The 60,948-nt window shown below is 40.8% G+C and overlaps 3 protein-coding genes across 5 annotated transcripts; 2 read left to right on the forward strand and 1 right to left on the reverse strand.

Annotated features, from left to right (window-relative positions):
* Positions 1-3,207: 3,207 nt before the first annotated feature.
* Positions 3,208-6,997, reverse strand: LOC117497473 (aldo-keto reductase family 1 member D1-like). Of its 2 annotated transcripts, none has more exons than XM_034149458.1 (10): positions 6,892-6,997; positions 6,157-6,281; positions 5,780-5,947; positions 5,573-5,689; positions 4,936-5,013; positions 4,605-4,727; positions 4,132-4,241; positions 3,690-3,855; positions 3,463-3,545; positions 3,208-3,294 (listed from the first exon to the last, which is right to left on the reverse strand). In XM_034149458.1, the coding sequence occupies exons 2-10, from the start codon at positions 6,247-6,249 to the stop codon at positions 3,252-3,254; spliced, it is 981 nt and encodes a 326-aa protein (XP_034005349.1). In that variant the 5' UTR covers positions 6,250-6,281; positions 6,892-6,997; the 3' UTR covers positions 3,208-3,251. The 2 variants fall into 2 exon arrangements, with proteins under 2 accessions (XP_034005349.1, XP_034005350.1); XM_034149459.1 differs by having other exon boundaries at positions 6,157-6,277; positions 6,892-6,992.
* Positions 6,998-15,263: 8,266 nt separating this feature from the next.
* On the forward strand, positions 15,264-27,709 carry LOC117497469 (transcription intermediary factor 1-alpha-like). The gene is made up of 18 exons (XM_034149455.1): positions 15,264-15,799; positions 16,020-16,138; positions 16,429-16,576; positions 17,666-17,798; positions 18,004-18,120; positions 18,333-18,447; positions 18,635-18,781; positions 18,961-19,075; positions 20,815-21,194; positions 23,543-23,671; positions 23,755-23,860; positions 23,955-24,012; positions 24,167-24,299; positions 24,746-25,065; positions 25,279-25,408; positions 26,274-26,348; positions 26,741-26,878; positions 26,954-27,709. The coding sequence occupies exons 1-18, from the start codon at positions 15,523-15,525 to the stop codon at positions 27,191-27,193; spliced, it is 2,880 nt and encodes a 959-aa protein (XP_034005346.1). The 5' UTR covers positions 15,264-15,522; the 3' UTR covers positions 27,194-27,709.
* A 3,071-nt stretch (positions 27,710-30,780) lies between these two features.
* Positions 30,781-58,789, forward strand: fbln1 (fibulin 1). Of its 2 annotated transcripts, XM_034149452.1 has the most exons (17): positions 30,781-31,009; positions 34,174-34,282; positions 36,451-36,580; positions 38,701-38,860; positions 39,396-39,458; positions 39,563-39,649; positions 39,759-39,896; positions 39,998-40,135; positions 40,743-40,886; positions 40,987-41,112; positions 41,245-41,370; positions 42,081-42,200; positions 42,365-42,496; positions 42,600-42,723; positions 47,767-47,912; positions 49,168-49,308; positions 58,173-58,789. In XM_034149452.1, the coding sequence occupies exons 1-17, from the start codon at positions 30,955-30,957 to the stop codon at positions 58,310-58,312; spliced, it is 2,079 nt and encodes a 692-aa protein (XP_034005343.1). In that variant the 5' UTR covers positions 30,781-30,954; the 3' UTR covers positions 58,313-58,789. The 2 variants fall into 2 exon arrangements, with proteins under 2 accessions (XP_034005343.1, XP_034005344.1); XM_034149453.1 differs by lacking the exons at positions 47,767-47,912; positions 49,168-49,308; positions 58,173-58,789 and adding an exon at positions 43,634-45,031.
* The last annotated feature ends 2,159 nt before the right edge of the window (positions 58,790-60,948 follow it).

A 60,948-nucleotide genomic window follows, 5' to 3' on the forward strand; every position in this document is an offset into this window, starting at 1 on the left:
CAAATTCAATTTATTGAAATCTGAACCAAAAGTTAATCAAACATGTTTTAAATAAAAAAGCACATATGGACAGAAGGTGTAAACCTATTAAATGTATAAGTAAACACATTTAGTCAAATAAAGTGACAGACAAGGCCTGTGCAGTTGGTATCAGCTATGCCCAGCATGGGCTCCTCCATCAGGCCTGGTCCTTCTCGCAGAGAAATGACCCTCAGTCCTCTCCAAACCAACAGACTGGACGTCCATCACACGGAGGTTTCTCCCTGAAGTCTCTGCAGCTCTCTGGACACCACGCTGTCTCAATCCGTCCACACTGAATATGAGAGGGGAAAATGAAAATAATAAATGCTTTAGACAATAAGAAATATAAAGTTGACTGTTGAGTTGCTCAGTTTTTTTAGATTGTCAATACTATTACTGTATAACTAATATCTCAGGTTAAGAGGCACCTTCAAATAAAGATTGGTCTTTAAATACATTTTGTCTTTTGAATTGTTTGTCTAAAGTCAAGGATCTAGAACTGGTAATTATAGTTTTAATGATACAGTCTGGTTATAATGCTGTTTGGAGGAGGCCTCACAGGTAAGAGCACTAACTAGCTACCATCACATGCACCTTAGCTTAACTTAAATGTATTAAACGTATAATTAAGTGATAGCAAAATATAAATAACTAATGTCATGCAAACATATTAATATTTGCTTGATTCCAGTGTTGCATTTAGCACATTGCATACAAACGTTAAGGGATTTTAAGATTCTGAAGTATTATGCTAAAAACTCAATAACTTAGATTATTATTTATAGTTTTGCTGAATAGTTTCATGTCCGCTTACCTTAGAAACGTAAAATGTGACTGCAGTGTGCAGATGGGGAAGCATGTTAGCTTAGCTTCTTAGCTTGAGCTAGCTCTGTTACTTCCCAGCTGGAGGCAGAAGGTCCCGCCTCGGCTCCGCCTCTTTGCCCTTATTTGGAGCAGGCTGGAGCAGGCGGGAGTTAGACTCAGACGTCACTGTCGAGCCGTTAGTGGCCGAGTCCGCCTACTAAGGGCTTCTCGGCAACTCTGCAGAATCCTATGGGTGACGTCACGGACCCTACGTCCATTTATATATACAGTCTATGGTTTGAACACAATGATGTCATCACTCCAACTGACAGTTGTCTCTCAGTTGTCAGTTCAGTTGTCTCTCAGTTGTCTCGTCTCTCTCTCTCTCTCTCTCTCTCCCTCTCTCTCTCTCTCTCTCTCACACACTCTCTCTCACACTCTCACACACACTCACACTCACACTCACACTCACACTCACACTCTCTCTCTCTCTCTCTCTCTCTCTCTCTCTCTCTCTCTCTCTCTCTCTCTCTCTCTCTCACAGACAGACAGACACACACTCTCTCTCTCTCACACACCCACACACACAAACACACTCTCCCTCTCTCTCACAGACACATCAAGAGAAGAGAGGGCGATCAAGAGAAGTGAGAGAGGGTGATAGAAGAGTGATAGGGTGATCAAGAGAAGAGAGAGGGCGATCAAGAGGAGAGAGAGAGGGCAATCAAGTGAAGAGAGAGAGGGCGATCAAGAGAAGAGAGAGGGCGATCAAGAGGAGAGAGAGAGAGGGCGATCAAGAGGAGAGAGAGAGGGCGATCAAGAGGAGAGAGAGTGGGCGATCAAGAGGAGAGAGAGAGGGCGATCAAGAGGAGAGAGAGAGGGCGATCAAGAGGAGAGAGAGTGGGCGATCAAGAGGAGAGAGAGAGGGCGATCAAGAGGAGAGAGAGAGGGCGATCAAGAGGAGAGAGAGAGGGCGATCAAGAGGAGAGAGAGAGGAGAGAGAGAGGGCGATCAAGAGGAGAGAGAGTGGGCGATCAAGAGGAGAGAGAGAGGGCGATCAAGAGGAGAGAGAGAGGGCGATGAAGAGGAGAGAGAGGGCGATCAAGAGAAGAGAGAGAGAGGGCGATCAAGAGGAGAGAGAGAGGGCGAGCAAGAGAAGAGAGAGAGAAGAGAGAGGGCGATCAAGAGAAGAGAGAGAGGGCGATCAAGAGAAGAGAGAGAGGGCGATCAAGAGGAGAGAGAGGGCGATCAAGAGGAGAGAGAGAGGGCGATCAAGAGAAGAGAGAGGGCGATCAAGAGAAGAGAGAGAGGGCGAGCAAGAGAAGAGAGAGAGAAGAGAGAGAGGGCGATCAAGAGAAGAGAGAGAGGGCGATAGAAGATTGAGAGGGTGATCAAGAGAAGAGAGAGTAATGTAACCTCCTAATGTAATGTATTACTCCTATGAAAATGTTCAAAAAGTGCTCAAACTTCACATGTGTGCTAACAGTCCAGCCGTGAAGACATCTACGGGACAGTTTTGAGATTTCTTCAAATGCCGTTGCCATGGCAACACAATGCTCACCGTGAAACACGGTTTTCTCATAACTTCAGTGAAAATGCTCGAAATGGCCCAAAACTTCACAGGTTTGGTAACGATGCAGCCATCAACACATCTAAGCGTATTATGGGGTGTCATCAAATGCCGTTGCCATGGCGACAGATAATTCACCATCAAGTTAGTTCAAAAGTTTGCAGTTCAAATATTCTGCTGCTTTCCCAAGCCTTTTTACTTTCTTTTCTCATCTTAATACAAATTCATTCACTACTACTTACATCTGATATTTAACTCCTTCAGCCTATTTTCAGCTGCAGAAACCATTCAACTATTACATTATTCAGCTATTTCATTACATCAAGGCTATACATGTTTTTTTAAACCTTTTCTTTTAAATATTAAGCTTTTTCTGCATTTTTGTAGCTAAAAGCAGCTACCATTCAGCTAATAACATATTCAGCTTTTTCAGCGAAATTCAGCCACAAATGTTCACAGTTTACAGCATTCGCACGCATTTTCTGCAGGAAATGCATTTTCTAGTTATTTTAGCAAACCAGTGCAGCAACATTCTTTCCACATAGTCTTATTTTTTAAACCAAACCTTATTTAAAGCAGACGCTGCGTCTATTTCAATTCAGCTGTAAGTGACAATACATGTTTTTTGGTTTTTATATTATGTAAACCCTAAGCAAATTCTGCATGAGACAACTTGACGTCATCAAACATCTGAGCTAAATGTTATCCTATGTTGTGCTTTTCATTTACTGTGAGCTAGAGCCCTCTAGTGTTCACTGTTGACATGCACCAGTGTAGACTTTAATGGTGAAATAAAGATGCTGAAAATCAAAATCAGTCAATCAATACTTTGTTTTATAAAGAGTCATTCATCATATTAATAATCATCATGAAATGGGTACTCTGGATGGTCGCTCCACCTGTGTTGAAACAATGAAAAAGTTGCTTTCCGAGCATAATGATGTGGACTTGTTTGTCTTTTTGAAAACAGTATTTAGACAAAAAACCACAATATATAATATACAGTAGTTACAGTTTTAGGTTCAACTCGCACTTAAATATATACTTCTTTTAAAGCTTATACTTACATCAGCAGCTCCACAAAGCGGATATTTTTGTTCAGCGCCTCAATGGCTTTCATTTCGTCCTCAGTGAGTGAAAAGTCAAATATCTAGAACAATAAATGATTTTTTTTACTGAAATAATAGAAATACATTTAAGATTACTATATAAAATAAATATAACAACTTGTCGTACTGACAAAAGCTTATATATATAAATATGTATATATGAAAAGGTATTTATTTAAACCCACCTGGAAGTTGTGTTTGATCCTCTTGGGGCTGAAGCTCTTGGGGATCACGACAACTCTTCTCTGGGCGTTGAAGCGCAGAGCCACCTGAGCCGTGCTCTTCTTGTATTTTTCCCCAATGGATACAAGCAGCTCGTCCTCCAGCAGGGGAGGACATTTCACATTCACCCTAAACCAGAGAAGGAGGAAAATACAAAAGCAGGAGAGAGACGTTTATCAACGTGTTTAGGTGTCGCATCGCTGTGTTAATGGTTTGGTAACAGAAATAATGTTGTTGGTTTAAAAGATGCTGACGAGTGGCAGAGATATTTTGTTGTATTACTTACATTTTAACATTTTACGATTGTGTTGTTGAACACAAATGTTATCCTTATATGAATACAGTACCAGAAGGAACAACACATGACAAAACACCAGCTTTCAGTGAACAGTGCATATCTCTTACCAGGAGGCATCTCTAGAGGAGCCAATTGGGCAGTAGCCAATTATCACTATGTCATTCTGACGACAGTACTCCAGAAGCTTGGGCTGTGTGAAATATGGATGGCATTCAACCTACAGGTAAGTGAGAAGAAAATATATAATTTAGGAAGAAAACTGTTACATTACATCAGCACCCTTTGCGCTACAAGCCAGAATAATAGTGGGCTTAGAGGGGAAATATGAACTCATTTTAACACCATAAAGCTAAAGAAATATGTATATTGATATAGTGTTTGAATATTGTGACAAGATCTAGGTTTGTTGAGTTCAAAACAAACCATACAAGTAACCCAAAGAATACACACAGCTCTACCAGCTACTTATAAATATATATATCTTCCCTCTTGTTTATGGTCTTTAATACATACTGATTTACTACTGTAATACTATGCTTTCTGTGATGTCAGTGGGGGTCTGAACACTAGTGTGGGTCACCTGGTTGGATACAGGTCTGTGTTTGAGGCCAGGTTTGTTGAGCAGCAGCTCCAGCTGTCTGCGGTTGAAGTTGGAGACTCCCAGAGATTTAACCAACCCTGCGTCTTTGCAAGCCTCTAAAGCCTGTTGAGGAGAAAAAGATTTACATCCTCTGACTGATAGTGATTATCTTTACAGACGTACTGAGAGAGTTGAGTCGCATATGAAGCACAGCCGAGCAGAAAAAACAGATCCTTGAATGAAGCTTGGCTTGTCATGAAACTACCATATCCAGACATTTCAATGCAGGATGTTAAAGCATTTTAGAAATTGGGAATTGAATGGAACTCACCTCCCATGTTGAACAGAGGTCTGTGTGGTGGTAGATGTGTTTTCCATCCTGGTCTTTTGGATAGAACTCTTTTCCAGGCTAATATTTAAGCAAAATTCATTATTTTGCATTAACACACAATGCATAAATAATAGTGCTTTGGTCTATATTTGTGCATATTCGGTACAATGTTGGAGTGTGGTGGTGCAGTTGGCTTCAGCTTTGGTTAAGTTCACATCTCAACAAATATCTGATTTATACCAACTAACTGGGCCAGATAGTTTGAGTTCATGAGCAAACATACTCGACATGGCTGTCTTATCTTTTCTGTAACCTTAAACTAATCATGAGCCACATTTGACACGTGTTATGCAGCTACAATGCATACATATAACAGTTTGATACAATTGTGTTGGTATCTTATCTAGTGCATATAACTAAAAATAAACATTAGATTGTGCATGCAGCTGTGTGTGTTGCCATACTTTCTAGATCTATTATCTTTTATTTCAAATAGTTTTAGAATATTATCTTCTTAAAACCTGACAGAGTAAATCAGAGCATTATCTAAACTAAACACTACCAGTGTGACTATCTTAGGTCAATGTTCAGACACTAAAGGGCTGGTTGTTAAAAGAACTGAGATCAAATGGTGTACCTTGAAGGCCATAGGGAGTTCAACAATGTAGAGATCCACATAGTCTAGTTGTAAGGCTTTCAGTGTCCTCTCCAAAGCTGGTCTCACCAACTCTGGTGGATGAAATGTATTCCAGAGCTGAGAAAAGTAACATGGAACTACTGTAGTTATACAAGATTGAAATATAGTTAACACCACTGAAGAATGAAGAATGACAAATCGTATTACCTTCCCACAGTAAAATATGTCCTTTCTTTGAACGGTTCCATCAGCAATCTTCTCTCTAATGGCTTGACCAACTTCATGCTCATTGAAATACACCAATGCTCCATCGAAGTGCCTGTAACCCACATCTATGGCCAGCTTGACACACTCAAGTGCTGTGCCTCTGGGTGTCTATTGTAAATCAAAATAAAATTAATACATTATTTGACCCGACTCATTATTCGATTGACTCACGCTGCACTTTGTGTTGACATTTTTCTGTTAAACATTATCTAATCATTACAAGAAAAAAACTCCTGCATTATAGAGAGTCCTTTTGGTGAAGCTGTCATTAGTAAAACAGATCTACAGTAGAAACACGCATATCATATCCTTCTTACCGTTCGAGGGTCTCCATAGGTGCCCAATCCCAGCAGTGGGATATGGTTCCCGTCACTGAGAGGGACACTGTGGCGTTCTGCTGTCAGATCCATGTGTGTGGATAAACTGCTGTTATCTAGCCTGCCTGGACCATGGATGTATAACAAGTTATTTATTTATTAAAGAGCATGAACTTTGAACCCTGACGTTTTACTTATGTTATTAACTTCATACTGAGAGGTTTTGCTGAGTCAAACCCAAACAAATCTCTGCAAATACGACTATAATGTTGGACTTAATTCAAACATTTTAACCCCTCCTATAATGTAAATGTTATCCAGCTTTTTAACACACGCTTGCTGTAATTGTTTCTATGGCTGTTTGTTGTTATTATCGTGGTTCAAAACATATGTAAAGGAGTATACAAAAAATAACATTAAAGAACAAAAGATAAATCAGTTAAATTAACACACTGATTGATGATCAGAGGGGTTACGATGCAGGTAAGTGCAGCAGTATTGCATAACACATTTAAAAAAACATACCCAATCATTCATAGTGGTGTGTGGTTGCAATTACAATGCTAATGCATAAAAACAAATGTAATTTAAGGTTTTCTTGTGTTTACTTTCCCCAAGACTGCTCATAGACTATAAGCATGGCTGTATTATTAATCAACCTTAAAGAATGGAAACGTTTAAAATTCCTTATTTTCTGAACCCATAAACATTTCAGTAGTGCAGTAAAGGTCCTACCGATATATCTACATGTTTGGTTTCAAGGTCAGATGGATGAGGTGCCAAAAGTACCACAATCCGTGTATCTACCGTCCATTTGTTTTTCTTTATTAAACAAGTAAACGGAAGAGCGTCTGAGAGGCCTTTTTGCTTTTTGCTTTTGACCTTACTAAATGGTCTAATGGTCCTTGGAGTGAGGGGCGGGGCGAAACTCACGGAAGTGATTTCAAAACAAAAGCACTCGTGTGCGGTGATACTATTATAAACAAGGTGAATTTAGCGATCACAACGAAAACAGCCAAGACACATATTGAGCCCAGAAAATTAATGTTATTACGGGCTGTACATATAATAAGCCTATGTCTGAAATGGACAACATTGTTAGGAGAATTAAACTATGCAGCGATTCTGCACTGCGGTCAACTCAGCCGTTGTTACCGTTGAACTGGTGACGCGGGGGAACTCGTGACGTTCTATAAAATACATATACACATTTCGATCGCTTCTTCTGTCGTTTACATTAATCTTTTGGTATATTTGTCTGGATAGGAACACTTTGATGCACATTCAGTACCAGTATGTGAGGTTGTGGTTGCGATGCCGATATCCGGACGTGTACAGCGAGGACTACAAAAAGACACATGAGGTGACTGGGGATGTGTGTGTTCAAAACATTGCACGCTTGAATAAATCATTTATTCAGCGTGGAGAAGTCTTCAGCTGTGGAGCTGTGATCCGCCCAATTTAACTTGTGATACGACTTCGGTTCTGTGGCTATCAACCAGCGATCATGTTTAATATTAAAGACTACACACATCCCTTATCAAAACGGTATTCTGCACTTTGCAGCACTTATCCAGATAAGATGTGACTGTTTACTTGGTTCACTTTTCGTTATGCATCGATACAGCGACACAAACCGAATGACGAGGATACTGAGATTTGTGACAAACTGTAAAGCATTAACCCATCACTGTACCCTGTATGCTGGTCTGCCTTCACTAACTGTACGGAGGCTCAGTCACTGGTACATTTTTATATATAAAGCCATGTTAGGGAAACTTCCATCCTACATCTGCTCCCTGATCTCACGGCGAATTGTAAATGGCTACTGCCTGAGATCGCATGCTGTGGTTTTATTAAATGTGCCAACTGCTAGGACTGTCTTAGGGAAAATAGCATTTAGATGCGCAGCTCCACTGTCCTGGAATAGTCTGCAATTAAAATGGAAACTGAGCAATCTGGTGCCACTAAATGTTTTTAAAGCTCGGTTGGATGCTACTGAATCGGAAGCTGTTGGTACCTGTGCATGTGGATAGTATGTAAATTGTAATCCCTGTAATGCTAATGTATGATGTCCTTTTGTTGTTCTGTTTATGTTTTTAATGTTTCATGTGGAACCTACTTGAGCAGGTCTCCCTTGAAAAAGAGATCAATGATCTCAATGGGATACAACCTGGATAAATAAAGGTTTGAAATGAAATGAAATGAATACTCACATACGTTGAGAACTACAAACACATATATTCATAATTTTTACTCTGCTGTGAACATGTTTTCGTTTCTATCTTAACGTTTATGCTTTTATCTTTGTGTTATTTTGTCTTATATGTTGTATCTATTTCTGTGTAACTTGGTAAAATTAATATGAATTCCTTGTTATTGTTGTCTTTCCACCTGTCGGTGATGATTATACTACATAACGAAACACATGGCCTGATTAGCATATTTTATATTTATATGATATAACTTAATGTGTGCACTGGAATACATTTATATGTAAAATGACCACTTATCACAACATAATGTGGGCTCGCAGGCTGATAAACTAGGATATCTGATCTCGGTGGGTCTTAATGAGACTTGATACAGACATCAGTCAGTAGGCTATACTATTTAAAAGCAAATGCCTACTATAATATGTATATTATATGGCTTAAGTGTACATAAATTCGCTCGCATTATAAATGATGGTTGGCTTGCATTTTTCTGAATCTTTTAACAATGTTAATGTGTAAAAATCTAGCTGTGATGAACGAATATGTTGTAACGATTCGTGGCTCACTCACAACGCGCAGGACTTGAGTGATTTTTGCTGTTGGGACTCGGGTTTGAGTCCAGCATGAACTTTTTAGTTATTTTCATGTCGATGGACACTGAATTATATGTTTGAATAGAGGATTCATAATATTGTTTGCGGAGACCAAAATGAATGACCAAGCAGCATTTTACAGTCTAAATATCCAACACAATATCCCTACACATGCAGCAATGACATTTCTGCTGCTGTCTTTGCAAAACGAGTAAACAGTCACATCTTATCTGGATAAGTGCTGCAAAGTGCAGAATACCGTTTTGATAAGGGATACATGTGTGTAGTCTTTAATATTAAACATGATTGCTGGTTGATAGCCACAGAACAGAAGTTGTATCACAAGTTAAACTGGGCAGATCACAGCTCCACAGCTGAAGACTTCTCCACGCTGCTTTCAAACTGTGAGTAAACAACGTGTGCTTCACTTGGAGGCTGTCTGAAGGTGTACACGGGTCTCAGATGGACTTGGTATCACATTAAGAACGATATTCAGTAATAAGTCTGGCAAAAATAACTGGTTTAAATGATTTATTCAAACGTGCAATGTTTTGAACACACACATCCCCAGTCACCTCATTGTCATTTTATAGTCCTCGCTGTACGCGTCCGGATATCGGCATCGCAAACACAACCTCACACACTGGTACTGAATGTGCATCAAAGTGTTCCTATCCAGCCAAATATACCAAAAGATTAATGTAAACGACAGAAGAAGCGATCGAAATGTGTATATGTATTTTATAGAACGTCACGAGTTCCCCCGCGTCACCAGTTTGTTATTATTTTTTCTGCCATTAGTTCTTCTTGAGATTGACACTGTTGGACTCAGTACGAGTGAAACAACTCCAACGAGTAATCCTCTGTCAATGTCCCCTCCTGAGTACAAGAATGCATGTTTCTTTGCTATTTTGAATAAGCGTTAAAACACCTTTCTTCATGAGACTTATATTGTTGGACAGAGTATTTTAAGAGGATATGGTAGACATGATATCAGCAATACTTCCAGTCAGTACTCCAGCAGCAGCATTTTTACCCCTTGGAAAGTCTTTAGAGACTGGCCTGGATAGCTGGTCACAACTATCCTTCAGCAAAGTGACAAACCCTTGTGACTCTTGTTGGCCTCTTATGACAATGCTGTCTTTTAAATAGGATTATTTCTCTGCCGCTAGTTCATTCCTCTCAGATTCTTCCATCAGTCCCAGTCATTGCATATCAGTCAATAGAGCTTTGAAAAATGTGTCCAATTCAACAAAATGTTTTTTTGTGAGTGAAGGCCAGAGCTAAATTATAGATGGTTTGAAGGTGAGAGAAAAATAAATCCACATCCTCCTACTAAACTTTTTGTATTTACTTGTCCATGTTATACTTATACTTACTTGTATTACGACATTTGCATGTTGAACTGCTGGATATCTTCCCCAGTCTCAAGGAAATACAACAAAATAAATGGATTCATAATTTTTTTTAAATGATAAAAATGTATAAATTAATAATGTTGTGTGCAAACATTTCAAATTTAAATACAAAAGGAAAAAAAGTTTACTTTTGAAATGATTTCTCACAAAAACCTTTCTAAATTATAGTAAATTATTAAAAAAGGTTTAGTCTATATATACGTTTTTCTGCCTAAAATAGTTGAAATTGAACGTAAACTATATCAAACACCACATCCATGGCAATTAACCCATTTTTGCCCACTATTTAAATTGACTTTGGTTGAAGTTAATAACAATATTGATATTATATAGAGATATATAGCATATCATTGATGCAGTCTTTCTGAACACTTTTAAAATAAAATACTGCAAGTTAAGAATATTTGTAATGTTCTGCACAGATAGTGCCTTAATTTGAATTTGAAAACACGTGGCAACTTTATTAATACAGCAGATGAAAAGATTTGTGGAAGGATAAATTCTTCATGGGCTTCAATGGCTCTCTAGATAAAGGGCGTTTTATGTGTCGTAGCAGCTTTAAAATCAGCTGTGGTCTAGAGAGAATAATCAGTTAAGTAACAAACGTACAGCAACACAATATTCGTATTAAAAGCAATAAGGATCTTTATACTTGCAAGTATGACGTCCCCTCCAACGGAGAACGTACTGTTCTGAGTAAAACAGGCTCTCTTTATAAGAGAGACATGTAAAGCAGATTTACATTACAACAACATTCTGGGAGGCCAGCTGATACCCCCTCTGGCACTGTATGCAAAACCATCACACCCTACAAGACATTTGGATATACAGATACCCCTCAGACACAGTATGCAAAACCTCACCCCCTAAACACGTCTGTTGACCACACATACATTTAAGGTTCACTCCCAGAGAGATGACCTAATCAGAGAAACTGGTTAGCAATGTTAACACATTTGTTAACACATTTGATTGCACAATTTCCTTAACATTTGGTTGCTTGTATTATCCTCAGATAGTGGTTTGTTTAAATAGTTACATTTGAATACATATTGCAAAAAAGGGCTCCAAAAAAGGCATATATATCCTGGCCGGCTCAGCCAGTGTGTATTTTTTCCAGCACCACAAGATTCATAGTTTATAAAGTACAATTCTGGGCCATTGATTGTGTCATTTCTCTAAACACATACAGTAAAAATGCCTGTTTTGAAGCCTTAAAATGGTGCAGGAAAAGGACTTTACAGTTAACCTCTTAAGCCCTGAGCCTGTTTTTCAGGTCTCAGGCTCGAAAATGACATTCCCAGAACAAATGACCATATCTTCCCTTCTAAAAGGTTAAATTAATAATCTTTATTCTCAAAGTAATGATAAACCTGTGAGTTGGATGTAGAAAAGTCAGAATCAATATAGATGTTTTTTATTTTAAAGAAAATTCAGATTTTACATAGTAAAAAACTGTAAATTATAGTGTCCGTCCAAATATTATTTTTTACTTATAGTGAAAACTACCCTTGGATGATGGGTTAGTAGACTAAAAGCTTTAGGAATCCAAAGTACAACATATAATAAGTACCCTGTATCAAGATTGATGCAAAACAAGTGAAATTTGACCTTTTTAGAGAGATTTAGCCAAAAACCCCCACTTCTGGGGTCATTTGGGTGGATTTGACCTATCTCTGGCCCCCCTTGGTCGATTTTGATGAATGAAATCTCTTTATAACCGCTAGAGCCAATGGAATCGAGGGAAAGTTATATACACACCAAAACGTTAACAAATAAGGAGTGAGAGTGACGCGTTACCAAAACCGGAAGCTGCATACACTCTGGTGGCTACCATTAGCAGCTAACTTTTCCGCTCCGATTATTACATAAAAAATGGAATTATGGATTATAAATAATTTTTTAAAAGGTACAGGTACATTATCAACCTATGGATCAACAGTTGTAGATATTTGTTTTTCGTTTTAATGCCATTGAACACGTCTTTTGACCTAATTGACAGCTACGGTGAGATGATCTGCCGTAAAAGCTCCGTAAAGGTACGTGTTGTGATGTCTGTGTTTGCTTCCCCTGTCGCAAGTTCGGATCGCTCAGTGATGATACTATACCTAAATAATCAGTGGAGTCTCAGCTTTAATAGGCTATATTGTATGTGCAGCTACGATAAGTAATAAGGGTATCTTTATCTTGAATTTTGTGCTGCAGTGCGTTAGAATTTTTTCGCTCAGGGGTCATTTAGACCCTTCTTATGAGACTTGTGTTTTGTTTTGGTAAAAATGGTTCATATCTTCAGTTAGCTGAGATTCTTCCCGTTAATCTGGTGCTACACATTAATAGTTTCATAAATGTTAAGAAGCCCTGAGACATTATCTCGAAAACAAAAAGGTGGGAGGGGTCCAATGGGGGGACCGCCGTGCTTAAGAGGTTAAGAGAAGAGAAAAAAGGAAAGAAAATTGTTATAATGGGTGATGTAACATTAATGACAGACATAATATGAGGTCCTTGGCACTCAGACTCTAGAGGGGTCATTTTGTGATCATGGGGCATCACCCTTACAGCATCAGGACAATATCATATGGAGTCAGACACTGGAAGTGTGCTGGAGGCGTTGACTGGGACTGATGGAAGGATGAGGCTGATGAGACTGAAGAATCTGCGAGGAATTAACTAGCGGCTGAGAAATAATCATATATTAAAAGACAGCAGCATCATAAGAGGCCAACAAGAGTGACAGAGTGTGTCAGTGTGCTGAAGGATAGACCAGCTATCCAGGCCAGACTCTAAAGACTTTCCAAGGTGTAAAAATGCTGCTGCTGGAGTACTGACTGGAAGTAGTGCTGATATCATGTCTACCACATCCTCTTAAAATACTCTGTCCAACAATATCAGTCTCAGGAAGAAATGTTTTTTAATGCTTATTAAAAGAAAAACATGCATTCTTAAAAAAAAATGAAGAGCAGCTGATTTGAAAAAACAAACGCGAGAGACGGCGGAGTTGACCGCAGTGCAGAAACGCTGTAGTTTAAATCTCCTTACAATGTTGTCCATTTTATACATAGGCTTATTATATTTACAGCCCTTAATAACATTAGTTTTCTGGGCTCAAAATGTGTCTTGGCTTTTTTCGTTTTGATCGCTAAATTCACCTTGTTTATAATATTGTCACCGTTCCAAGCAAACAAGTTCTTTTGTTTTGAAATCACTTCCGTGAGTTTCGCCCCGCCCCTCGCTCCAAGGACCATTAGACCATCTAGTTAAGGTAAAAAGCAAAAAGGCCTCTCAGACGCTCTTCCGCTTACTTGTGTAATAAAGAAAAACAAATGGACGGTAGATACCAGTAGCGTGGCGTGGGGAAAAATTTAGGGGAAGCCCATTTTTTTGCCAGATGAGTGATTACAGCGCCCGGTATCATTTTACACACATTTGTATCACACAGATGCAGGACTTGCACACGCCTGTTATCTAACCGCACGCACTCTCCAGCCGAAACTCTCGTTTTATTAATTTAAGCATTTTCTTATTAATTTATGCAGACACACCCCCCCCCAAATGCAATACCAGCCGCTCAATGCGCAGTGCAGATTCGGTAATGAATAAAAAAGAAGCATTCATTCACAAAGTAAATCAGGAGACCTTTAACGTTTTATGTACACATCAAAGTATCAGTAGGCGTGTAAGAAACACATGAATTCAAAAACAATTATGTACAGAAACATTTGCATGCGATAGTCCACCTTCTCTTCCCTTCCCTTTCTAACACACGGCAAGTGCAGCAACAGTCCTCGTCTCTGTAATTAGCTCAGTCCGTAGTCCAAAAGTAACTAAAAAATATAAACAATCTCATCTATTCAGGTGAAATCGCCAGCCGCCTCTGAAGGGAAGCCAGAGCCAGCTGGCTTCCCTTGGCATGCCCTGACCAATCACAGGTTGGCAGGGGCATCACGTGGGCCTCATCTGATTGGTCAATCCCTCAATTTTTTTCACCAAGGGAAGCCCGATCCGACTGGCCTCCTCTCGCAACAGTGAATGCAATCTACTGTTTCACCATAACATCTAGAGGGGCGCTGTTTGTTTCACTCTTTGTAAAATACTCAATGAGAGTGGGGGAAAGACGGGCCGGCAGCAACACACAGCAAAGGAGAATTATCGAAACAAAACAAAGTGTTTTTATTTATTTATTTAAATTATAACTACAATCCGAAAAAACAGGGGAAGCCTGGCTTCCCTTGGCCTCCGGGAGAAAACGCCACTGGTAGATACACGGATTTACCACAAGGAAAAATAACATTACCAGTGTACTACAAAGGCAATGATATTTCTTTAAAACTGGTCGCTCACGCACTTTTGCTTGCTGTCCGCTGAGGTAGAAATCTGAGTTAAGCTGGTATGAAGTAAGGGGAATAGTTATGTTTATGTGTCTGTCAAAGGGGGTTACCTTGTAGACTGGTTGGACACTTAACCAAAATGTGTATTTGACATACAGAAAACAGCTTCAACACATTTAGACAAATAGACACATTCAATACATGTTTATTAATTAGTTACAAATGTAAAAACTAAGATATGCTTGTTATTTTTGTATGAAACGTTTGAAACTGTTTGTTTTTCTGAAAACCTAGTGGTAAAAGTGTTTCAAATTTGACACATTTAAAGGGTATAATAACCTTAAGCTTTACCAGTCTACACTTTTACAGTCATTCAATTTCATGACATTGATTACGACTACTGCTGCTACAAGGATTCGTACTAACTTGAAAACATGAAACAATGAGTCTCAGTGTTTAAATATCCTCAGCTTTCCCTCTTATCAGCACGCGCGCTATTTGACCCCACCCTCTCATGCAGCAACGAGCGCGTGCGGTGGATTGAAAGAGCTCGTCTATCAACATCTGCAGCACGAGACCCCACGGAGGCTTTCCATTTTTATTCCACAGGTCTGTGCTCCAGTCGATACATTGTCGCTTTTACGTGAAGATAACATGTTAGCATCCTACAAAAACATGAGCTGGCTGAGAGTAGGGGGGGAATGAAGGTGTGCTTTTTCGCGAACTATATGAGGAAATTGACTGGTCTGCTCACCTGTGTGGGATAATATTTTACACACGGAGAGATCTACCCTTGAAAGCTGAAAGTACTGAAATGGATGTACGCACAGGAAAACAGGAGGCGATGGATGCTGCTGCCTTCACCGCTGAGAATGAAGCTGAGAGCAAGCAGGTGCAGGAGGAAAAGTCCGCTGCATCCGGGCAGAATTACCTGGACTCATGCCCCGTTTGCACTTTAAACTTTCACAGCCGAGAGCCCAAACTTCTTCCGTGTCTGCACTCTTTTTGTAAGAAATGTCTCCCTTCGCCCTCGAGGAATTTGGCCATGGCAGAGACGCCAAACTCCCAGGTGGACAGCGCGACCAAACCACGTTAGTCACTGTTTACAAACAATCACCCATTGATCCATAAAATAGTCCTAATCTTTACTGCATGCAAGGAACAATAGAATCACTGTAGATATATAAAGACTAGTGTGTTTAAGTGCGTACATTTAACACACATGGTATGCCTTCGACTTCATATCAGGTGGCATCTCTCATGTTTTCATTAAAGCACATTTCCAATTTGAGTGATTCTGTTTGCTTCCAGTGAATGTGATCCGCTGTCCGGTGTGCAGACAGGAGTGTATGGAGGTAGATGTGATGGACAACGTGTTTGTGAGGGACTCAGTTGAGACTCCCAGCAGCACAGTGGAGAGGACAGTCCAGGTTAGTGATAACATGCATTACCATATGGGGGCAGCCTTGTCACTAGTTTGTAGGGTCATGGATATATTATTATTTAATTATAAGCAAGGTTGTATGCCCTGGGCGTTTGAACAGATTACATTGGGTTACTTAACAGGAGTAATAAGGTACTTTGATTTGTCTTTTGTCCACTTTGACATGGATTTTAATGATAATATTATAATTGAACTTGCTTGACGAAACAAGACCCAGTATGATACCTGACCACCTGTAATCTATCAGCCTCTGATGTTTACCTCCTCTTCCTGTAGCTCTGTATGACATGTGATGACAACACTGAAGCGGCTGGGTTTTGTGCGGACTGCGTTGAATACCTCTGTGCCACCTGTGTGGAGGCCCACCAAAGGGTCAAATTCACCAAAGACCACACCATCAGACAGAAGGCAGAAGTATCGCCAGGTACTTTTTCCAGGCTCCTCCCCTCGATGTTATCTTCTACACTTGCAGTGTTTACTGTATATAAAATAAGATAAGATGGACCTTTATTAATCCCTGTGGGGAAATTCACTAGTTCAAAAAGCAACAGGGTAAGAATGAAAAACAGGACAGCACAGATTCACACAGATTCGAGATTAATACAATTAAAGATTAAATAAAAGATACAAATACAATTATATACAGTTAAAGGTGGGGTAGGTAATTTTGGAGAAACCATGCAGCTCGAGTGCGCTAGAATTTGAAAATACACAACCGGAAAAAATCTGCCACTTCCTTACAGAGCCCCTCCTCCAACACACACGAACGCGCACATGACCAATGAGGGCACGAGATAAGTTTGTGCACAGATGGAAGGCTGACAGGCAGGTAGGCCATCCAGTTATTTTAGCCGGGCCGGCTAAAATGATTGGTCGTGCTTTTTACAGTATTACAGCTTCCACAGATGACATTTTTTTATGGATTTTTTGTCAAAGCACTTAAGATATTCATTGCTATCGGGATGTTAAGAGCATTCCATGGAATATAACAACAAGTGTATCTCGAGCCGGTTTCTCAAACTTACCTACCCCACCTTTAAGTAACTTTAAAATAAGAAATGAAAAAGTAAATAATCTTGTGCTTTAATATTGTAACATATTTTTGGGGTAAAATGCTTCTAAATTGAACCTAATGTCTTCCTGGACAGTCCATTTACATGACGCATATAGTATGTCATAACGTTAAATACCCTCTGGAGTTTGGCACGCAGTTTAAAAACAATACTTTACATTCTTACACCGACCATTACTTATCTTTAAATACACTTTAAGCCTATTAGGCAATGATGGTAAAACTCAAACATTGCTCGTTTTTTTAATGGCCTGAAAGATAGATGACATTTTCTTTTACCCAGTTAAGAAAGTAATTAGAGCTAATTAAACACATTCCCACTCAATGAAATAATGGAACACATTGCTCAATAACCCCAAATCTTATTATTAAGGGCCAGAAATGACTTGTATAGTTCCCAGAATGAAATGAAATGATCTCTGCCCTCCTATTGTTTCCCAGAAGTCCATGGGGTGTCGACTCAGAGGCCGGTGTTCTGTGAGATCCACAAGCAGGAGCCGCTGAAGCTCTTCTGTGAGACCTGCGACCTGCTGACCTGTCGTGACTGCCAGCTGGTCAAGCACAAGGACCACAAGTATAGTCACTATTTACAATATAACACAATATATATTATATTTGGTTCTTACATTTCAGTTTTTTACATTACAACCATATTTAATAAACCACTATCACTTATCCACTCTAAAAGACTGTCAGTGTGTTAGTTACTATCACTCATTAAGAACGATTACTATTTATATTATTGAATCCACTGACTTAATGTTTGTTTTTTGGAGTAGTTACCAGTTCCTTGAAGATGCTTATAAAAACCATAAACAGCACATGGAGAGCATGACCCATCGGCTGCAGGAGAAACAGAAAATGATTGAAGAGGTATCCAACTCCATAAACAATGGGTATGTATTTCCCCACACCACAAGATATGTCAAGTGTGCAAAATCTATACAAAGAGGAACGCACTTATAGTTTATAGAACTGCTGTTGCAACTTCCACATGATCTCATTACCACAAATAACTGTAATCATGCATACCTCCAGTAATAATGAGATTTCACCAAATACGTGCCGTTTCATTTATCAAATTGTAATACTTTTGTATGCTTTTCAGACTCCGACAGGTTCATCAGAACCGTACGACTGTTCATAATGAAATAGAGAAATCTATCTGCAGTTTGATTCTTGAGATAAACAAGAAGGGCAAGATGCTAGTTAATCAACTTGAGGTGAGACAGAAGCTTTTGAATAAAAAAACATTGTTATTTCTATGTTGCATGCTGAAGATTGCTGTGTTTTTTCTAAAGGAACATTAATTGCTTGCAAACTCAGTTACCTGTCTCCCCCCCAAGGCCATGAGCTCATACCCTCAAGCTGTTTAAACACTGCAGAGGTTAACTTATTCATGTTTTCCAGGCTGTAACAAAGGATCATGAGAGTGTCCTAGGAAAACAACAGGAGGACATCGGCTATCTTTCCAGACACCTGGATCATGTCATCAACTTCACCAAATGGGCCACAGCCAGGAATGGGGGCACAGCCCTGTTGTACTGTAAACGTTTGGTAAGGTTTATCTGATCATTTATATCTCACCGCAGTTTCCCAGCATGAAATTCAGCTCAGCTCTGAAAGCCGGTTAGGAGAGTGGTCTCTCTGTGAGGTGATGAAGTGGGAACATATGCCTGTTGTAACGCACAAGAGCCTTCCTCTGAAAATTATTAATAACTTCCCTTCTGTTGCAGATTCTGTTTCAGATTGGAAACCTCCTGCGGGCAAAATGTAGTACCTCGTTTATACCACAGAGCACTGTGCGCTTCCAGAGCCGATCCTCTTATTGGGCCTTGAATGTAGATCTGGGTAAGACGTACACAAACATCTGTCTAAATTAAGATAATCTAGAGCCCTGAAAAAGGGTTTTGTTTAGTCTGGACTCTGTTTTTATTTGGCCTTTTTATGAATGAGTATTTTTTTCTAAACCCTACTTAATATGACTGACAAGTACTAGTGGCTCATTTTAAGACTGGTCAACTGCCACAAAATCTAGTTTTACAAGATAAAGGCCATGCTGATCAGTTCCACAAAATGAGTTATTAAACAGGCATGACCATGCTTATATGGCAAACATAGCAGAAACAGCATGATGCTCGTGCTAGTTCAATCAGGTCTATGCCCTTTGCTATGATAATCTGATACTTAAAGGTGGGGTAGGTCATTCACTTCAGAAACACTTTTCCATGGAATGCTCTTAACATCCCGATAGCAATGAATCAGCGTTTCCGCCAGGGGGCGTCTTGCCGTCATTTGATGCCCTTATTCAGCTCGGGACGCCCTGAACTCGAGCCGAGGGCGTCCAAAAATATTAATAATTCGAGAGAAGATCGAGAGTTTTTATCGCTCGAAATAACGAAAAGGAAAAAGGACAAGGACATCCCGCTGTTGGAGGGGCAAAGATGACGCGATGAGCGGTGCTAGTGGAGCACGCGCGTAAGCTGCGAGCACCAGAGCCTCGCAGCGGCGAAACTGAGGCTCCGTGGTAAACTGTGGTAACATGAAGAGCCGTTTGGGAGCCGAAACAGCCGGCGCTTTAAGAGAGCCGAGCCAAATGATCCAGCCATGGCGCTGTAAAAAGCACGACCAATCATCTGAGCCGGCCCGGCTAAAATAACTGGATGGCCTACCTGCCTGTCAGCCTTCCATCTGTGCACAAACTTATCTTGTGCCCTCATTGGTCATGTGCGCGTTCGTGTGTGTTGGAGGAGGGGCTCTGTAAGGAAGTCTGAAGGAAGGGGCAGATTTCTTCCGGTTATGTACTTTCAAATTCTAGCGCAGTCAAGCTGGTTTCTCCATTCTTACCTACCCTACTTTTAAGAGTCTCTATTTTTTACTTTAAAAACTCAATGATTAAATAATTATACTCTCTGGATAGTTACACTGATTTTCAAAAGAATCCCATTGGAATCTTGTTTCAATACCATGTTTGGGGCTTTTCATATCTGCATGCAAGTGACATAACTTACCCTTGATATGTTGGTTCCCCCTTGCCTTATGGATGAAGGGTCGATGTGCCTAAAGGGCCCAAATGCTGTTCAGCTGCAGCAGTTTCAACTCTAGCCTGACAATTGTAACAAAATATTGCTATATTATAAAAGTCAGCCAAAAGAAAATCCACATGAAAAGTTTTGACTCTTTTGTTTAAGTCAAAACAGAATTTGGTTTCCATAAGTAGGAATCACAATATGCTCTTTGTCAAACATCTTCATCGTGAGGATTTTCTTTTGTTTGTTTAAATATTGTAAATTAACTATCTTTGGGATTTGGATTGTCAAAACAAGCCATTTGAAGACATTTTTCAATATGTTGTAATGACACTTTATCCAAAACATTTTCAACGGATTAAAAGTATAATCAATAACTTATGTGAGAAAAGTGTCATTACAGCATGACATGTTTTCCCTCTTATAAGCCCCCACAGTTTCACAAACCATCTACCCAAACTTTCTCTTTCCCACATTCCTCTGCAGAAGTTTTGTCTGTATTATGTAATGTGTATCCCTGCTTGTTATGCTCATCCTGTCTTGGTGTGTATGTTCCCTCAGGCTCTTTACTGGTGGAGAGTGCACCAGGCCACCAGCTGGGCGGTTTTCAGGGTATCCCTCATCAGCTCCCCCACCCTGCGCCGGGCCCCTCAGGCTCACCCCACAGCTACGCCCTGGGAGCACCCCATACTACTCTGGCTCAGCTCCAAATGCAGGTGGAGAAGCTAAACCCGCAGGCCAACTGGCAGCCCCAACCACCTCCTCCACCCTGGACGTGGTACCAGAGTGTCCGACTTCCGCGAACCATCCCTGGGCCCCTGCAAGGAGGCCCCGCCCCCTCCCACACTATGATGCCCCAACCAGGCCGCAGGTTCATGGTGCCCCCTCCCAACCACATCAGCCCAACTAGCAGCTTTGAAAGCCCTGGGTTTACCCCCCAGGTTAGTGTGTGTGTGTGTGTGTGTGTGTGTGTGTGTGTGTGTGTGTGTGTGTGTGTGTGTGTGTGTGTGTGTGTGTGTGTGTGTGTGTGTGTGTGTGTGTGTGTGTGTGTGTGTGTGTGTGTGTGTGTGTGTGTGTGTGTGTGTGTGTGTGTGTGTGTGTGTGTGTGTGTGTGTGTGTGTGTGTGTGTGTGTCTATTTGACAGACAAGTCCTCTTAACAAGCACCGACATTGGATGGTTCTGTCCTAAATAGAGCTGACAGCCTTCCCATCTATGGCAATTTATGTCTCTCCTTGTCAAGATGGATTTTAGTCTTTGATAAATGGATGGATTTGAGTGTAAAAGGAGCTTATGACTCAAAATTATAAATTCAAACCGTTAAATCTGCAGTGCAACAGCAGCCAACATGTGACAGAGAGTGGACCCAAGACAGAAACGCTTGATAGTATCTCGTCATCCAAGTTGTTTAGTCTACTCCACAGGGTGTTTTGGTTCCAGTTCTCAAGTGTAGGCTCATTCACAGGACGATACTGCTGTGTGAAGTGCACACATACGTTGTGTCACACTGATGTGAACAAGATGTTATAGCTGCATGATGAACTCTTCTACATTCTCTGTAGTAAACAAACATACCAGGGTTTTGCTAGTTTCACTTCAAATCACATATCATTAATGATACAGTACTCATGATAATTGTGTTTCTGGAAGCAGACTGTAGTTGTTTTTTAGATTGTTTTCTGGGTTTGCTAATTTGTTTCTCTTAACTATTGTGCAAACAACTTAAAGAGAGATTTAGGATACTTTAAAGTCAGTTACTTTAAAGTGGACCTATCATGCTATATTTAAATGATATATTGTAGGGCCATACCTATATAAGGTATATTTATACGTTTCTGTTTTCAAAATACCAAACAGATCATGCATTTTAGCCATGCCTCATTTCGCTCTATGTGCTGTTTGCTGTCTACGGGTCTGATTCTGCTGACCACGCCCCCCTGCAGGAGAGAGGAGCCGTGCTCTGATCAGCTGCTGGGCTGTCAGAAGAGGGGGAGAAAAAGAGATCTCCGTCCTCCGTGTTTTATTATATAGAGTCGTTATTCATTTGTTTTAAAGCTCAATAAATAACAAAGAAGACCTTTGACCAGCACTTTTCTAATTTTGTCCGGAAGATTTAAACTTTAACGGACATCTTGACCGGCGAAACAAACTGAAACTGAAACTCTGCCGCACGGTCCCCTCGTTCCTTGGAAGAGGCGGAGAGGTGGGTGTTTGTCATCTGCTGGTGGACTAACCGGAGAGAATTACAGTGCTTGCCTCGACGGGGAGGGATTGCATTGCAGCGGGAGCAAACGCTTGCCTCGGGGAGGGAGAAAAAAAGCCACAGCGGAGAATAAACAGAAGGGTAACCATGGTAACTATGGGCGGGAAGTCTTCGCTGCTTTTGCGGCAGACTACAGCGCCACTTACAGGCCTGGCATATGTACTACAGCGTCTCCAGCGCTTTCGAACGGCAATGGCCGTGGCTGTCTCCTCCTGATTGGTTGAGTTGGCCCAATAGCCGTAGCGCCACCGTCCTGACGTCAGGACAGTGTTCAAATCTGGATCAGTTTTTATCAGATCCGTTGCAGCCCCTTTTTTTAGAGATTTGGGTATGGAGGAAAATAGAGAGGGTTGTGTTTTCTGACACTTGGTGAGTTCCCTGGAATAAAAGACGTACAAAAGTGCATTTTGCATGATAGGTCCCCTTTAAGTAAACAGGAAGTCTGCTTTTTTGTATAGTACTACATTTCACAACCAGAAGGTGAGTCATAAGATATAGATTTATCAGATTTGTATCGAAATGTTGGATAACAAAAACTGTTCTGACTTTGGCATTTTTGATTATTGTGTACCAAATAGTAAACACATAGGTTTTCCGGGCCTTTAAATTAAGTATATTTAATTTAAAGTGATGTGTTATTTGAGTGTAGTGTCATGTGTTAAAATCAGTCGGTACACCCCTTTTAGGTGTATCCCAACTAAACTGCATTAGACACAGTAAATAAAAAATATTTTATATAAATGCTAAATGTTTTTATACATTTTGAGAAAGATTAGCTGAACCGGCTATTAAATAAACTAACAAAATAAGTATAATCAGCCTCAAACTTCTTAGTGGTTGGTTTATTCTTTAATCTTCTCTGTTCTGGCGGTTGCCGGGGGCGTCAACCCACGCAGCAGCAACAGGGTATTGAAAGAGCACTGTTTCCTCTCCAGATCCATCATCACATGCTTACAGCCGCTGACAGGAATGCTGGATAAAAATGATTGCAGCAAGTCAATCCATCTTTCTGTTTCTCTGTCTCATAGCCTCTGAGGGGGATGGGAAGCAGCTACCAACCCAAACCCATGGAAGTCTTCTCCTCTCCACCTCTCTACACCCATATTACACCACTGCCCATCAATAGTGGCGTCAGCTCGCCTCAATCAGATCAGACGGCAAGTGAATTTATATATCCATTAACTATATTGATATATATTATGCTTACAGTGTAGTAAATGACATGCAATGCTGTGTTTAGATTGAGCCTACATATCTGAATAGGAGGAATGATTCAGGCGGTCCGATGTACATGCTGAAACCAAACTATCCCCAGGGCTTGCCTCCATGTTTTCAACACATAAATGGTATGTGTGTGCCATCTGTCATGTTTACATTTTCAGACTGTATGTATTGCTGTGTTCTTTATAAATCAAAACAGATTTGTATATTTCTCTCAAGTGCAAGGACAGCAGAATTCACCAGGGTACGCTGCTGTTTCCCAGGAGGAGAAACCAGGGTAAGGACACATCTGCTCACACACAGAAGCACAGATTCTAACAATCTAAAACAGTGCTGCTTTGATATGACCCCAGTCCCTTTGTGCTGTTGGTCTCTCCAGTGAGTTTTGATTTGACTTTGATTGGTTCATTATTTTCTCAATTTCTCCCAAGCATTGTTACCTGGAAACCTCCAGAAACACAGCAGGCCAGTGGAGCAGTAGGCTCAGCTGTCAAGAAGAGAAGAAGGTTATCACCAGGGCCCATCATAGTCATCAAAGATGAGCCAGATGATGACAGTGGCCACGTAAGCAGACAATAGATTATTATTACAATCTATTGATTATCAATTTGCCATAGATGAGAATTTTGGTTTAATCTTTAGCCTGTTACTGCAGCAAGAATGTATTTTGGACTTACAGTGTATGATTTAAAGGAAAACTGTTTACTATAATTTGGCCATCTCCGATAACTGCAAATGCTATTGGTTGCCATAACAATATACTTACCAGAGTTATTGATCTGAAAATGCAGAGATTATCTGTCAGACAAAGCAAGAAACACAAGTGGTTAGACAATTTGTTACCAAGCCAACAGCTTTGCAAGATTTTCTAAGCCTTTTTATCTGGAAGTAGAACCCAAAGCAATGGCAACTTCAACGTGAGTTAGAATACATTATCGGAAATATAAAACGGTCTGCGGCCTTACTATAGACCAAGGTTAAGTATCTTTTTCTCTGTTTGTGGATTTCAGCTCCAAACCCATCAAAGAGCCAGCCTTCCTGACAGCACAGGTGACCAACCCCCAATCAGTGCTCCTCTTCAAAGCACAGGTGACACACCCCATAGTCCTTCCCAGCCTCCAAGCAGCCCGCGGGACCAGAGTAAGACTAATGCTCAAAATCACAGCCGTACCCTGGGAGGAGAACAGCAGGTAGACCAAGCCCCACTGGAGGACTCTAAAGAGGTCCTGTGTGCTGCGTGTGGGACAGGCGGAGAGCTGCTGAGCTGTGATCAGTGTCCCAGGAGGTTTCACCTTTCCTGCCATGTTCCAACTCTCCTCAAATCTCCCAGGCAAGCTCTGACAGCGGATATTAATGTATTCATGGTCTCAGACGAAAACCCCTTCTTTTGATTTCGGTGGTTTATACAAATAAGAACGCTTTAGCTTTAAGAAAGAGGCTGTTTTCGGTGTGAGGTTATCATCTGAGAGCAGCATTATGCACTTGGTGTAGTATGTTCCCTTTCTGGCTTGTTGTGTTGAGTCTCTGGACTGTCTGTTTTCAGTGGGAAATGGTTTTGCTCATTCTGCCGTGATCTGTTAGTGCCAGAGATGGATTATGACTGCGAACCTGAAGCCAAAACAGTGAAGAAGGAGCCAGATTCTGAAGGAGGATTTCACCCTGTGGACAAACGAGTCAGTGCTCAATTTCTTTTTCTTTTGGAAACTTTTCACCTCACCATTCTTCTATTTATTTGGAAGTTTGTAGTTTCATCCTTAGTCATATTTTACCAAAACATTGCTAAATGTTCAAATTCTGTCTATCCCCACCTTACGATGTGCATTCAGGATAGCTGCATCGTTACAGCGCCCCCCTCCTGTTCCTTCATTGGACAGAATCACTCAGAATCCTAGCTCACTCATTTGCTAGCCTAACAAACTCACATCTTCCTTGTTTATTGGTGTACATTTGAACACCGGGCACATTATTGTACAATTATCCCAAACAGGAGTAGGTGCTTGTTACATAAAGTACTGTAAATGGACAGTAGCATACTGTATGGATGAAGAAAGTGGCTTGAGTTTCGAGCTAGCATGCTCCATTAGGTACAAAACTATAAACCAACTTTCAAGTTTTAAGGTTATGAGAGAGTGAAACTGTTACGGGTGGAGTAGCACAGTTTGCCCAGCAACCATATTAGTTTTACTGTTGACCAGCTGTTTTATGTAGTCCAAGAACATTATTAATTGATAGTAGTATTGTAACAAATCTCAATTACATTTGTGCAATTCTGTTTAAAATGGAGGGTCTTAAAATAGTTTGAGGCATATAAAAAAACAATATGTTGCCGGATGGAGTGTGTTTTAGTGGATGTGTTTTTTTTTTGTATTAGAACAGCTGTTGGTGTTAGACTTAAAGTAGATCAGCATCAGATACGTTCTGAGAAGCAATCCTGGTCACGTTAAACGTATTCAGATGCAATATACTATATAGATCGGTGAATTGTATATTCTTTATCAGTTGTACATTAAGTCAATTGTCTTTTTTCCACCACTGCAGAAGTGTGAGAGGCTGTTGCTGCACTTGTTTTGCAGCAAGCTGAGTTCAGACCTTCAAGGCCCTGTATCCCCCCCGGTGAGTCTGGAAGCTTTGCTGACTACGGGCAAAAAGTTCACAGGATTAATGTCACACAGAGTTACTGTGACTGTAATTCTAATGAGGTGTAAAATGCAGTATTTATGAGTAAATACAGAGATGTTATGCAACTTTTAATCAGTTTTATAAATATACAGGAATTTGTCCTGCTGACACAGAGTTTGTAGTAATTGTTATTCTTAAATTCAGTGCACCTTTTTGGCTTGAACTACCTCGATCTGCACGACACAATGTGTTAAAAATCCCTTACCTATTGTGCACAATCAAGGCATGTAATAGTTTATACTGTATATATGAGATATTACTCATGTTTTTACATCTTCCCATGAAGTTTTATTGTTTTATTATCTCTCCCTTTCTAAATACTGTAGGTATGTGCTAATAACAGGGAGACTATAAAGGGACCGATTAATCTTTCCGCTCTGAGAAGACGACTGGAAGCAAAGCAGAGTCTGTGCTACAAAAGCCCTGCAGAGTTTGTGTCGGACATCAAGCTTGTCCTCAATCAGGTACCGTGGAAATAGTTGTCAAAAATATATTTGTAGTTCCCCTCACCTGCTAATATACTTCTACTTGCATGGCAGGTGGACGCAGAGGGCAGGGAGCTGGGCGGAAAGCTTAAAGAGCAGTTTGAGGAATACCTGAAGAGCATCTTCCCTGACCAGACCTTTCCAGAAATCAAACAGGAGATGATGCCTTCTGCTCCTCCTGACTCTCTTTTCTCATCTTTTGACCACAAATCCCAGCATGCAAAGCGCTTGCGCACATGTCCAGACTCCCAGGATGCACCGATCTGTCCCAGTGGAGAGGGGGGAGAAGTATGAGAGAAAGACATATTTTGAAACGTTCGAAAACACTGCCAGCACCAGCTAATATTTGGTGTGTTCAACTTTATACTTGAACTTGATACACAATCATCTTCAGGCCACAACACCTTTGTCCTTCCTTTTCTTTTTCCTTACATTTTTCTGGAACAAGCTACATGGCAAATGTTGCATTCACACTGAATTCAAAGACATGGCTGCTATATATTACTACAGGCATCAATAATAAGATTTATGCAAAATGTACATACATGCAGAACATTTGGGTGTTTACAGGGTAAAGCGGAACTGGCTATTAAGGTAAGCAGTCTTGTTTTGGTTAAGTTATGCATTCATTAGCTCTGAGCTTGCACACTGTGGTCAGGTCTCGAGTGTTTTTCCTCTCCAGCTCTCCATGTGTAAATATAGCAGTGTTCAGCGGAAGGATGATAACCATGCAGCTTTGATGTTTTTTCATATGTGGAATAAAATGTGTTACGAGGCCAATCAAGAAAAAACAATGGAGTCAAAGCTGTTTGATAAAACCCAAAACGATTTACATTGTCAAATTGTTACACAATATTTCTGCTTTGTCTAAATAGATGTTATTTTCTCTTCTATTTATGTTTATTTTAAATAAGGGTTATGGCAAATCATTTTAATTCAGTAACATTTCTTTCCACACCACAGGATTAAGTAACAAACCTACTTTCATGCAACTAATCTTGCAGGTGTTTACAGGGTAAAATAAAAACATGTTAGCCTACGTCTGACTATGATTAAGGGTAACCAAAAATGTACCACATAAACCTCCTTGGCTCTATATACATGCATGTTAATGAGGTCTATTAATGTCCTACTTTAAAACCAGACATGTATCATTCCCCTTAATCCAACACACTTTAAAGTTAAGCAATGCCACTTCCTCCTTAACAAGTTCCTACAGTTGTGTTGACTAACAGCACCCGGTCCTTTGGGCCCCACAGGGCCGGCCCCTGGCTGCCTCGCTGTGTTAGTGGCCCTCGGCTGATTGACACAGACGTGGCAGGACAAGCTTTGATGAGCTTCAAAGGAACTGTACTGCACCCCCCACAACAAGATTAACACTGTTTGAATGCCATTCCAATTTCCTCCACCTATGAGCTAAGAGGTCATCTCACGCTGCTGTTTTTCGTTAAAACCCAAATGTAGATTTGACCTGGAGTGATGGTAGTTTCTGGAAGTTGCCCTCAGTTATTCACAGTGATTTACTGTATCCAGCCATGCAGGTTTCCAGCTCAACGCTGTTATGGGTCTTATTTAGGGCTTTCTGCATTCATTACATGACCTCTCACGGTCTATTATCTATCACCTGCATACACTCAGGCTAAGATAAGATTAAGGACAGCAGTAAAGGAGTGCCTTGTGATGTAGTAACTGTTACATCATAGAGAAGAGGAAGGGGGGGTGCCACATCCGTTACCGATAAATGTCCAGAGGAGTGGTATCTGTGCTGCTATAGCAAACGTCTACCTTTTAACATAGGGCACAGTTCTAGGACCATGCAAGTGTTTGTGCATGTTTTACTTACAATACTTGACATGACTTTCTCCGGTTTGATTTGTGAACAGTGTTTTCCTACACATCCAAACACTGGTTTTATATCGCCTTGCTAAGTGTTTAACATGAACATGCAACAAACTGCTACTCCAATCCATGAAACACCATGTCTGCTGTTGTTTTTCAGGAGTAAATCACTGTACTGTGGCATTATAAGTGTGGATAGATATAAAAACTATGGTATTTACTTTACAATGTAAGTGTAAAGTAAAAGACAGACATGTTGCTCAATGTGATGGATTACTCCCTCAAGTTCTGGGCAAGCTCACTTCCACCCAACAGTGGGATTTATTTCAAGTGGATTTCATTGGGAACAAATAATCCTGGATATCAATAATTACAAAGACAGCGATATCTTCCAAATAAGAAAGACAAATAACATGATATTTAAACTGAAATCATTCAGATTAGAGTTAATGTAGAATGTTTTGAGCACAGAGATTGAGACTCAGTTTACTTTGACACAGTGCAGTTACCCTTTTATAACTGCCATATACTTGTGGTCTTTCCTGTATGCCTGGTATCAAGTCTTGGGTGATGTTTCTAGACTGGCTAGACTGGTGGTGGAGACATGTGGCTCTGATTAGAAGATCATTTAACCTCTCGCTGTCACCATGCCCAGAATCAGTAGACTGATTGAATTTGCAGAGGGCTTTAGTTGGTACAAAATGTTTATAATGCAGTCTAGCAATTATTTCTCCGCTCCTTGCCAAATCCTGTAGACTTGTGTGTGTTAGTGTGCAGGCAAGTGTGGCTTCCTTTCACAGTTCATGATCACATTGGCTGACTGTTTGCCCACATTATGTGGAACTGATACAAAAGCTTTAATTCATTAACTTTAAGGAAAATGCCTCATTTTGTTTGGTATGGCTGTGAACTTCGGTGAAGAGAAAATAGGATCAGCTTGGACGAGAGACCTTTAATACCTCTGTGCAGAACGCAGATACATCATCAATAAGTATTTAAATATAATGGAGTATGAAACAGCACAAAGCCAGTTTGATTTATCATCCTCTTTAAGGTGCAGTGAACTGAAAATGTAGAAGTGAATAAATAGATATGTGCAGACAGAGGCAGTGACAATCTATTATTTCTTTATTCCCCCTATTTCCTCTTACTAAGATATCCAAAAAGGTTTCAAGGCTTGCAGTCTGGACATAGCCACAAGAGATTTTTTTAAATAACTCGAAACCGGCTCCAGATGTTGAGTAATCAGCACAATCATTAGTCACAGACAGAAAAAGTCTACTTTGCCATTGATGGGAAGACAATTTCCATGTGTGCATGCATACCTTACAGCACAGTAGCCTGAAGTCACTTGCAATTCCTCCTGAAGGCAATAAAAAATATTTCAGCCCACATCTCCCTAGGTAGTATTTCAGGTCTTCTACTTTCCAACACACATAAATGTGTCAATCATATACAACATTTTTAGAAGGATAGGCTTTTTGTGCAAACATTCCTGTCCGAATCTAGTAATAACTTACAGTATAAATGAACTTCTAAGTGTTAAAACCAATGTGTAAGTAAAATATATATTGGACAAAATATTGGTAATGTAGTTTATTGTAAATGTAAGGGAAGGAATAGGATTAGGGCCACATGAGAAGAAAAATAATTCTGGATAAAAAGAATAAGAATTCTGAGGAAGAAAAACAATCAGGTATTTTTCTGAAAATGTTCAGATTTTTTTGTTTAAAGTCAAAATTCTGATTTCTTTCTTACGGAAGAGGATTATGGCCACACAAAAAAATATTTTTTTTTCATTTACATTTTTCACATCCCCAACATATTCTTTTCACGGGGCCCTAATCCTCTTCCGTACTTTCTGACTTTAATCTCAGAAAAAAAAGCTTTGGTCAGTTCTAAAATAAATGTGTACACATGTGGCCCTAACCCTCTTCAGTAAATGAGATCACGGTTTCTCACAAGATCTCACAGAAGATTTAGAAATAGAAATAAGTCTGTCTGTGGCCCCAGCCCGCCCCTCGCGGTGTCATAATTGGACGCTCGCTCGTGCACTCACGCTGTAACTGCGACTCTCTCAGCTCCATCACATCCACTTCTGTCCTGCGGAGTCCCTCTTCCTCTTTTTGAAGGAGCGCTACTCTTTTTGCACATCCTTCACAATAACCAGCCTTTCGGACTTCTTTTTTCCCTCGAGTCAAATCTCCTTTCATTCAATGGGTCCGCGTGTCGTGCTGCTGTGCTCTCTGTTCGGAGTTCTTCTTGGCCAAGGTAAGTTATTGTATGACTCTGCTAAGACCCCTTCTAAGTGTACATAACACAAACCGTGCCAAAGAACGGTGTGAGTATCACATGCTGGTGTGGGTGGGTTTTATATTGCAAGATAAGTTTTCACATGCATTTGTGAAGGTATTTACAGTAAGATATGAAAGTGTTAATGAGGCAGTAGTGAGATCCGGGGAGGTGATGAATTTGCCACAGGACTAGTCAGGGCATGTGATGAAAGCACAGTTCACAAAGCTGGGTGCTTCAAAGTGTGGCACTTCTCCTATTGTATTAAATAGTATCCCATTATGCCATAACATAACATTTAACCACTCATACTTAGATAAGATGTTTTCTGTTTCCATTGTTTTGCATGCCAACTTAAAATCTAGGTAGTGATATTAGTAGCTATACAGTAAACCCCTTGCAGCACACTCCATTGTGTAAGGAACATTTCAGAGGCTATATTTACCTTATTACGTGAAAATATAATATAAAGTACACTGTGCCATTATCATTTGTTTTTCATTTTGTTTATAGCCTGGAATTAAAGTGATTAAAGATGACACAAGGAGTGTTAAAATGATATTTTTTAACTGAATTTATTAGTTCCCCCTGCCCTTGTTTCTGTATTTCTTCCCTGGAAGTCAAAGGCCAGGTACCTTGGTATGCTGTGATGGTGTCAGAGCGACCCAGTGCCTCTCCAGGACAGGGTGGTCTGGACACAGGAGGGTGATTTATACATATCCTAATGCTCATGGTTGCCTGGTCACACATGGGGCAACTTTCACAGTCAGCAGGGCCACTTTTCCCCAAGATGCCGTCTCAGAAGGAGGTCGTTTCACGGTCAGTTTGGAGTCAAATTCAGTCAGCTATCAGCTCGACCCAAACTCCAAAAAGTAACCGTGTGTAAGATAGACAGATACATAGATAGAGGCGAAAGTAGGTTGGAAGTTAGGTAGGTAGAAAAAATCAACTTCGTAAGTGTGTTTATATCAATAAGATTGGAAGAAAGCTCCAAAATAAAAGCCTGTAGTGCAGCCTGTAAAGGAAATGCACCCTTCTGTTTTGATGTCTGGCTAAGGCCCTCCACTCTGCCTGGGCGGAGCTCCACCAGTTGATCATTAAGCCTTGTTTACATGAGGCGTCTAGACGCAGGCAAGCCATGTGCTGCTCTGCCAAGTCAGAGTGGCCCTCACAACCAGCACTGCCATCCAAGATGGAAATCAGCCCTCTGCAGACAGACAATGCATCACAGAGACAGAGCACAGGGGCAGACTGCATCTCGGCCTCTTTTGATAAAACAGACACTTCTGGTCTTTCAATTTAGGTTTGCAAGATCAGCAGAACGTGGTTGCGTTGGAATGACTCCCTGATGCCTTGTGGTTTAGAGTTAGTTATCAGCAGAGTGCTACTGTGGCGAGGACCCTCTAGTACAGAGCAGTGTGACCAATGGAAATATATATTCTTTAACACCCTTAAACTGTATTAGGCATTAATGGCACTCAGTAAAAATCCCTATTATCTTATAACTAAATGTTTCGCTTTAGTCCTAGTGCAACATCCTGGTGTTACTCTGCAAGCAGATTGAGGTTTCTAACAGAGAGAGTGAATGTGCGATGGCCCACTTGGTAAGCTGATGTGAAAAGCTTTTAAAATGCCATCTCATTTCATCCAGCTGCTGCAAGGTTTATTGGCTACAGGATTCTGGGATATGCCAGACTTCCAGAAGTCAGTAGTGAGTCAGCTAATGTGGCAGTCTAGTAATAAATCCTCTGTCCAAATTCACTCCTTTCTGCCAGCTTAATCATCCTTTGTGTAGTGGCAGTGGTCACAATGGTTATAAAGCTGTGCTTTGTATTCCTGTAGCTTGCAATTTGGAAGTGACACCATTTCTTCAGAAAATAACCCATATGTTGATTTAAAAAAATAAACCCTAGTCATTGTTGTGTCTTGCCCCCTACTTAGTTCTGGGCTGAAGCCTGCCAGCTATTCTCAGAAAATGAGTTTGATTCCAATGCTTACATTGTGTTGTTACAAACATGATCAATGCTGTTTGTGATGATTATTCCTGTTTGTGCTTCGTCTTTGATTTACTGGTTATAATCAAATTCCTCCTGCCCCTCTGGGAGAAGGCATATCCATAAAACCGAGGACTGCTATTCCAGACACTTGTCCTCCTCCTCCTAACGTAATTTAACGTATTATCTGAAGTTGTTGACTCTTGCCAGACTGCTCACGGCAGACGCTGTGCCTCACACAGATGGATTTGTTCAGTGCATTTCACAATCACTATTTCCCATAATTCAGGGCATTGTGTCTCTAACCAGCAACACCTCATATTCTATTACAATGGGTCGATACAATTTATTTCATGGTGAGTTTGTTTTCTTTTTTCCAATCTCCTCGGACTTATTTTTAATATCAATTTGGCACACTTATCCTGGTTTGAGCCGAAGGCAAGCACAAGTAAAAGGAGCCGATCAGCCATAACTATTTCACGTTTGGCAGATCATACAAACCACAGGCGAATGAATGTGATTGGGACGGCTGATTGTTTACAGAGTCGAGGCATTCCATGCTCTTTCATCCACATGAATAAACAGCCAGATAACCACAGAATTGGTGTTGCTCCAGTAAAGAAAAAAACCTCTCTTGTGTCTGCAACAACATATCCATCATTCCTTGCCCCGGCAAAAAAAAGGCCTACGGATAATTAAAATTGCCTGACAGATTTTGAAGTTGAGTTTTTCCATCTTTATGAGGAGAAAGGGTAACTCACCGTGAAGGACAGTGGCAATATCTCTTTTTATTATGGTTACATTTCAAGTCTGACCTTGCATCAATATATATTTTTGCCAAAAACAAGAATCCATAATGTCATTAACCAATGCTTTGACTGTTTTATTTGTTATACTTTGTTTTGTCATGAACAAAACGAGTCTATAGGTGAGTGTCCAACACCATGTGAGTACTGTATGCCTCAGCTGATTTGATAATAGCAGAGGCAGCAGTGTGCCATATGGGGTCGATCTCCTGCAGTGATTATGTTGGGTCCCCTCAATGCGGTAAACGTATAAAAATGTCCCCGTCAGAGTGCATAGTGAACGGGAAGTGCACACATCTCCTACCTGTTCACACACCTTTTGTTGTTTTTTCTATGTTTGTAGGAATAGAGCAGATGTCCATAGAGGGCTGCTGTAAAGATGGCCAGAGCCGGTGCAACGATAACGAAGATTGCGCGGCCCTCCCTCTGATCTCCGAGTCCACCACATGCAGGTGAGCAGGAGCGATCCGCTACTTTGCTCTCACTGACCGCAAATCTATACACCATACGGTTTATAGAGCGCTCAGGAGACCAGTCTGGGGCTTATTTAGATTTACAAGTCATTAAATGCTGCGCCATTTGTCACAATCTTACATTTTCTATCAGCACCACAGAAGCTTATGCAGTATTGGCCCCGAGGGATCTGGCCTGTACCATAAATGGGATGTCTGAAGGCCTTTAATATGAGATTGCTTTACCTTACTCCTGTAAATCTCCAAGCACATTATTCACTTCACGTGAGAGCAGGAAACAGTAATAGTGATGGGATAATAACAGGCCTGCTGGTAACCCTAGAGGGTGTGCTGCCACAGGTTCAGGGACCATAAGCCGGGGAGATCTGCCGCTGTGAACACTGATGGCAAACACATTTACCGTAGCCACCCCAAGTGATCCCAAATTAGTCTAAATTATAGTGTGTGAGGGAATGAGAGGAAAGGGCAGAGGTTTGTGGGGGTGCGGGGTGGAAAAGGGGTGAGGGGGGGTCAGTAGAGGGGCTGTTTCAATACCCAGGAAATACCTTAGAGGTGAAACGCAGCATGGAGTGACGATGGAGCGAGGTAATAACAGGAAATCTGAACGATTACTTCAGACACCACAGGAAAAAAAAGAAAATGATGGAAGAGAAAAGAAAAACAAGAGCACCAATGTGCCCTTAAAAGGTTCGGCAGAGGGGGTGTGCGCCTTGATGTGAATTTGAGATCAGTAGTAGTTTATTTGGAAAAAATATTTCTGGTAAGAGTAGATAAAGAGGCTATTTGGAAACGTGAGTGGAGTCGTTTTTTTCTTTCTGTGTTGTAGTGTTAGTGAGACAGATTTCCAGACAGAGTATTAACTGATTGGAACGCACTTGTTGACAATACAATGAAATCTGATCAAACTGACACATAAGTTATATTTTGACAATAGTAGTCTCGTGTGAGCAGCTGTGCTTAATCCAGATATTGCTTTTGACGCAGGTATCATAGTCATACAGTGTTTTATTAAAGCCCTGCTGAGATATGAACATTTTACGATCGTCATAAGCACCGAGATCAGATTTGAGATCAGGTTGGATGTTGCAGTAACAACGTGTTTCTCTCTCATTTCTAAGATAATAATGGTTCTGCCCTGGTGATGTCATTTACCAAAAGCAAACTGTATCTACTGGCAACTGTTAGTCAACGTTTCTCACAGGACACATCATGCTTATCCAAAGGGAGTGGTTTGTTTTTATGATATTATAATAAGATCAATTCCTCTAAAAACTACAATCCGTAGGGACATGCGGAGGTGGCCACTATCTTGGGACTGAAATGTTGATTTAACTGAGAGTGCTGCTCATAACAGTTTAGAGTACAATGACGTCAGTAGTGGACTAGAAAAGTGCTCAAAGAGTAAAGATCCCTGCCAAGTGTGTCTCCTGCTCCTTTTCCAAACAAAGAAAAGTTGAATCTCATTAAATGGTCCCTTATGGCTCTCTTACAGTCAAGATGGCAACAAAGATATACAACATTTTTGATGTATAGGCTATTTATCTTGTATCGTGTCTAACTTGGAATATAAATGATCGAGTATAGAATGAATCTGCAGATAATCAGACCAAACTTTTTGATGGATTTCAGATAAACAACAAATGTGGACTGCAACACACTAGGTATAGTCTTGATATGTTAGCCTAGGAAGATGCTTTTTGCTAAAGAAGCAGTTGTTTACGTAAGTTACGATCCCTAACGGCTTGTTAAAAGAAGTGAATAGTGACGGTATAAAACACTCAAATAAATAGTGAATCCCCACAATCACGAGAGGTCAGCATGCACACAGTCCTGCATTTTCATCAAAGCAAATCAAGATGAGAGATTCAGTTTCATGCCAGATTAACTGTGGACAGATACAAGACCCACTCCAAGATCCCCTAACAGACGTATGCATTGCGGAAGACACTAAGACGTACAATGCTAATCCACAGAGTTCTTACTGAACCCATTTATCCACACATTTTCAACTCTGAAATCCCCATCAGGCTTGCCTCAGGCTGATTTTAATGGGATACACTTTAAGGCAGAGTTGTTTTGCACCAAGGACTTCCAGAGCTGGAAATAAATGCACCATCTGTGTTTTGTGTTTTTTCTCTTGCTGACAGGATAGTGCAGGAGCAGTGCTGTGTGACAGTGCTTGAAGATAACATGTGCACCACTGGTATCAACATGGCGAAAGACCAAGGAGCGTGTGACTCTTTGTTCACCAACACCTGCGAGAAAAAGACCACAAAGGTGTGTTTGTACCTGTGCACATACATACAGTATGTTTATGTTTGTTTAAATTTGCCTTACAAGCTAAACATATTTGAAATAGATCACAATCTCCCTCTACTCAATCACTGTCCTGTATATTACTCTGCCAGGCAGCCAGTTTGGACGCAAATGATTGATGAGATTGATCATTTGTGTGTGTGTTTTTGTATGGCGTGTGCACACTGTGAGCAGGATGAGGCATGTCACTCCACGAAGGAATGGAGTTCGTTGCTGTCAGATAGATTAAACATTTGACTAGAATCTTCGTCGGGCTCGCGTCCAAGCACTTTCCACATTTATATGTTATTCCCCTCATTGTGGCCCGATATTTCCACAACAGACTGCACATCATCACATCACTGAGATAAACGCTTGGCAGAATATAGCTAGGAGGGGAAGCAAGTTGGTGCACTTTCTTAATATGATGAGTTAATTGTCAGAAGCCAGCTTGTCTTTACTTGATCAACTTTGATGTGCAGGTTGGGGCTTATATACTTGACTGTAAGGAGAATTAGACAAAAGATATGTATGAGTAGAAGATGGCTTCACTGACTCTAACAGGATAAAAAGTCAAAAATAATGATGACTGAGGAAGGGTCCATGACTGTTGGCAACAGTGATAGGACAAACAAAAAATAACCTGAAGTTCCAGCATATGTAGAAACGCCTCAGTCTTTGTAAATCAATACATTCATTACATGTTCAATATCATGGGTTTCCATTACATTTTAAAACCAGTAATAAAGATCCTTAACCTCTAGTTTTATGTAACATTAGGACAAAAACGTAGGAAGAACATTATTAACCATAAGAGAAATGCTTGCTACGACTTCGATACGCAGACTGATTCTACTGTCATGTCTTCACAATGGAGCAAAAGCCACAACATGGTTAGCTTAGCTTAGCACAAAGACTGGAAGCGGAGGGAAGTGGCTAGCTTCTTTTGTGCTCCGCGTTTCAGTCTTACAACGATAACCCAGCCAGTTTTCAGTTTAAGACGGTTAATTGTAATATTTTAGTTACTTAAAAGAGTTCTGATCAGTGTTTGGTTTTACTTGGCCTTATCCTTTTATGCTGGTTAAATAAAAACAAAAATGGTGACTGCCAAAACCAAGATAGCGATGGCTATAATGCCAACTTCCATGCAATCCACAAATTAAGGAGTAACCAACCATTGTTATATCACAAATATTGTAATATTTGAGACTTGTGTTCAGCCTCGCTATCACCATCACTACTTAAATGCACCACATATGGTTACATTTACTGATATGTATTTACTATTTACCCTCATAGCCCAAAATGCAACACAAACATGCCCATCCCCCACACTGTGCACCTTTCATTCCCTCCCTGGCTGACATTACCAGGCTGCCAAAAAGATTGATTGAGCATGCTTCAGCCAGAGGGGATGATGTCATCTCATCACTGTCTGTCTTGCTGTCTGTCTGACTGACTGACTTACTGCTTATCATCTGTCTGTCTGAAGCCTGTCATTTGGGACTTCATCTCAATCATCCTTATATTTGTCTGTCTGGTTGATTGACAGCTTGGCTGTCTGGAACACATCCTCCTATTTTTGTCCGTCTAAAAGCCTGTTTCATGTAACTCCAGTGTTTTACCAACCAACATCATCCCACAATCTCCTTTTTCTTTCCCTTCAGTTTCTCTTCCCTGATGATAGTACTCTATGGCATAATGTTTTTCCTCTCCTTTCTTTGTAAAAAGTCCTATATTATGTTAACCCTAGATAGATTTGATAGTTTTGCATCGACTCAGTTGTCTTGTGTCTTATCTGTCAGAGAGAAACCATTATTTATTTTATTTTATTTTTATTATCATACATTTTACCTCCTTGTGTCTATTAACCTGATACAATGTTATATATTTTGCTGCACGTAGCCTTCCTTTTAAAGTTCTTAACAAATAATCTGAGGGGAATTTGTTGTTGTTTGTTTTTAACTTATTTGATGTGTCATTTTGTAAAGCACTTTGAGCTGCATGACTTGTATGAAAAGTGCTATATAAATAAAGCTTTATTATTATTATTATTACTATTATAAATGCTTTTTTATTGTATTCCACTCTGTGTCCTGTAGATGTGCTGCGACTGTTGTCTCCTGGGGAAGGCGACCTTGGAGAAGGGCCTACCCTGTGACCACACCCTGTCGGTGGGCTACCAGTGTGGCTTGGTGTCCCGAGCATGCTGTGTACACGGAGCCGCAGATAACCAGACCACACCTACACAAAAAACGGAATGTTAGTGAAATAAAATGAGTAGAACTACAGTAGGCAAAATGTAAAAATGTAAACCAGTTTCTTTAACCAAAGCAGGCAATTTTCATCACGGGAGAACACATAACATTTCTGGAAATATTGGAGAAGGAGCGTAAGAATGAGCTCACACTGTCCCCTGCTGGATGTATGTGGACATTGCTTTTAAGGCAGTTGAACACGGATTATGAAGTGTATTGCTCATGGGCAATCCAGCAAAAACACATTGTGCTTTTTTAGCTCCAAGATTATATTTGGAACAATTTGTGGCTTTTATTGTTGTGTGGAATTGTAATATGAATACCTTTTTGCTTTGGACTTATGGCTAGCTACACAAGACATTGAAGCTGCCACCCTTGTCCTTAAAAAAAACAACGGACATTTTTCTCTTTTTTCTAAAATGTCATAGACTTAACAATTATTCAGTTGCGGCCCTAAACAAAGCATTATTTGAGAATGTCCTAGGGCTGCTTCTTATGATAGATGGATATATAATCATGTTTTGTTCTCTCTCATGCAGTACCTAACAAGGATGAAACCCATGAAAATGGAGATAATTCAGTATTAAGTGATCAGTGCGAGGGTATGTTATATTATGGCAATAAACAAGCTTCCCTACACATTCCTTATTTTTTATCTAAAGAAATGCATCGCTCAATTATGAACGTGTTTGTTTTACATTTTTAGGGAAATGTGCTCATTCCTGTGTTGGCAACCACACTTGTACCTGCTTTAAAGGGTACAAACTCAAACCAGATGGAAAGAGCTGTGAGGGTAGGTATTGTCTTCAACTGAGAAACGTATCAATTATTTTGACAACAATAAGAGCACAAAATAGTTGGGAGGATCAACACAATAAGAGAACCTCTGCTGTCAAACACAGATATCAATGAGTGTTTGCTGGGAGCCAGCAACTGTCGGGGGGGCGAGCGCTGTATCAACACTGAGGGCTCTTTCCGTTGCCAGAGAGAGGTCAGCTGTGGGACTGGCTATGAACTCACTGACAACAACAATTGCAAAGGTCAGTCAAACTGTGCTGTTTGCCTCCGTTACTGTGTGTCTTTGTCACATTTTTCCTTTGGCATTATCAGTGTGTTCAATAGCACTTTTCCCTTTTTTCAGATATTGATGAGTGTGAGACTGGCATCCATAACTGTGGCCCAGAGTTTGAGTGCCAAAACACCCAGGGGTCATTTCGTTGTTCCCCTAAGGTCAAGTGTGGTGGCGGCTTTATCCAAGATGCCCTCGGCACCTGCATCGGTAAGCACCATGAGACATCTGTGAAAAAATCCTGCTCCTTTCCCTCGCCAAAAGTGCTTCTCATGGCATTTTCAAAGATTCCACCATGCTCAAACGAAAACAACCATAAGAATCGAGGAGTTAGTCGAGTTCAACCACAGCTAGTGAACTCCCATCAAATTGAAAAACTGTGCAACCTTTATCATTCTGTTAATGCATTGACTAAAATGTTTTAAGAAACCTATTAGTGATAGACACTGTGCTATAGACTCCTGGGTTCTGATTGGTTGTTTTTCCTTTGCCACAGGAATCTTGCATATCTGTTGCATGCATGACTGTCAGGAAATAGTGACATTTCAGCAAATATGCCAACAATTTTATGAATGAACACTAGACAATCTATGAAAGACAGAGTGCAGATGGACCAGTAAATACTGCTGGGTGACTGGAAGGGTAACTGCAGGGCAAGAGGGAGAAGCTTCATATATATTGAAATGCAGAGTTAGAAGGATAGGTAAACAGAGAAGGAAGGTGAATTAATGTTTAGGATCTGGCTGAATTTGTGTCTCCATGACTTCCTGGTCTTTGTCTAGAACCAGCACCAATGTCATCTGTTTCTGTGTTTCAGATATAAATGAATGTGTCAGTCAGACAGGCCCATGCCACCACGGGCATATCTGTATCAACACAGTTGGCTCCTACAACTGCCAGAGGAACTCCGTTAACTGCGGTCGAGGGTACCACCTCAATGAGGAGGGCAACCGCTGTGTTGGTAAGGCGGAAAAACTCACCATTCCTACATAACAAAGTATTTTCTAACTACCTGAGAAGCATTAAATGGTTTTCTTTCTTGTTTGCGTCCCTCACTGCAGATATTGATGAGTGTAAGGACCATGATAAGGTCTGTACAGGTCACGGGTGTGTCAACCTGATAGGCTCCTTCCGCTGTGAGTGTGAGGCTGGCTACATCTTCAACAGCATCAGTCGGATGTGTGAGGGTAAGCAGCGTGTCGACTGTGTTTGGTGTTCTTACACAAATCTAACTGTATCCAATGAATAAATAAACATGCATACTGTACGGTTAATGGTCAAGATGTGTAGTGAACTTCTTACTGTGGACTGTGTTTTAGATATTAATGAATGCAGACACTACCCTGGCCGCCTGTGTGCTCATAAGTGTGAGAACGCTCTGGGTTCCTACAAGTGTAGCTGCACCACCGGCTTCAAGCTTTCTGTTGATGGCAGGAATTGTGATGGTAAGAAATAAAGAATTTATAATTATAACTTGTTATGCAATACACAGTATGTTTCTTGTACTAGAACAACAGAAACCCCTAATCAGCTCCTAGTTGTAAGACCTTTTGTCTTTGATTAGAGCTGTTTTGGTTTAATTGGTTAATTGATAACGTTCCAATATTTATTTTTGAAAACAACTGATCAGAGACAGGACTGTAAAGCCATATTCACATGGGCCTAATATTCCCTGGAGACCTCTACAGTAGTCATTTGTCATAAAACAGCAACATCACTGCATAATACTCTGTGTATTTATAAATCACATGAGCCCCTCTTGTAATTGGGTTTAAGATATAATCCAGATTCACAAGAACATTTACAGAGATTGAGAAATAGAGTATATTCAGTGTATGAAATCAACAAGACACCATTGTACTTTGTCAGACTAGAAAACTGTGCAAGCAAATGTTGATGTAAATCAAATCAAATCAAATCAAATCAGGTTTTATTTATATAGCACATTTAAAAGCGATTTTTGGTCGAGCCAAAGTGCTGTACATGTAATAAAAACACATGACTACAATCACAATAAACGACAATAAATTACAACAGATATATATAAAAAACAAAATAAAAATATGTAGTACATATTGAAAGGAGGTTTACTATTTGGTAAACCAGTAAGATACAGTAGAGTTCAAAATGGTCTGTGATAATTTCTTCTCTATAGATTTGAATGAGTGCGACAGCAATCCGTGCAGTCAAGAGTGCGCCAATGTGTACGGCTCCTACCAGTGTTACTGTCGCCGTGGCTACCAGCTCAGTGACATAGACGGATTGACTTGTGAAGGTAAAGTATTTTAACAGCTACTTAGAGAAAAAAATTGGTGTTAGCATACACTATAGCAAACGGCATTATATATTAAACAGATCAATTACAAGCAGTTCAAATTTGTATTTCTTAGATTTCCATTTTGGTTTGACTTGTTTTATCTGTCTCTGTTGCATATTTAGATATAGATGAGTGTGCACTGCCTACTGGAGGTCACATTTGCTCCTATCGCTGTCACAACACCCCTGGCAGCTTCCACTGTTCCTGTCCTGTCAAAGGCTACACCTTATCACCCAATGGGCGCAGCTGCCAGGGTAAGCTATTCTTCAAATGAAGGCATATGTCAATTTTAACACAAGTTATCTTTGTGAATGTATTGAAATCACATTTTTCTACCATTGTGTCTTTCGCTCCCAGATGTTGATGAATGTGTAACAGGAACACACACATGCCTGGTGGATCAGAGCTGCTTTAATGTACAGGGAGAATTCAAATGTCTTTCCTTTGACTGTCCGGCCAACTACCGACGCGTGGGAGAAACGTGAGTTTTCTAGATTTTGTGCACATTTTTATGAACATGACACAATGGTTAATAATACTTCAAATGTTCTCATGCCAATATGATTGGACTCCTTTGTATACTAATGTAATATAGTGACATCACTATGTTACACCCGTGCTTCTATTGACTCGCGCTCCAACACACAGTACGTGATAGGCTAAGGGGCGGGACATCTCTAAGCGGTTGACCAATCACAACAGAGCCGGCCGGCTAACCAATCAGAGCAGACTGGGCTCTGGTTTCAGACAGAGGGTGAAAAGAGGTGCTGAAAAATAAAAAAATAAAGACCTTTTTGAACATTAAAGCATGGAGACATGTGACAGTAGAGACACAAAATATCATTATGAAACCTAAAATGACCATAATAATGCCCCTTTGGCACAACATCGACAGAAAAACTCACACACATCCACAGAGCAAGGTCCATGTTCCTCAAAGCCATATCAGATACGTCACCCTACTGAAAGATCAGAGTGCAACAGTAAACCATGTCAGGCCTTTTCAAACCGACCCCCATTCATGTCATTCAAGGCTGTGCATGTCCAGTATGCTCAATGCTGGAATGACTTTGGAAAAGATCCGGCTGTAGCATGTTCTGTTGTTTCAGAATGATGAAATGCATATGGATATTCTTACATTGGCTTAATTACAGTAGAGGCTGTGTATGACCTATGCAGGCACCAGTGATAGGACTTCTTGCATGATCCCACAGAGGGCACCATGACTGGCCTGTGAAATGTTTTGCTGCAGAGACTGATGTTCCTTCCACTGCATGCCATGCACGGGCAAATTAAATTTACACCTGGTCTCTCTCTCTCTCTCCTTCTCTCTGTGCCTGTTTTGTTCTGTCTTGTCCTGCCCTGCCCCCCCACCCTTTCTCTATTTGCAGTCGATGTGAACGCTTGCTTTGCAATGAGTCTGACGAGTGCCTGACCATGCCCCTGAGAATAACCCACTACTACCTCACCTTCCCCACCAATATCCCCGTCTTCACCAACATCTTCCGCATGGGCCCCTCCCAAACCGTGGCTGGCGATGACATCCAGATTGTTATCACCGCTGGCAACGAGGGCAGGTTCTTCAAGACAGAGCAAGTGCCCAGCGGCGGCGTGATGTCGGTGGCAAAGCTCATCAACAAGCAGCAGGACTTCGATCTGTCTCTGGAGCTGAGGCTGCGTCGCTACGGCACGCTCAGCACATACATGGCTAAAGTGCAGGTGTTTGTTACCCAGGAGGAGCCCAGAGTACCTTACAATCCCCTACTAGAATAAACACAACAAATACGAAAGGTTACACAAGTTACTAAACTCTTAAAAAGGATGTGTCATCTTCAATGCAACGTATTGTGGAGAAAACAGGAGAAAAATGTATCTTTAACACAGAAGGTATGTGAGATGAGCATGCAGTATTTTTATAGCAAAGCAAGGTTTTGCAATGTCGACTATCCGGGCAATTATAAATTGATAATTCCAAATTATTGATCATTATCGTTCCAGTATGCATGTTTATAACTAAAGATTATGAATGTTTCTTTCATTCATTGATTTATGCCACTAGGTTTAGGTCTGCCTAAAACTGTATTGGCCTATGGGTTCATGGCCTTGACGCCAAAATGAGCTGTGGGCACCTAATGTTTGCTGTATCCCTTGCTTAAGTTTCTATTCAATTTCCTTTTTTCCATAAAATATATGCAAATATTTCCAATGTGGACTGACACTTAAAAAAACAGGGAAACAATAAGCCTCGATCTGACACTCAGAAAGAAAGTGAGTTTGAGTTTCCTAAAATGTCAAACTATTCCTTTATACACATTAGCAACAAACTTACAGTGGGAAATTATCCAGCCTTGTCTATTTCCTTTTCTATATTGTAAAAAAAATACCCCAAATATGACTCTGTTTGTCACTAAGCTCATGTTAAAGATGACACATCATTTTTTTAAAGAGTGAATTTGACATAACAATACAACAAACTCAATCAGAAAACATAAGCACATTTTTTAGTACTGTAGCATTTCTCATAATCAACTTTTTAACACTAGAATAAGGATCTTTATTTAGCAGTATGAATAAGGTCCAGTTGAATGTATCTTCTTGGAGGTAAGGCGCTGTGCTAGCCGCTAGGTGGCGTTCTAGGTCAGGGTAAATCATAAAATGGTAACGACCCATGTCTGCCTACAACTGAGTGTAATTTGATGATGGTTGCATGATAAAGTCTGTCGTTTTGCAGCATTTTATGGTTTATGTGTTGGATGAACAGTTTTCTATTAAAATTGAAATAGAAATAACACATGTTCAAGTCAAATCCAGTTCTTGATGATGGTGCATTGTGGGGTTTAATCAAATACAGCAAATGGAGCAGCTGGAATGTGAGGCCAAATCACAGATGGAGGCATGAAGACTTCAACACAGTTTCATATTGCTATTATCCAACAGCCTCAGTGAAGAGGAAATCCATTAATACATGTACTGCACATCTCTAGAAATGCATATGAGTTAAAGTTACCCGGCTACAAACATCTATACACTATAAAGAATTCTATTACACACTAAAATTGGAAATTCATATATAAATGTATTATTAATAGTATTAAATCAAATCAAATCAAGTAATTTGAAACACACACAAGTCACATTTCCCATCTATAAGTCAAACCATTCAGTTATATATAGTTTATGGTCATTTATGTTAAATTGCACTATTTATTAAGTCTATAAAGTAATCCCCCACCTCCAAATTCCAGTTAGAAATCAGCCAGTTTTTGTATTCATTGTTACTCCTGCTCCCGAAACATCCGTTACCTTTCACCGCAAATACGTCTTTCTTTGGCAGTTATTTTCATACACTTCTCTTTAGCTCCCATTACATTTTAGGCTTAATGTGAAATGCACAGATTTCCACTCCATACTGCGGCCATAAACCCCAAAGCAGACAGATAATCCAAATGAAGGCTGAGTAAGTGACACACGATGGGATGCAGTGGCAAAGAGAAGGAAATGTGCACCAGCAGGGGAGAGTATAAATAGTTTGACATGCTGTGAGGCTGCAGCCCGAGGACTGTGGCTTATAATAACTGTAAATTCAGATGTCCTAGGTTCCTCCTGTCCTGAGCTGTCAGGCCGGTAAGGATGCACTCGGTCCCTATTGGGGATATCCTTAAAATAAGAACATAGTGGTGCACATAAGGCTTTTTCCTCCCCTTTGACATTGAGTTATGGGGCTCTGGGCTCTGGCCGGTGGTCTGAACAATTTGTGGTACAGCAACATCACCGCGCTCAGAATGAATGATGCCCTGCAGTGTTTGTGTTGGGGCGTTATCAATGTGCTGACTATAAATAATAATTACCAAAAAAATAAAAGGCCCTGTGCTTGACCAGAGGACTTTCATCCAAAAAGTCTGTTTTTCTTTCTGGTCTGCAAGTATTGGGGTTTTTCTCTTGGGCTGGGCCACGTGAGTCATTGGGGAGATGAAGAAGACGTTCATATGCGCGCAAACACACACACACACACACACACACACACACACACACACACACACACACACACACACACACACACACACACACACACACACACACACACACACATACACAACCATGTTTGCATGTGCGAAGAAACAATTGCAGAAATACACATAAAAACGCAAGGTATTTTTGCTACAAACATACTTGTATTGACCTGTATTTAGCTCAACTTGCTTCCCCTGCTTTGAGGTGTTCATCCATGTGTAAGGGGCCAGTTAAGTTTGGATCATTATTTTCTCGTAAATTTACTCTCTACCCAGACAGATCTTTCACCTTGTCCTCTAGAGCCCCGCTTGGGTCTTTCTGCAGCTCAGGCCGTGGTATTATAAACTAAGAGACCATTTTGTGGGTTTGGCATGGGCCAAAGCAAAACTTGGACCCACCCGCTAATTGCTAATTACAAGCCCCTACCCAGTGGTGGCTTGACTTTTTGTCAGGGGCTTCTCTCCTCTCTCCCCATGGAAGAAGCCCTGCAACCCAAGCCGTGCCTGGGCTTTGAGCTGCAGCCTATAGGTCCCCTGAGGAGAGCCAGTGATCCTCGGCCCATGACTCACAATGTGGCTATATGGCTGCCATGCACATTAACTGGTCTTATACATGGCAACTTGGCTGTTTTCATAACCCAATATAACCGTGTACTGACTTGTCTCCTTTGTGAAAACCAAGCTTAAATTGAACATCTTGGATGTTGAAGTCAAGGCTTTTATTTAGTTTCAATAGCTCTCTCAAACGTCTCCCATCGTTTCAAAGACAAACCCTTGATTTATGGGGTTGTTAGTGACTTAGAAACTTCTCTCAAAGTCTTATGTAGCAGACAGGTAGTGAATAGTTATACTTCAGGTGGCGTTAGCCTTAGGAGCCAGCCGAGGCCCTCCATTCCCGTCGACCTGTCACTGATTAGTCTGTGGAATAAACAAAGCTCTAAATAATAGGATGAGAGCTGCCCTGGGGATAGGCTGGGGAGTTGTCTAGTCATGTTGCTCACAATTTAGGAGTCTTTTAGAACACTCCCTTGCCCCATAAATCCTCCTCAAGAGATTATCTGATGTGAAGCAGGGGATGCTCAGCAAATCCAAATATTTTCCTGAGCAGGTTGTGGATCATTCTTTGTGAGTGTAGTAATTCATTTCCCACACAGCTTGAAAACATGCATCATAAAGGCACCAATGGCATCGCTAGTCTCCACAAACTACTAAGTTTGGCTTCAGCATGATCTATGGCAATTATTGGCACCACCCAGAATTTGATTGTTATTTATTTCTGACTGATGTAGCCAGTAACTTCTGTGTTGTCCAGATATTGTTTGTGGCCATTGCTGTTGTCCTCACTGAGTTCTTGATTACACAGAGGGCTGCTCCCAAGGATGCCCTGTTATTTTAGGCTTTAGAAATCAATGGTGGTTAACTCTGACGTCTTAATATAGACATTACCTAAAGGTCAGAGGACGTGTGTGTTTGTGTTTTCTTTTGTGGGTGTGTATGTTTGTTCTGTCCTTTAGAGTGGCGAGGCTTCAACGCTCTGACACCATTCGCTGTGTAAAGTCCTGTCAGCCCAATGATGTCGCCTGTGCCCTGGACCCCATGCACTCAGTGTCCCACACCTTCATCTCCATGCCCACTTTCAGAGAGTTCACAAAGCCAGAGGGTAGGTACAAAGCATGGTTTAAATGCATACTAATAATGGACTTTTGGGTTAACATGCAAACATGCAGCAAAAGTATAAAAAGGGACAACATATATTCAAGTTTCATTAACAAAAGGTTTGTTGCTGACAAGTTTTAAAAGAATAGTTTTGACATTTTGGGAAATAAAGTTATTCCTTTTTTATATATTTTTTAAGAGAGTTAGATGAGAAACTACTCTCATATGTTAAGGTCAATTATTAAGCTTAAGCTAGCAGCCGGTTAGCTTACTTTAGCTTACAGATAATACAAAAGTTAGCTTGACTCTGCCGTAACGTAATGAACAAAGACAAAGACCAGAAGTAGTGGAAAAGAAACCATTTCCATTTGAATTCACGAGCCATAAAGATGCTGACAAATGTTCCGCTTTGGACAGGCTAGCTCAACCTTTCCAGTCTATGCTAGGCTAACTATCTGCTTGTTGTAGTTTCATATTTGCTGTATGCCACTATGCCCTACAGATATAAAAGTGGTTGGCCCAATGGTCTTCCCAAAATGTCAAACTTTTAACACAAGGCTTACTTTATATTGCTGATCATCTAAGCTCCTTTAAAATTCCTGTTAACCCTCAATCCAATAAGGTTAATAGTTGAAGCTTTATTGGGACATAACGTCCTGTTAAAATCATGGGAAACAACAGATTTGTTGACAGCATGATAACTTGTTGGGTTTTTATTTGTGCCTCAGCCATTTTTATCTCTCCAACTTTACTTTATCTCCATTAATCTCAAATGCATTTCACTGCAGTTGTCAGAATCCACACTGACCTCCAAATAAGTTATTTCATGATGTTCTCCATGCAATCCGGGCTTGGCTGGCCTACACCAGAGAGAAAGAGCCATGTTTGTTGGATATGAGTAACGACGGTAATCACTCGCAGACAATGACAGCTGACAAGCATCTATTGGCTGGCATACAGTGCATGTTTCAGACACACTCATGCTCAACGTCACGGAGAGTTAAGCTCTTGTCGTTTCTCATAAACTCTGAGTTGGGGTGCAAGGGACTCGAGGCTCTTCAGCTGCACAACAGCATTGCAAAGCCTCAACCTTCCAGTGACCCTCTGAGTGTACAATAAACACAGACCATTTTATTGTCTTTCTCTTGGAAAGGAAAAAAGAAAAGCAAGAGTTGGCACTGGCTTGGCGATGTAATCCCAGAGTGATTATGAGCGTTTATGCTCCAAAACTTTTTGGTCTAATTGTTATCTTCCAACAGAGATTGTTTTCCTGAGAACCTCGGTGCCAGCTTACGGTGGCTATCACTTAAGCAGTTACGATGTCAAGTTTGACATCCTCGAGGGCAACGTGGAGAACGCCTTCGACATCATCAAGCGGGTGGAGAAGGGACTGTATGTGGGTGAGTACCAGGATTTTACTTTGTGTAAAAAGTCTGGATGAACCAAAGTAGGGCAATCATTTGACAATAGCAGTTTATCCATGCAGCCTTTACAGTCTCTGTGACTGGAAATTGCATTTTCTCTTTAAAGGGGACATGGGTTTTAGGTCTCATTTGAAAAATGTATGAAATATATGTGTATTTTTTTTTAATGCAAATCAAAGTCACATGTGCGCTAGAGAAGGGACAAAAAGAAACAAAAATCTCCCATAAGGAATGTCTGGACGGCCTGTCTGGGCCGCCCGACATGAGAACATCTGACACAGGCCGTTATGGTCTTTGCAGTGTTGTGGCATCATGTAGCTGTCATCATCTGCATGGGGGCTCTTGATGTCTGTGTCTTTGGAGAGCTGTCCTCTGAGTGGCTCTTTGAGACGGACCAAGGCCTGTTTCTGTCTCACCAAATATTTGGCATCGATTTCCACAGTCTTGTGGTTAAACAAAGTACCATTTAATTCACTTATCTACGCCTATGCTTATCCCTAGCAGATTGTTACTTTCCACTATAAGTTATTGCGGTCTCAACAGAGTGCATAAATGACTTGTGTTTTCAAATGCACATATGCACCAGTGATTGCAGTTGACAAGCATTTCATTACAACTACCTGTTTACTGACTGCCAGCATGCAAAAAGAGCCCTGCACAAGTAGGAGCAGCAGATACCATCTCCACTGGTTTGTAACAACAACACATGTTTGGGGAGAAACCATTCCCATCTTTTAGTTTGGTGGTGACCCAGGGCTGCTGCACGCCTGTGGGAGAGCTGAACTGAGCCTTGGCCATGGGAGGATGAGGGTGTTGTGAGCCCAAGGATGACACATTTTTGGGCCCTTCTAGGTGTTTTGGTTTTGTGTAGAGATGCATGCAGGGTGGTAGTGGAAGGACAGCGTCTTGTTCTTCTTCTCTCGCTGATGGATGAAGGGATGGCCCGTCAGTATGAACATCTGTCTTTACAGATAAAGCGAGAGAGGGAGGAGGAGAGTGTGTCACTGATTCAAGCTGGATTGAAGGCGCACGCAAGTGTTCCTCTCTTGTACACTTGTGCAGAAACAGATGTGAGCTCATCAAACGTACCCAAATTCACACACAAAGACAGAAAACTGTTTATAACCAGCAATAACTCACTGTTTAAGCTGTTTAATTATATTGTACTGTATAATGGTATGTTTTTGTTGGAATGTGCAATTGTGTAATTCTGCATGAGTGATTAGCCTTATTTTTGTAATACATTGTCAACTGTGTGTGTCTGTGTGCCTGTGTGTTTAGGAGAAATTCCCTGTTTATAGTGGTGCCCATTTGCAAGGGCAAGTGTGTGTGTGTGTGTGTGCAAGGGAGGGGGGGGAGAATAAAATTGCAGAGGGAGAAAGACAAAGTGAGACACTGTGATTCAATGAAAGAGGAAAGACTGAGAGAGAAAATATGTGCAGAAGTAATCCTGTGCGCTTTGCTTCATGTGGTTAAATGTATTGTTCCATTTCCCCACGCTAGGCCTCAGTGTCTCGCCGAGCATTAGAGCACTTAAACTCACTACCACATGAAAGGACTGTTTGTGAGGAGCCACTTCTCTCCCAAACCCATTGGATGCTTATTGGATGCAGCTCTTGCATGTTTGCACCAGTTGCCCATCACTTTTCCAAATTGAGGCCCTGTGCACTGGAGCCTTTGGCCACTGACTGCTCGCCGTGAAGTGTGGCGTCCACGGTGTGATGAAGGCCCTCTTGGTTTTTATTTAGTGGGTTGCGCTGCTGGTGCTTTGGCCCGCAGATGCTGCTGTTGCGTAACCATTGTATGAGGCTTGCTGACGTGTCACTTAAGGAAGCATAGTTTCCAGTATCTCCAGTGTCTCCAACAGTGGTATTATAGCTTGGTGGGATGTGAAGAGAAGCAGACATTGAGGCTCCACTAATGAACAAGTGCGTGAACTTTGGCCATTATTTTTGGCCACTTCTTGTGTTTTCGAAAGGGACAAAAGAGGCAATTAGGAATCCTCAGAATTCGATGTCTTAAAAAAAAGAGATTCTTGAAATGTTTGATTGGCTGACGCTCTTTTCCGTTATGCTCACTTACTCTTAAAACCAGTCAAATGCACACACAGGCATGCAGTGTTTGCACACACACACATGCATGCACGCGTACACACACATACACCCACACTACCACAAGAGTAAGAATTGCAGCACTCTTTCCTAGTTTCTGGTCATCCATCACTGGCTTTCCCAGTACTGTCACATCTGGAAGACAACCCTGACAGCCGTACGCATCTGTGCAAACACAACAGGCCCTCAGCACTTGGAAAACATGATCAGAACCAATCAAACACTTTCATATTCCAGTGACGTCCCCAGTAGCACAGCGGCGACCACACAACATCCTTGCAGGTATGTGGGCACACGGCAGAAGCGATATATCATCCTCTCTAAAGACAACATTTGTCATACACATATTTGGAAACTCAAACATCGGAGGAATGCATTACTCATGCTAGTGCTGTCATAGACTTTTGATTAGGGACAGGTTGTTTGAAAAGGGTTGATAATGGGATGATTGATTTGGACAGTCAGCAGGTGGATATTCCTCCCTTAGAAAACACTGGCTCTGTGATCTCTGCTGGAAGAATGAGTGCTGCTGAGTCTCTCATCTCTGATACAATGCTGGTACTTTCTTTGTTTTGTTATCTCTCAGTGACATACGGTACATCACGTGGGGATCAATATTGTCTTTTACCCCTCCCATTGAGGGTAGGTTTAGACGTCAAGGTGGGCCTGCTGAGGATGTATGAATTCTTGTAGATTTACTTTAGTCGTTACATATTAGCTGTTTAAATTTGGTATGTTTTTTATATAGTGTGGGGACACAATACCAACAATAACATTTCCTCCTGTATGCAATGTGTAGAATATAAACCAAGTTTAAAGTAAAAAAAAAGCCACTAAACGTGTTTATAATGTGACTGATGTCTCAATCAAATGTACAATACAATCAGAAGCCCACTCTGGAATCAAACGGTCAGGACATGAATAGTCATCCCTTGAATGTGTCCAAATGAGTCCTCTTCATGAGTAATCATTTGTCATGGAAGGATTTCAATGTACCATTAATCACTGCTGTCTGATTCTTTTTAGCAGAAACAACTGATTTATGTAGTATTTATGTTTATCTTACTGGACAGCAACGGATAATAAAGCACCCTCTCTTAATGAATCATAGCCCTTCTCTGGAGAAAGTCTGAGACGCCTGAGCTAAATTCCAGTCATATTTGAAATGCAGGTGGAAATATGCCTTTGCGGTTTATACCCTGTGCAGAGAATAAATACCTTATGCATTGCCATTGACACGGAGCTGGCAGCCAGTGAGGCAGACAGTAAGATGAATGGAAGAGGAAGTGGACAGTTTGTCTCTATGCAGGTAGTCATGGTCGTCAGTGCGGCCGTCCACAGTGAGCGGTGGAATGTGAGTGGACTGTGTGAGACATGACTGCTTCAGAGCCAGTGGAGCTTGTGGCTCTGGCTTGTGGCTGTGCTGGTGAGGAGTTGAGGACAGCAGTGGAGATAAGCAGACAACTCGCTCCGTTTTAGAGGCTGTCATCTGGATGAATCATGACATGGCAGCAGCGAGCCCACTAGAGCGCGCCAAGCCCATAAGGAATCCTTGTCTGCCCCACAAGAGATTAGTACGCCTAATCAAAACATGGTCTTCTCCACCCAACAACTACACTGTCAAAAACACAACACTCCCCCAAGGTGGTCCTCCACCACCAATGTGCTTATGAAGAGATAGTGATGCCGATATGTCACGCTGAAAAAAGGAAAAAGGTACACATACTTATAGCACACATTACTTGCAATAAAGCTGTCTTAAATCAAATACACTTATCTCCCCTGGGTGGGTGATGTATTTCATTTATACTCATCATTATTCTTTGCTGTCTGGCACTGGGATTTTCGGAAAATGTAAAAGGTGATAGCTCAGTTCGTATCTATTTTCATATAGTATCGAGCCAAAATAGATAAGAAAGTACTTAAACACCTTATCACAATGCTGTATACTTCCTTCCATTTATAATGTGGAAGAAGATTATTATAAAACATCCTGATTTAAACTCCAAACCATGCAGATTTGCATAACCTTTCAATTCAGTCTCCAATGTCAAATCTATACTTTGACTCCTTAGTTATGGGTTTTAGCTTTGTAAGGTCACTTGTAATACAGTGCAAAGGTTGTGGTAAAGATAATGGTGCATGTTGTGTCATCTCAGCTGCTCTGACCCACAACTGCTAAAACAGAAAGTCCAAGAAAAGAACCAACCGATTCCCTACGGCTACTTTTCAATGATGTCACTACCCAATGTGCGACACTGTCCAAAATTGACCCATGGGCCATTTGAGAGATCTGTAAGTATGACTCGCTGTTAATTGACCTTAAAATATCAAGCCACATGTGCTGGCCTTTCAGAGCGAAGCTTCCGCTCCCTCTTTGGAGTGGTCAGTTGTGTTTGGACAGCCTGACCCGACGGGACAAACTTGTACCAGTGACCAATGCCGTAAACACAGCATGGAGTACTCGAGGGGTCTTTGCACTCAGTCTCTGTACATTTATGTTGGCAATTTGAAAGGATTATATTTTGGCTTTGCTGACAGGTAATCAAAACTGAAATTGCTTGCTTTGCTTATTGGGTAACAAGGGAGCTCGTTGGCCATTTATTTGGCATGTCTCCTAGCTTTTATGGAGTTTTTGGAGAAAATGTTTCATGCTGTTAAAACAAAGAATCCTTGAATATGAAACAACTTGTTCTGTTTATGCCAACATAGCTCAGCAATATGGTTTGATACAAAACATATCTCAGTTATAGCCATAATGATGATGAAGATACCCTCCAGTACCCTCTTTGCATACTGTAACTGTGTACACCACCTGGATACTCTCCAATGGTTTCACTGGAGCGAGCATGCATAGCACCACAACCAGTGTGTCATTATACAATACTGTGGTGAGGCCAACGCATATTTTTCATTTGTCTCTGGTGTTAAACCCGCTCATTTTGGATTTTGTCATACACTTCCTCGCTGAGTTGAAGAAACCAGAAAACCCAGAAATTGTACTGTTTACATGTTACCCTTCAATATTGCACCGCTCGTGGCCATGAAGGATGACAAATGCCTTCTGGCACTGGCTTCACTTTGTTTTGTGGCAGTGTCTCTGCTACTAGCATGCATTTATTTAAGGCTATTTTTTACTGAAGGGGCTACTTCATGGTGTAGGGAATGTTTTGGAGAGCGGACAGATTGTACAGCTGTTTGTTTGATGGTGGATTTTAAAGCCAGCGCAGTCACCTTTGCACCCTGTGGCAGATACCTCAGTGAGATGGAAAGACACCGCAAACCTTTCCAGCACAACAACTAAATCTCAGGAACGTCAGCCCTCAGATTACATGACCTTGCAACCAATTCACAGAGCAAATTGTTTTGTTAACCTCCCAGTGTTTATTTATATGAATCTCAGGTTGTAGCCAATCAAAGTCAACCTGTTTTGTGGCTGTTGGCTTTTTGCCTTACAGCCCGGATGAAATGTTAAAGATGAGTATGCGGTTGTGGTTTCACCTCAGGTTCACTGTTAGTATGTTGAGGCCCAGCTGTTAGCTGATGCTTTTCCCTCATTCAGGATACCACTTTGCTTTGATGGGAAACTTACGGAAACACATACACCGGCCTTACTATCAAGCTCCTTTGTGCAGAATTGGGCCCACATTTAAACAACATAATTACACTTTTCTCCCCCTCAAGGCTGTGCAAAAAGCCTTAAGTCAAACAAAGGCTTCATGTAGAAGTTGAATAAAACATGTTTCGACAATTCAACAAATTGGTAAAGTAACAGTAACACATCATACATTCTTTGGTTTGTTATCACGACCAATTGCGTCCCAAAGGTTAAAGTTGGGTGAAAGTGAACTGTGTTTTTTTTTATTTCACTAGTTTCTAACCATGAATTCAGAGGAAATATGGGTATTAGGCAGTATAACACCATTTCTGTTTCTCAGAGAACAGTTTAGCCATTGTGCATGTGCTAATTAGACCACAAGAACATTTACAAAACAAACAAACACATTCCACATATTGCTCTATTTAGAAGTCCTTAATAAATGTTCAGTCCAGACGCAATATGTGTTTTTGTTATTTATTCATGCCGTGAGATTGTTGAGCTTATTTTCGTAGAAAATATTTAAAGGATTTTCAGTATAAAAACCTACCCTGATTGTAGAGTGTTAAGCTCTCATTAGATACAGGCTACACACATTTAAAAGAAAACAGTCCTAATAAAGACTGAATCCAAGTCGTCTTTGCGGTGGTCCATATTGTGCTCATAATATTTTACACATCTTCATTGTGTGCTTGCTCAACTCATCAGTGAAGCGTATTCATTTATGTTGTCTGAGTTAAATCGACAAATCATGGACCTTCTGATCTCACTTTAAGTTTGCGTTGGTCAACTCAGGAGTTGAGTGCCATCACTTTTTTTATTTCATGTTAGTTATTCTCTTAATGTTGCTGCTGCTTTTAGGTTTAAGCAAAGGTTAGTTCTTCCTGATGACTCTGACGCTTTGGAAACAATAAAATCTCAGTCCCAGTCCCCTCCGTCTGGTGTTACTATGCAACAGAGTCCCAAAACACCAAAACAAAGGGGCACCCATGGTCGAAGTGGGCCCCATTCCACACTCCTCCAAGTGCTTATCGACCGGATCTACTGGAATCTGCTGTGTGCCCACAAATCCGACTGGGAGAGAGTAAGAGAGCAAAGAAAGTGACCAAGAAAGAGTGAGAGACAGCAGTTTGCTTGCCCCTTCCAGAGTTAAAGATGGCTTCCTGCAGGAGGAATGCCTCCATGGCTGTATCGCGTGACTGTGACTGCTCCCCTCCATCAAACACATGGGACTCATTTACCCTTGTGGGCCACAGGGATGGTGCCACAAACACCAGGCCCCCTCAAGAAGGGAAGAGAGGGGAGAAAGAGAAGAAGGAGAATGAGTGGGTGGGGGGGTGTCTGCCATCATACAATGCCAGTGTCCCAAAGGACGCAGCGGATGGCGCATAATGGATCATCATCTGCCCTGTGGTGAACGACGACCAAATGGGTTTTACTGCTTTATTACAAGTACCACAAAAAGGAGCCTCATAATTCAGAGCGATCGAGGCAATGATCTGTCGTCATTTTGATCCATGTTGAGTTAAACCAATGAGTCATAGAAGCTTGAACAGTCTACTGACTCACTTGTGAATAAGACAGGAAATGAGAAAAACAAAGAGGACGGTCGTAGGTGTGATAGGAGGACAGGGTGCTGATTGTGCTGCCTGCCCGATGGTTGTTCAAACAGGCCAGAGCTGAAATGTCACCAGCCCTCTGCAGAGAAAAGGCCCGCTGACAGCCTGTATAAACACTGGCATTTTTTTCCCTGTGTAATCCCATGTTCACTTAAAAAGAGCACCCAATGAATTCCATGGGCGTTCAGTAATGCTCCGTTGTAGTATGTTTACTCTCCCATCTGTTTTACCATGATAGAGGGTGTCCATTCAAAGGGTGGAAGGTGGGAGGGGAGAATACAATCCAGATCACTTGGCTTCAAATCAAATCAAAATCATTGTCTTCAGAGAACGGTTGGTGTAAGGGTCAGCATTAAATACAACTATTTTCCACCAAAGAAATACCCTTGCTGGCATTTATGATGCTGGATTATTCGCAACATCACATATTTTATACACCAGCTAGCGTAAGAAGTTCATCAACATCGGAGCATCTTTTTGTGGCAGCGCTCAAATCCAGACAAACAACCAATCTAACAGCCAAAAAAAATGGTCTTGAAATGTTATGGGAGGCGTGTGGCGCAGTGGGTTGTGCGTTGTGCGTTGGTGTTCGGACAGGTTCAAACCCCACTGCAGTCAGCATGTCCCTGGGCAAGACACTTCACCCCAAATTGCTCCTGTGGTGATTGTCCACAGTATTGAGTATGTAAGTCGCTTTGGATAAAAGCGTCTAACAAATGTAATGTAATGTTAAAATGCACACTGGTTTCTATATGCAAAGCGCAAGCTGTTACACAACCAATGTAGACAGCTGTATTGAATAAAATGGAAGTTAATATATTTGAGGGAGCTGTCAGACATGCGTGAGACGGAAGACTGGAGAAAGATCCTGAAATGTGTCTGGTTGAGACAGCCTGTGACCGGGACATTGTTTTTAAAAAGACATGTTGCTGTTGAAAGATGTATGTAAATTATAACTGTGCTGAGCACCAAAAACAAAATGTTATTATCCTCAATTGTCTTGGGGTGGCAGCAGAAATAAAAAACTCAGCACTAAAAACCCAAACTATCTGCTTAGCTAGATACTAAGGGTAAGTGAGAAAACATGTTTTGGGTAACCCTTTAAACCTCATGGTAACGAAAAAATTAAACTAATGGAAAAAGTGGAAAAAACAAGCGTATTTTTGCTCACTGCTGCTCTAAATCAACCAATAAGGAATACAAAAAACCGGCAAATGTATATTGTTGTCAGTCAAACCAAAACCAAGACCAAAAGTCCATAAACGAGACAAATATAACAAATTATCTCAGATTACATTTAATTCATTTCATTGCCAACTGGAGCAATTTCAGGTCAAATGTCTTGCCCAAGGCCACTTTGACATGGGGATCGAACCAGAGAACCTCCAATTGATAGACCCCTTGAATCACATCCACCCAGCTCAACGTGACATGTCCCAGCCAGCAACAAAGTCTTGCCTCTATTGTCCCAAACTGTGGTCTGATATTGATGTTTCTCTTTGTCTTATTCAGGTGTTGTCCGCCAGGTGAAGGCCCTGATTGGTCCATTGACCACGGTACTGAAACTCTCCATGCGAAACCTGACAACTCAAGGCGACTCCGGTCAGAACATCATCAACGTTCATGTCTTCGTCTCCGAGTTCTGGTTCTGAGAAGTGGATGCCAAGTGTTACTATATGTATTAAGACATCTATTGTCAACACTTAAGGCATTGGTTTTGTTATGTCAATGCATAGATCAGTGTCAAGGTTTTAATGTTATGTTTGACTATATATTTGACAGTTTCTAAGATGAACGGCTACTTGCTGCTTCTGATGAGATCACTATACCTTGTTTGGAGGACAAGCTCACTCTAACGTACACTCCTGCGTCGCAACTAGCATAACAGAGCTAAAAATTGAACTTTATATTATTAAATATCTCTCAAGAAAAGAGAAATCAAGAAATGTTTGTTCAAATGGAAAGTGCATGCGTTTGGAAAGGTCATTAAAGGATACGATGATTACATTCAACACTATTCTTTTCATGACATTATAAGCCTTTTGTTTGTGTAGCATTCACATTTCCTTTCTTACTGTTAGCATTGAATGAGGTATTTTTTCTATGGAATAAACACTATTTTAGTTACAGTATTTGTCCATTTTATTCCCTACCATTACAATTTAAAGATGAGAGGTTCAATTTGTTACTGAATGTACACTTCAGGAAGTCAATTAAAAAAGTAGATTACTTCCAAAAGTAAAAAGGCATAAGAACATACATATGGAGAGAAGTTAAGGAGCTAGCTGCTGCAACTGTGATAAAAAAAACTGTTATAAGAAGTGGTCATTTTGTAGAGGTTATATTTTTCCAAATAAAGTTAAACAAAGGGTAAAATATCCAAATCAGGAGCATATGAAAATGTTTGGCCACTTCAGTTCATGTGCACTTCCTCACGCTACTCCCTTACAGAGACAGAGGTCCAGTTTTTCACAGTTTCTCCTCACACCACAATCCCAGTTCTCGTTATGCCCCATTATTTCTTTCTGGCCTGCTGATGGTCCATTGGCACGGTAAAAACAAGAAGCCTGCAGTTTGTTAAACGTGAATAAGTACTTACTTAATATTTTAAAGCACATCTGGCTGAAGGAGATCTGTCATTATAATGTTGTACATCTGGGTTTGGTCCCTCTCTCCTATGAGACGCAATGTTCTAATATTTCCGTCTTGAATGCTAATCGCTGTATATGTTAACAAGCTTAGAAATATATTCCCAACGTCTTAATGATGACAATTCACCATTAATGTTTTAAATATGCAAACCTTAAAACATGTAAGTATATAAAACGGGTTTGTATGACATTGGTAACATGCAGTGTTGAAATGTAAAGAAGTACATTTACTCAAGTTCTATTGTTATTTTAATGTTTTTCTTGAATCTTTAAGCTATTCTATTACTCCTCTACATTTTCGAAGCCAATATTTACTTACTTTGATTTTTTACTCTACTACATTTATCCGACAGGTATTTACAGATTTTGTATATTAGCCCATACAAAATATAAATAAACTAATAAATAAACATTGACATATAAGTGTAGGTTAAAATATCCAGAAGCAGTACAGTATATAAGGTAATTAAACCTCGCTCCACCTCTACTAGCCGTGAGAAACCCTTACATCAATAACCATAATCCATTAAAGGTGGGGTAGGTAAGTTTGAGAAACCGGCTCTAGATACACTTTTTGTTATTTTCCATGGAATGCTCTTAAACATCCCGATAGCAATGAATATCTTAAGTGCTTTGACAAAAAATCCATTAAAAAAATGTCATCTGTGGAAGCCGTAATACTGTAAAAAGTACGACCAATCATTTTAGCCGGCCCGGCTAAAATAACTGGATGGCCTACCTGCCTGTCAGCCTTCCATCTGTGCACAAACTTATCTCGTGCCCTCATTGGTCATGTGCGCATTCATGTGTGTTGGAGGAGGGGCTCTATAAGGAAGTGGCAGATTTTTTCCGGCTGTGTATTTTCAAATTCTAGCGATCTCGAGCCGGTTTCTCAAACTTACATACCCTACCTTTAAGATAATACATATTATTCATTAACAATTTTTTGGTAAAATCTGAGTACTTTTGCACCACTGGTAATATGTTCCACTTTTACTTGGTTAACGATGAACACATCGTAACTCGTGCAATACCCTGAATGAAGTCACAACCAGAGTTGGGTGTAACGCGTTACTGTAATAATATTACTTTTGTCGGTAACGGAGTAGTGTAACGCGTTACTTTTATAATTCAGTAATCACACTACAGTTACTAATATTGCCCTGACACGCGTTACTTCGTTACTTTTATAAAATCAGTCATAATCACACTGACAGACAAGAGGGGTTTCCGCCGCAGGTTTATATGTACGTAATCTGCGCGACTTGCGCATCCACATCTCCACGTGCAGTGCTGCATAAACATGGCTGAGTCAGCGATAACTTTCGAGGGGTGGAGGTATGCCCATTATTTTGAGTTTGTCCGAAGAATAGACAGGAATGTGACGGTGAGGTGCAAACTGTGTCCAGGCCAGAAGCTGTTATCCACTGCTGTAAACACCACGTCAAACCTCAACAAACACCTGCAAAGAACACATGCTAAGGTGAAGCTAATAGCTAAGGACCCCCGAACCCAGAGTGAGGATGTTGTGAGTGCGCCGCTGCCGACTCCGAAGCAGCAACAATTAGAATTTGGAGGACCGGTAACCAAAGCAGAGATGGACAGGCTTGTAGCATCCTTCATAGTAGAGAAAATGT

This window comes from Trematomus bernacchii, unplaced genomic scaffold (assembly GCF_902827165.1).
Source record: "Trematomus bernacchii unplaced genomic scaffold, fTreBer1.1, whole genome shotgun sequence".
In the NCBI taxonomy this organism is placed as follows: domain Eukaryota; kingdom Metazoa; phylum Chordata; class Actinopteri; order Perciformes; family Nototheniidae; genus Trematomus; species Trematomus bernacchii.

Coding starts and splice junctions, on each gene's coding strand:
- fbln1 (XM_034149452.1), top strand. CDS start 30,955: ATGGGTCCGCGTGTCGTGCTGCTGTGCTCTCTGTTCGGAGTTCTTCTT. Junction 36,581..38,700: donor GCGAGAAAAAGACCACAAAG/GTGTGTTTGTAC, acceptor TGTGTCCTGTAG/ATGTGCTGCGACTGTTGTCT. Junction 42,201..42,364: donor AGACGGATTGACTTGTGAAG/GTAAAGTATTTT, acceptor TTGCATATTTAG/ATATAGATGAGTGTGCACTG.
- LOC117497473 (XM_034149458.1), bottom strand. CDS start 6,249: ATGGATCTGACAGCAGAACGCCACAGTGTCCCTCTCAGTGACGGGAAC. Junction 5,948..6,156: donor CCTATGGAGACCCTCGAACG/GTAAGAAGGATA, acceptor GATTTACAATAG/ACACCCAGAGGCACAGCACT. Junction 5,014..5,572: donor AACTCCCTATGGCCTTCAAG/GTACACCATTTG, acceptor CTTAAATATTAG/CCTGGAAAAGAGTTCTATCC.
- LOC117497469 (XM_034149455.1), top strand. CDS start 15,523: ATGGATGTACGCACAGGAAAACAGGAGGCGATGGATGCTGCTGCCTTC. Junction 24,013..24,166: donor TCCCAGGAGGAGAAACCAGG/GTAAGGACACAT, acceptor ATTTCTCCCAAG/CATTGTTACCTGGAAACCTC. Junction 25,409..26,273: donor TTCACCCTGTGGACAAACGA/GTCAGTGCTCAA, acceptor CCACCACTGCAG/AAGTGTGAGAGGCTGTTGCT.